The sequence below is a fragment of the Boleophthalmus pectinirostris genome, unplaced genomic scaffold, assembly GCF_026225935.1.
Source record: "Boleophthalmus pectinirostris isolate CB_2022bp ecotype Guang Dong unplaced genomic scaffold, ASM2622593v1 HiC_scaffold_12, whole genome shotgun sequence".
Taxonomy (NCBI): domain Eukaryota; kingdom Metazoa; phylum Chordata; class Actinopteri; order Gobiiformes; family Gobiidae; genus Boleophthalmus; species Boleophthalmus pectinirostris.
Genome location: NW_026571018.1, coordinates 3252215 through 3323940, shown reverse-complemented (window position 1 = coordinate 3323940; position 71726 = coordinate 3252215). Strand labels below are relative to the sequence as shown.

The window sequence follows — 71726 nt, the reverse complement described above, 5'->3', positions numbered from 1 at the left end:
CCATGACTTTTACGGCACCTACATGTGTAGAATTGATCAGAGTTTTAGGGCTAAATATGAAATGTGAACTCTATCCACTCACCTTATGGTTTGGTGTTATAGTTCTTAACATTCCAAATACTGTCAGTGCTTTTGTTGTCGTCTCTTTTAAACAACAGAAACAACGTTCAGAAATAATCATAATAGTTTAATGAAAACTTAACATAACACTGTAGTCGTGTGAATGAGTTACTAAAATTCCATGACTTTTCCAGGATTTCCATGACCGTGTGAACCCTGTATATTACTGTCTGTCTATATTTATTCAGACGTTTATTTTTATTAAGCTATATTCTGTTTTTTCTCAGAAAAGTGGCATTTTATAAAAGTGAGAATGTTATAATTATTACTTTTGGCCTGTATCACAAACCCTTAACCACAGAGCTCTGAATGAAATGTGAGTTCTAGTGAGTGGTCAGAGATGTTTTGGGAGCTTGAGTCAGCACACACAGAAAAAAAAAATCTCACGTAACGCTGTAGCCGCCGCGCGCCAAATAGGAAGTTCTCCAGGAGGCTCTTCCGGCTCCTTCTGACTCTGACTCCAATGAACTTACATTATGATCTTGTGGCTCCTCTCTCTGTAAGTGCTGCTGTGAGCCTCGCCATTTTGGTCTTAAAATGTTTGTACTAACCCACGACACATGATCCTGTATATATATATATATATATATATATATATATATATATGTGTGTATAAACAGCTACACCCAGCAGGAATAATGTACCGGCCAAAGGAGGAGATACAGACCACAGATGTTAAGACACAAAAGTCCCTGACCTGCATGAAGGGTTCATCCCAAATCCAGGACCCTGAGACTGTACACGCGCCAGAAGGAAGGAGGCCGAGGACTAGTGAGTGTGGGAACCACTGTCCAGGATGAAACATCCAACCTCCATGAGTACATCAAGGACAAGGCCCCGACAGATGAGGTGCTCAGAGAATGTCTCAGACAGTGGGGTCCAGAGGAAGAGGAGCTGGAGGGACCATCATGGCAGGACAAACCCCTACATGGGGTGTACCACCGGAACATAACTGAAGTGGCTGATATCAAGAAATCCTACCAGTGACTTGAAAGGGCTGGTCTGAAGGACACATAGAGGCACTGATCCTGGCTGCTCAGGAGCAGGACCTGGGCACTCAAGCAATAGAGGCCCAGATCTACCACACCAGACAAGACCCACGGTGTAGACTGTGCAAAGAGGCTCCTGAGACAGTCCAGCACAGAACTGCAGGTGTAAGATGTTGCAGGGAAACAAACATGGTGCGACAGAACCAAGTGGTGAGCAGAGTGTACAGAAACATCTGTGCAGAGTACGGGCTGGAGACTACAAGGTCAAGGTGGGAAACACCTCCAAAGGTTGTGGAGAACAACCGAGCCAAGATCCTGTGGGACTTCCAGATACAGACTGACAGGATGGAGATGGACCAACCAGACATAGTGGTGGTGGATAAACAACAGAGCANGTTTTTAAATACTTTTACCTTTATTTTAGAGCAGCTTTTTGTATCCAGTGCTTCTCTGTGGAGAAATAGTTTAGGAACACGTTAAGAAAGTGAGGCATAACTGGACCGCTGTGAACAGTTTCAGAGGAAATTCCAATTACATTTGCTCATCATACTTCAGTGCTGTTGTATTTGGAGCCTAAATATGAAACGTAAAAAAAGAAAGAAAAATAATAATAAATGCTAATGCAAAAATTGTGAGAAAATGACTTTAAACAGAGGAAACTCTCACCACAATGACAGATAATCGTGCCTGTTTTGTATTTAACCATCATGAGTTTTGCTTAAGACCAAATTGAAGTCTGGGATGTAAATAATTAAGCCTTTTCACAAGTATTATAAGAATGTATGTGTAATTCTTTATTTTAAGATAATTTAGCATGTGACACCACTGGACAGTCACTACAATTTTACCATGTTAAAAATATACAATAGATAATCCAATTATGTCTTTAATGCCAACTATTAAACAAGTGTACACAGGGTTCCCACTCTTTTTCACTGACAACATTTTTTTAATATTCCATGAATTTTTCATGACCTAAAGTGAATTTTCCATGACTTTACGGCACACCTACATGTGTAGAATTGATCAGAGTTTTAGGGCTAAATATGAAATGTGAACTCTATCCACTCACCTTATGGTTTGGTGTTATAGTTCTTAACATTCCAAATACTGTCAGTGCTTTTGTTGTCGTCTCTTTTAAACAACAGAAACAACGTTCAGAAATAATCATAATAGTTTAATGAGAACTTAACATAACACTGTAGTCGTGTGAATGAGTTACTAAAATTCCATGACTTTTCCAGGATTTCCATGACCGTGTGAACCCTGTATATTACTGTCTGTCTATATTTATTCAGACGTTTATTTTTATTAAGCTATATTCTGTTTTTCTCAGAAAAGTGGCATTTTATAAAAGTGAGAATGTTATAATTATTACTTTTGGCCTGTATCACAAACCCTTAACCACAGAGCTCTGAATGAAATGTGAGTTCTAGTGAGTGGTCAGAGATGTTTTGGGAGCTTGAGTCAGCACACACAGAAAAAAAAAAATCTCACGTAACGCTGTAGCCGCCGCGCGCCAAATAGGAAGTTCTCCAGGAGGCTCTTCCGGCTCCTTCTGACTCTGACTCCAATGAACTTACATTATGATCTTGTGGCTCCTCTCTCTGTAAGTGCTGCTGTGAGCCTCGCCATTTTGGTCTTAAAATGTTTGTACTAACCCACGACACATGATCCTGAATATATATATATATATATGTGTGTGTATAAACAGCTACACCCAGCAGGAATAATGTACCGGCCAAAGGAGGAGATACAGACCACAGATGTTAAGACACAAAAGTGCCTGACCTGCATGAAGGGTTCATCCCAAATCCAGGACCCTGAGACTGTACACGCGCCAGAAGGAAGGAGGCCGAGGACTAGTGAGTGTGGGAACCACTGTCCAGGATGAAACATCCAACCTCCATGAGTACATCAAGGACAAGGCCCCGACAGATGAGGTGCTCAGAGAATGTCTCAGACAGTGGGGTCCAGAGGAAGAGGAGCTGGAGGGACCATCATGGCAGGACAAACCCCTACATGGGGTGTACCACCGGAACATAACTGAAGTGGCTGATATCAAGAAATCCTACCAATGGCTTGAGAGGGCTGGTCTGAAGGACACACAGAGGCACTGATCCTGGCTGCTCAGGAGCAGGACCTGGGCACTCAAGCAATAGAGGCCCAGATCTACCACACCAGACAAGACCCACGGTGTAGACTGTGCAAAGAGGCTCCTGAGACAGTCCAGCACAGAACTGCAGGTGTAAGATGTTGCAGGGAAACAAACATGGTGCGACAGAACCAAGTGGTGAGCAGAGTGTACAGAAACATCTGTGCAGAGTACGGGCTGGAGACTACAAGGTCAAGGTGGGAAACACCTCCAAAGGTTGTGGAGAACGACCGAGCCAAGATCCTGTGGGACTTCCAGATACAGACTGACAGGATGGAGATGGACCAACCAGACATAGTGGTGGTGGATAAACAACAGAGCAGAGCTGTGGTGGTGGACATCACAATACCAAGAGATGGTAATATCATGAAAACGGAACACGAGAAACTAGAGAAATACCAGGGGCTCAAGGAGGAGCTGGAGAAGGTCTGGAAAGTGAAGGCATCAGTGGTGCCTGTGGTGATCGGAGCACTTGGGTCCGTAACCCCCAAACTGGAAGAGACTACAGCAGATAATGGAAAAAACAACAGAACATCTCAGTCCAGAAAAGTACAGTACTAGGAACAGCAAAGATACTGAAGAACTCTCAGGCTTTTTATGATATTTATGATATATATGATACATAATGATCTTGAAATTATTACTAGTGTATAGTTTTTTACTCACTGAATAAATCAAAAGTCTGAGGAGCCAAAGTGATATATGACACATACTATACAGTAATATTTGCCAGTTAGCTGTAGTCGTATATGTCTAAATATGTTCTTAAAATATATTACATATCTTCTGAGTTAAAATAAAGATAATACTTACTGTGCGTGTGTTAGATGCTCTATAAATGCTCTTAAGGGATCACACTTTTAAGGAATAGCAATTGGCTCAAAACGTCACTGTAAATAAAATCTTTGAACAGGAACTACTTTATGTGTGTATCACTCTCAGCACCCATTCTAGAAAGCCTGCAATGGGTGTCTTTGTAATCATTCACATACTAAATATTAAATGTTTTACTAAGTGGTATAAAAAAAAAAAAAATCTGTTTTTTTTTATTTTATTTATTTATTTTTTTTGAAGAAAAGCTGTGTGACGGAGCAGGCTCGTCCCTAAGAACGCCATCCCTGGGGAGAGCACGTGAAGACGCGCGCGCCCGTTTCCGTATTCTTTGCGCACCGCTCGCCGTACCATTTCATACCTAAATCACTGTTTTAAAAATAAAAATTTCCCAACACCTCCTGCGTGTCGTGCCGCGACTAAGGGTGCACACTTAGAAGCGCTTATTCAATTCATGTAAATCACGCTTAACCAGACATTTACTTCCCCTCGCGCCGCCGCCTTCGCCCTCCTACCGTGGGCTGTTCTGGCAAACCCGGACACATCCGCGCTGGCAGCTTAAATCCTGTCGTTGCGCGGGTTCAGGGGATCAGGTGAGCAACAATTAATTTGCATGGTCAATTAAAGGTATTGTCGGTCTCGCAGACCACATATACAAAACCCTTTCATTTTGGGCGCAAGCTATTACGTATATAGAACAATAAAGCGAAGGAACGTAGGCCGTTTAATTGTAGAAACGGCGTAATCACTATTATTGGGGGGGAATTATGTAATGTGGGAGGGGCAAACGGGAATATAAAGGTGCGCTCTCCAGCTCTGTCACCAGTCGCGACCAGGTTACGGTGGAGGTAACTTGTGTGGAGTGAACCAGAGCGAACGAGCGACCGAGAGCGTGAGTGAGAGAGCGAGCGAGAAAACGCTGAAGGACTTAAAGGGGAAGTCCACCAAAAACTTATTTTGTTTGTTTTGTTTTTTTTTTCACACCACCACTGTAAATATTTTTCCACTCACGTTTGGCACCTTTTGCACTGTTGGAGAGCACAATAAACCACCGAAAAGCATTTCCTGGCTAAGCCTGAGTCTTTTGGAAGAACCCCACCACAAGCTGGAGCATGAAATGTAAACTTTTTATTACAAACATTGCAAGAGAACAACCACACAGGGTTATTATTATCTACTCACATATTGAAGGATTATTATGGTAAAGTGTAACTAGCACCACTGGATTCCTTGACCTTTACAATGTGGGTTTAGCAGTAAAAATCTACATTTCAGTTTATTCAAAAGTCAAGATACTATAATTTTTACATTTACGGCAGCCATTTTTTAAACTTCAATATCGCCGCCATATAGACATCTGGGCAAATGCAAACATTGATTTTCTGACTCCATATACTATAACCTGACCAAAAATGTATAGTTAATCAAATTCCCAAAAAATTCCCACTAAGGTTAAAATTTGAATATAAGGAACTGGACTATACTGTTAAGTTATAAGTTAAATGTGATTTTAAGTTAATTTGGTTCAACTGATTTATAGCTACCCCTCCCTAAACCACCACCTTAATGTGGTTGAGGGGTTTGAGTGCCCGAATGATCCCAGGAGCTATGTTGTCGGGGGCTTCATGCCCCTGGTAGGGTCACCCAAGACAAACAGGTCCAGGGGGATGGGTCAGACGAAGAGTGGTCCAGAAGCCTTTATGACAAGAGGAAAAACTAGGCCACTTACGTCGCCTGAATTGGCGTCACCCGGGCCTGACTCTGGAACCAGGCCTGGGGTGGGTGCTCAACAGTAGCGTCTGGTCTGGCCCCGTGAGGAAAGGCCCGGCCAGGCTCAGCCCGAAACAGCGACGTGGGGCCGTCCTCCTGTGGACCCACCACTCGCAGGAGGATCCATAGGGGCATGGTGCAAGGAGATCTGGGCAGCAGTCGAAGGCAGGGGCCTCAGCAACTGGATTTCTGGATATAGAATGTCACCTTGCTGGGGGGAAAGGAACCTGAGCTTGTGCGGGAGGGTGAGAGTTACCGACTAGATATAGTTGGGCTCATCACTCGGACTCCATGTTTGAGTGGGCTTTGTTCTCTGCCTCTATTGTCGATGCGGCCGCTCATACCTGTGGGCGTAAGGTCTGTCGTGCTTGTCGTGGCAGCAATCCCCGAACCTGGTGGTGGCCACCAGAAGTAAGGCATGCCGTCAGGCTGAAGGAGTCCTATTGAGCCTTGTTGGCTCGTGAGTCTCCTGAGGCAGCTGATGAGTACCGACGGGTCAAGCTTCCTGCAGCCCGTGTGGTTGCAGAGGCAAATACGTGAAGCTGGGAGACGTTCTGAGAGGCCATGGAGGGGGACTGTTGGACGGCCTCAAAAAAATTCTATCAAACCATCCAGCACCTCCGTAGGTTGAAGCAGTGCTTCACCAACACTGTTTACAGTGCGGGGGGAGAGCTGTTGACCTGGACTGGGGATGTTGTTGGGCGGTGGAAGGAATACTTGGGGACTCGGAGGCGGACTCATCCATCAGCCTGGACTGTAGTTCATCTCATTTTATTTATTTATTTTTTATTAAAATGTGGAAAGCTTCTACAAGTTTAATTGTTCTGCCTTCTCTGTTTCAGCTGATTCCTGGGGTCTATGTGCAATGGAGTGGCTGAATTTCTTTCCGAACCTCACAGAGAAGCAGCTGACAACAACAATCAGTTTTAAATTATCTTTTGTCACAATGACCTGCTTGGCTTTTCTCATGTTCCTGGTCATAAACGGCATCATCATCCACACTCTGTGCAGCCGGCCTGTGTTCAGGGAGACATCGCGGTACATGCTCCTGCTGAACCTGGTGGTGGCAGACTCCATCGTGCTCTTCATGGGACAGTTGTTGTACATGCATGGTGCCTTTTTCATCTTCCTGTCTCTGTGTGGATTCTACGTCATGATCGGCTTCCTGTGCGACCAGATCGCTCCTCTCACTCTGATGTTCATGTCCATTGAGCGTTACATTGCTGTTTGTTTCCCATTTCATCACCCCACCATAGTCACCATGAGGAACACGGCGTTTGTCATTCTCTGTGTCTGGGGGCTGGGCTGTGTGGACATGTTTGTTCGGCTGATGCTCATTGTTGAATTCCCCTTCCACCTGCTCCCCAGCCTTCAGATGAACGTATACTGCAGCTCCACCGCCTTGCTGCGTGGACCACGATCCAAGCTCTATGAGACAGCGTCCACCATAGCGCTCTTCCTGCTTTCTGCATCGGTCAGTGCATTGTCCTTCATCTGTGTGATGGTGGTGGCAGTTTCTGCCTCCACAGATAAGGTCTCTGCAGAGAAGGCTCGGAACACGCTACTCCTGCACATGTTTCAGTTGAGCCTGAATCTCATTTCCACCGTGGGACAGCCCATCTCCAGGGCCCTGGCTGCTCTGGTGGAACCGCCTCTGTCTGGGCAGATTATTTTATTGGTTTACGTGTTTTTGGGATGATGCCACGATGTATGACGGCTCTAATCTACGGACTCAACGACTCAAACCTCAGGCCAGTCCTGGTGTCTTTCCTCTGCTGCCGCCTGTGGGCGTCTCCAAACGCTGTCACAGCTCAAACACATGATCTACAGAAAAAAATGAGGCCTCCTCAAGCCCCCAGGCACACAGCCTCCTTATCCATAAACATGACTAAAGAACAGATGACTCAGGACAACTCTGGAGTCCTACACTCCCCCCGTCTTGTCTAACTTTTGTACCTACCTCACACCTGCAATTTCTGTCAAAAGTTTTAGACCAATTTTATTGATCCACAAGGGAAATTTTTTGGACACCGTAGCTCTTACATCACAATAAATATAATAACAAAGAGCAAAAATATAAATGGTAATAATAAATTCTAAATGAGTAACAAAAACTATAGCAAGAGACAGGTGTCAAATAAAACATAATTATATAAATGTAAATGTACACAAAATAAAATGGAAACATAAAGTAATAAAATATAAAATCACAGCTTTATTCAAAAGGTCATAGGAAGACAGTGCAACAGTGATATGATGATTGACAGGACACAGGGTGATCTGTTACATAAGGGTGAGTTGTTGTACAGTTGTAGGGAGTATTATCTGATGACGTATGGTTCTCTGTCCCTCCATAGTCATAATCACAGCTTTATTCAAAAGGTCATAGGAAGACAGTGCAACAGTGATATGATGATTAAAGAGTCTAACTGGGTCTCTTCAGGAATTTCTCAGTATATCTTCAAGAGACAGTGTGTCCATGGAAGATGGTGACTGGTTCACATTTTGGGTGCAGTTTTTATCACTTGTTTTGTCGTCATCAGATTGGTTCTGGGAAAGATGCTCGCACTGCCTCCAGTCAACTTCTACCTGCAACAATAACTCAGTGAAAATCAGATTATATACTTTTATACATGAGGGAAATGACTTCATCATGAGGGAAATGACTTCATTTAATAAAGATAAAATTATTATGATAAAAAAATTTTTTTTTATATTTAATAATATACTTTAAATTTCCTGTAAAAATACTCTTCACACAAATACATTATTTACTACTAGACTATATTAAATAATATGAACGTTTTATGATCTCTGCTTGGATACAGAAAAGGAACAAAAAAAAGTACAACATTTACAGAAAGCTCATAACACAAAAAGCAGGGAATTCTATAGACTATTATCACGCTTCCGGGTTTTGTGGGCGGAGTTTATCTACTTTGTGCAATTCCACTTTAGGCGCAATAAGAACAATGGCTCAAACAACGGCTCGATGTCACTGCTTTTTTCAAATAATGAATTAATCAACACGATCAATACATATTCTTTGTAAATACTTTGTAATAGCTTTATAATTAGCAAAAGAAGTTACTGGGACCAGTTAAAGCCCACAGATAGACACAAAAAGGAGGAAAAAAGTCCACTTCAAACAGGTGTTCTCGCTGTCTTTTTTATTTTCTCATAGCATCGTGAAGTCCATTGAAGTCCCAAACGTCTCAAAGCACCGAAAGCCTGGTTAAAGCGGACTTTTTTCTCCTTTACGTGCTATCAAAAGAGACACTCGTATGCCGAGGTTAGCTGGCTGAAACTGAGAGCTTCCTCTCAGAATACAAATGACATGGGTGAATTTACTTAGCCTCATTTAAAAATAAATACTCTTGCTTTTGTTGGGTATGTTGGATAAACGCCTTATATCCATACACCAAACTGACGTTAGCATAAGCTAACCCTCCTGTTCTAAAGCATAGACAACCCCTGTCCTGACATACCGTCACTCCAACAGACCCGCACTCCAACATACCGTCATTTTGACAACCCGACACTTTTTGATGCCCCCATTCTGACACCAGTGAACCAGGACAAAACCAGGACTAATCTTGAACGAGAGAGAGAAAGAGAGAGAGAACCGCCAGCCCGTATTGGAGGGTATTTGGCATAAAGCTCTGTGCCATTACAGCGCGCAGAGCTTTACGCACGCTGCTCTGTTGGCACTAGAGGGGGCCACATACGCCTGACCTCCTGCAGGTGAGAGCGCGTGGAGGTGCCACGTTAACGAGTGCGTAAAAGTCTGCAACTTTAAGTGCGCGCACGAGGAGAATGAGTGCTGCAGCCGCCTCTTTATAAACTTTTATGAGTTTATAAGGGACAGACGCATTTCTGGGTCCCTGTGTTTGCCGCTCTGTCCTCTATGACCTGGTACTATTCTAATCTTTTAGCCCTTATTCATGAAAATATCCAGATTCCTAAATCATTGATCTTTTTAGTGCCTCTATCTGACTTTGAGCCCGGCACCGCTTCTCTCTCGCCACACACTGAGCTTCACAGTGTGTTCTCGTGCGCCCTAGTCTTTGCCAACAGGTAATGAATGTCTCCTGCTCCTGTCCATTCACAAAAATGTCCAAATTGCCACACAATTCATTTTTCGTAGTTTCTCTGCTTGGCCGTATCATTGCACCTTGAGCCAAATGCGCGTCACCGCGCGCCTCCATCTGCAGTGTCAGGTAACGCCCTGTAATCTCTTCATTCATAAAAGTTCCAAATTCTTACGCATCTGTCCCTTGTAGTCGTGCTGCTCAGCTGCATTCGCAGTACCAGGACCTTTACGCACAGTGGTGCCTTCAACAATAGGATACTGCCACTCCCACCAAAGGAAAAAGAAATGACGGAGTGCAGGGACGTTTGATAAAAAATGGAAATGCCGCTATTCTGACAATAACACATTATACAATATTGGAGTGATGGTATGTCGGAATAGCAATGTGTAATCATTCAAAAGTTATGTTAGCTAGTAGCCACTCACCTTCATAGTCGTAGGTGAAATTTCCAAAAATAAACTGTATCCGTTGTCCACTTTGGAGCGGGCTGTGATTGAATGTTGATCAATGAGACGATGTATGTCGGAAAAGAATATTTTCGGCAAATTTATGAGGGATGTAGTATATGTAAACAAGTGCGGTTCGTCCATCATGAGTTCAATCACCAGAGCGACAATTCACCAGAAGTAGGCGTGCACAAAGATCACTGAATGAGGAAGTACTACGTATCAGCGTGATAATAGTCTATTAGTTTTGTGTAGCGGCTCATTTATTAGGCTAACTGAAACACAAAGTGTTCAGTGGAATTTCTATTTGAGAATTCCCACGTACACTAGTATGTAGACTCTCTAATTCAACACACTGAAATCAAAGCACACACCAATGCATTTTCTGTCCCAGAGTCCCAGGTAAATCAAGTGCGACTCTATAATTCAGTTCAAGCTAACAGTGATAACAACAATGCTAGCAGCTAGTGCTAGCATTGTTATTAGCATTGTTAGCTTGAACTTAACTAGTTTGGAGCCACAAAGAGAAATGTACAGAGTGAGTGCAAGTGCATTCTTGAGGTGTTTCCAAATGATGTAGTTTGTCCATAGACACTAAATGAAATGAATACATCTGTATCTGAGCAAGTGCTAGCATGATTAGCTCACTAATTAAACAAGCATTATCATAAATGTGCATTAAAAATCGTTAAACCAAGTAAAGATAACTTACAGTTATTGTAGTTGAGGGCAGACCTGCTTTTTCCAGTAGAAGTAATGAAACGAGTCAACTGTTGATACTAGGAGACGTTTTGTTCAGTTCGTGACAGGCGTGTTCTTCAGCCGCTCTGAAAACAGAGCCAAGCTGTTCAGAGACACAACTCCAATAACAGCACAGACTGAATCTGACAATCAAGCACCAAACCCACATTGACCAAAGAGCTTCAAGTTTGTCCTAGTTCAAGTTGAGCAGCATAGCGCGACACGGAGCCTAGTCTGAGGTTAGTTTGAGCAGAAGAATAAACACAGTGAAAGTTTGAGATTTGGTTAAAGGGACAGTTTGGAATTTTGGACATAGGCCCCACTCCACAAAGCACCCGAGGCAAATCTGTTATTACACCAGACTGTCCATGTAAATGTCTGTGTATTATAATAATTTTAGAAGTAAAACCAACCTTGGATTTGAAGGATTTATATCTGAGCAGCAGCAGCAGCGAGCTGCACTTCCTGATAAAGACCTTGGCAGCGGCGAACTGATATTCTCCTCGTTCTGTGTCTGTGTGTCGCTCTAATGCACCTTTAACTCAGTGCATTTTGAGACAGGGACAGCGCACAATTTTCACATCAACCTCGACAGGAGAGATGCATTGTACATCAGGTTGTAGCACCAGTGCTAATTTCCACCTGTAGTCCCTGGGCAGGTATTTTTTTTAGTGATTGATTGTTTTTAACTGACCTTGACTATCAACTGTTCCAGCCTGTTCCAGATATGGCCACATTCGGAGGATCGGGCTACGACTGAGCTGAGCCCTGTGGCGCGGAGCTCTGTGGTCCTTTAGTCTCCCGATAGCCTACGCTGTACACCTCCGGCACGTCCAGACACTAAGTCCTGGTTCACTTCTGGTTTAGTCCTGGTTCAGTTCTGGAATAGTCCTGGTTTATTTGTTTAATGCTCAACTACAGCCAAATATAGACGTCATTGTCTAAATAGTGACATGGAGGAATAGCAGCATGTTGCAGGTACACGAACGTTTACAGTCTAGAAAATACTATATGAGTTTGAGTGCCTTCTCTTACAGCAATGACCTAAAGATAGAAGTTATCACAGCCAGGTAAATAAAGAGGGTAGCAATAGCTTTAGCTAACGTAAGCTAAAGTCATCATCACTCGACCAGTTTGCTATCATCAGAACAAGAGCAAGCTTGAGTACAAACCTGTTCTTCATCGGAGGCTGTTCGTGCACTTGGACAGACGGATGGCACAGCAATCGTTTTGAGAAAAAGCCTTGTTTTGGACTGAGTGTGAAGTCGTCTGAACTGAAATGATCACTACAGACCATGTGGTTGTGCAGAGTCTCCATCAGTGTGTTCTTGTCCAATCCAGCAGCTAGAAGCCATAGTTTCGTTTTTCTGGCGTCTCTTACTGGAAAGTGGTGGAAACTTTGTGGTGCCCATCTGCTGGATTTACTTTTGCAGTTGGTAATGCACACTGATTTACCATGTTGCCACGTTGTTGGTTTGTAATCCACTGATCGATCCAACTGCAGTAGAACTAGCTCCAACGGGTCTCTCACGACTCGATTTTGAAGTGAATTGATTACATCACAACTAACTAGAGCAGGGTAAAATTCTGCCGCTACTGAGAAAAGGTTAGTTTTACTTCTAAAATTACTCCGAATTTAATTAATTCCGAACTGTCCCTTTAAGGCCAAATAGAGATTTCTTTCATGTCTACAGAGGAGTGTAACCTGAGCAGTTCAGCGGCCTGTTTCTCTGGAGCAAAATATGAGAAGCTGGAGCAATAAACCATTTATTCACACTGGTCTTAACCCTCACGCTCTCTCTTGGGGCGGGTCAGTCAAACCCAAATATTTATTTTCAAATAAATTCTCACTAGGCAAGAAAATAAATTTTTGGTTCTGATTGACCTGCCCCAAGAGAGCGGGAAGGAAAAAAAAAAAAGTCTTCGGGTCGATGTGAGCCTGAGGAGAGCGTGAGGTTAAACAATGCTCAAAATGCTCTCGGAGAAAGACGGGATTTTTTTGAGGTCTTCCCTTTGGATTTTCTTTCCTCTGGGCAGATGAAGCAGAGACATTTTTTGTCTGACATAAATGGGCCAATAGCCCAATGTGAATTAATAACTTTTTGAGGTGCACTATTACTTAAGACAGTCTGTGTCTTAATGTGCAGCATTCATGATGTAGCAGAGCGGCGTATTTTCACGTGGACTTCAATGTAGCAAAATTACCAACAATGCCACCTGGTAAAACCAGGACAGTGTTATCCCCACCCACTATAGGCACACAGGTTTGCAAGGGGTTAATCACACACACATATCCTCGACCAATCCAGTACGTTCATTGTCCATTCGGTCCATGGCCTCGTTTGCTTGGGATTACCTTAGGGCCATTACCACAGTCAATATCGAGCCTCGCAGTAGTGCTTCCCACAAAAAGAAGATTTCAGAGCTCAAGTCCTTTCACCAAGGGCCATGACCAGAGAACAGACCGGGTACACAGAGAAAGAAACATACATACAATACACATTTGACAAAGGGGGACACAAAATAAACCATAGTGACATACCGTATAGTTTTCACTGCGACACACCACCCAAACACGCCGAGGACCCCCCAGTGCCGAGCCACAGACACTAAAAACTAGGGGTGTCAAATTATCGCGTTAATTGCGATTAATTAATTACAGTCATATTTAGCGCGTTATGTTTTTTAATCGCGTTAATCTCATTTTTAATCTCTAACTTTACTGTTTCTGTATGCGAGTTGCTTTATTATAAAGCCTGTTTTTAGTTGTTTTTTAGTGTTGGGACAACAACACACACACACAAAACACGCGCAATAAGAAAGATGTAAACGTCATGTTCACGTTGGCGGCGTCAGTCGCACAATGGACGAGGTGGAAGAGCCAGTAGAACAGAGTCAACAGTGCACAGGTAAAACACATTCGTGTCTTGGAAATTATTCTCCCGACGTGAAATATAAAAGAAAATAACAAATATAAAATCGCCTACAACTTAAATGTCACTGGTGAAAAGCTCATGATGTCTGCACTACTGTCCTATAGTGACCTGCCACATGAGGGGACACGCACACAAACACACACAAACACACACAAACACAAACATACACACACCTTCATTATCGTCATTAACCTGAGAACCCGCGGACCACGTTTCCTTCCGTAGTTACTGCGCGGACACCGACGTGCTGCCGTGAGCCTCTAAACCAGAACTAACACCAAGAGTAAAACCAGGACTAATCCAGTCCAGGACTAAACCAGGACTAAACCAGAACTAAAACCAGGTCTAAACCAGGTCTAAACCAGGACTAAACCAGGTCTAAACCAGGACTAAAACCAGAACTAAAACCTGGTCTAAACCAGGACTAAACCAGGACTAAACCAGAACTAAAACCAGAACTAACACCAGGACTAAAACCAGGATTAATTCATTCTGGGACTAAACTAGGACTAAAGTAGGACTAAAGCAGGTCTAAACCAGGACTAAAACAAGGACTAAAACCAGTGATCTCATATATAAAGCATTTCTCTATCAATAATATTTTTAATATGGTTAAGGAAAGACTGGACTTTTTATTGTCTTTAAGTCGACAAAAGTTATTATGTTCAGATTTCCTCGTCTTTGCTACTTTACAGCAAACAGTTTCTTATTCATGGAGATTTGGGCTCAACAGCCAATTTGGAGAGATTTGTTAAACAATAAATACTTTATAAAGTCACTTTTTTTAATCTATATCAGTCTTTTGATCTGCCACAATAATGTAATAATGAATTTAAATGAAAATACCTCAAATTGAAGGCTTTTCTCAGCAATTTTTAGGTGAGATTAAAATGAGATTAATTACATTAATTAATTACAGATCATAATTAATTAATCTCTCAATTTTTTTTATCGCATGACAGCACTACTAAAAACACAACCCATGTTAACCTCACGCACGGCGTTACTGAACCAACAAGACAATTTCCCCACTTACCCCCACGATGCAGCACACTCTCCGCAATTACTGAGCTGGACACCTCGCAACAGTAATCTTAGTGCACCTAAACGTGTCCACTCAGGGCCTCGCGTCTTGCGGCCATGACAGCTTGACTCTGCCAGCTTGCGGAGTTGATGAGGGAGGGGCCAGCGTAACGCATAGCACCTCTTTTATCGGCAGGTTTGTGACCAATAAACCCGATACTATTACAATGAGAACCATGTGCGGCTCAAACAGGCCAAATGTTCCACGGTCACTTGTTACTGATCGTTTCATGATATTAGCGCTCGCCTCGTGGCTGTGGTCAGCCAGCACCTCGTTCAGTCTCCTTTTTGTTTAGGTTTTTCGGTGCACTGAAATTAAAAAGTGGCACACTAGTGAAACCAAACTCAAAGGTTGGTCTGGAGGCCTGACAATATCTGATGCTTTTGGGTAATGTTAGACCTGGGTTGAGTAACTCTGCTCTGTTCAACTGGAGCTGGGGTCTTCAGTGAACCTGGATCTCAAAACTCAGACCAACAATGAAAGTCTGAACTCCCAAAGTCCAAGTGTTGTTCCAAAACAAAGGGGAAACTCTGAGGGCCGCAGGTCCCTGAAGGCATCCTTTAGGCTCATCTGATGTAAAATGGTGGCAAGCAGTGAGATCACTTGTGTTTTAAAGCGGCACATTGTGGGAGCTCAGACGGTCAAACACTGACTCCAGTCTGAGAGAGCTGCTGCAGGACTCAGGTACTATAACACTATATGTGCTTCTGTGCCAGAGTGAAAGGATGAGTGTGACTTTAGAGCTTTCACTACAAATATCATGTTTTGAAATACTTTCGCCATTGTTTCAGAGCAGCTTTCTGTTTCCAGTGCTTCTAGTTTCCAGTGCTTCTAGTTTAGTTCATCAGTACTTCAGTGCTGTTGTAGTTGGAGCCCAAATATGAAATATACAAAATGTAGAAATAAAAATAATTATGACTATTTGACTACTCCATGCAACTGTACGTACAGTTATTTATCTGGCCTACATGTTTTTAAGCATTGAGAAAATGACTTTAAACAGAGGAAACTCTCACCACAATGACAGATAATTGTGCCTGTTTTGTATTTAACCATCGTGAGTTTTGCTTAAGACCAAATTGAAGTCTGGGATGTAAATAATTAAGCCTTTTCACAAGTATTATAAGAATGTATGTGTAATTCTTTATTTTAAGATAATTTAGCATGTGACACCACTGGACAGTCACTACAATTTTACCATGTTAAAAATATACAATAGATAATCCAATTATGTCTTTAATGCCAACTATTAAACAAGTGTACACAGGGTTCCCACTCTTTTTCACTGACAACATTTTTGTAATATTCCATGAATTTTTCATGACCTAAAGTGAATTTTCCATGACTTTACGGCACCTACATGTGTAGAATTGATCAGAGTTTTAGGGCTAAATATGAAATGTGAACTCTATCCACTCACCTTATGGTTTGGTATTATAGTTTTTAACATTCCAAATACTGTCAATGCTTTTGTTGTCGTCTCTTTTAAACAACAGAAATAATATTTGCCAGTTAGTTGTAGTCGTATATGTCTAAATATGTTCAATAGCAATTGGCTCAACGTCACTGTAAATAAAATCTTTGAACAGGAACTACTTTATGTGTGTATCACTCTCAGCACCCATTCTAGAAAGCCTGCAATGGGTGTCTTTGTAATCATTCACATACTAAATATTAAATGTTTTACTAAGTGGTATTAAAAAAACTGTTTGTTTTTTTGTTGTTTTTTTTGAAGAAAAGCTGGAGCATGAAATGTAAACTTTTTATTACAAACATTGCAAGAGAACAACCACACAGGGTTATTATTATCTACTCACATATTGAAGGATTATTATGGTAAAGTGTAACTAGCACCACTGGATTCCTTGACCTTTACAATGTGGGTTTAGCAGTAAAAATCTACATTTCAGTTTATTCAAAAGTCAAGATACTATAATTTTTACATTTACGGCAGCCATTTTTTAAACTTCAATATCGCCGCCATATAGACATCTGGGCAAATGCAAACATTGATTTTCTGACTCCATATACTATAACCTGACCAAAAATGTATAGTTAATCAAATTCCCAAAAAATTCCCACTAAGGTTAAAATTTGAATATAAGGAACTGGACTATACTGTTAAATTATAAGTTAAATGTGATTTTAAGTTAATTTGGTTCAACTGATTTATAGCTACCCCTCCCTAAACCACCACCTTAATGTGGTTGAGGGGTTTGAGTGCCCGAATGATCCCAGGAGCTATGTTGTCGGGGGCTTCATGCCCCTGGTAGGGTCACCCAAGACAAACAGGTCCAGGGGGATGGGTCAGACGAAGAGTGGTCCAGAAGCCTTTATGCCAAGAGGAAAAACTAGGCCATTTACGTCGCCCGAATTGGTGTCACCAGGGCCTCACTCTGGAACCAGGCCTGGGGTGGGTGCTCGACGCGGCCGCTCATACCTGTGGGTGTAAGGTCTGTCGTGCTTGTCGTGGCAGCAATCCCTGAACTCAGTGATGGACACCAGAAGTAAGGCATGCCGTCAGGCTGAAGGAGTCCTATTGAGCCTTGTTGGCTCATGAGACTCCTGAGGCAGCTGACGAGTACCGACGGATCAAGCTTCCTGCAGCCCGTGTGGTTGCAGAGGCAAATACTTGAAGCTGGGAGACGTTCTGGGAGGTCATGGAGGAGGACTGTAGGATGGCCTCAAGAAAATTCTATCAAACTGTCAGGCGCCTCAATAGGGGGAAGCAGTGCTTCACCAACAATGTTTACAGTGCGGGGGAGAGCTGTTGACCTGGACTGGGGATGTTGTTGGGCGGTGGAAGGAATACTTGGGGACTCGGAGGCGGACTCATCCATCAGCCTGGACTGTAGTTCATCTCATTTTATTTATTTATTTTTTATTAAAATGTGGAAAGCTTCTACAAGTTTGATTGTTCTGCCTTCTCTGTTTCAGCTGATTCCTGGGGTCTATGTGCAATGGAGTGGCTGAATTTCTTTCCGAACCTCACGGAGAAGCAGCTGACAACAACAATCAGTTTTAAATTGTCTTTTGTCACAATGACCTGCTTGGCTAGTCTCATGTTCCTGGTCATAAACGGCATCATCATCCACACTCTGTGCAGCCGGCCTGTGTTCAGGGAGACATCGCGGTACATGCTCCTGCTGAACCTGGTGGTGGCAGACTCCATCGTGCTCTTCATGGGACAGTTGTTGTACATGCATGGTGCCTTTTTCATCTTCCTGTCCTACCCTCTGTGTGGATTCTACGTCATGATCGGCTTCCTGTGCACCCAGATCACTCCTCTCACTCTGATGGTCATGTCCATTGAGCGTTACATTGCTGTTTGTTTCCCATTTCATCACCCCACCATAGTCACCATGAGGAACACGACCTTTGCTGTCCTCTGTGTCTGGGGGCTGGGCTGTGTGGACATGTTTGTTCGGGTGATGCTCATTGTTGAATTCCCCTTCCACCTGCTCCCCAGCCTTCAGATGAACGTATACTGCAGCCATACCGCCTTGCTGCGTGGACCACGATCCAAGGTCTATGAGACAGCGTCCACCATAACGCTCTTCCTGCTTTCTGCATCGGTCAGTGCATTGTCCTTCATCTGTGTGATGGTGGTGGCAGTTTCTGCCTCCACAGATAAGGTCTCTGCAGAGAAGGCTCGGAACACGCTACTCCTGCACATGTTTCAGTTGAGCCTGAATCTCATTTCCACCGTGGGACAGCCCATCTCCAGGGCCCTGGCTGCTCTGGCGGAACCGCCTCTGTCTGGACAGCTTATTGTACTGGTTTACGTGTTTTTGGGGATGATGCCACGATGTATGACGGCTCTAATCTACGGACTCAACGACTCAAACCTCAGGCCAGTCCTGGTGTCTTTCCTCTGCTGCCGCCTGTGGGCGTCTCCAAACGCTGTCACAGCTCAAACACATGATCTGCAGAAAAAAATGAGGCCTCCTCAAGCCCCCAGGCACACAGCCTCCTTATCCATAAACATGGTGAAAGAACAGATGACTCAGGACAACTCTGGAGTCCTACACTCCTCGTGTTGAACTTTTGTACCTACCTCACACCTGCAATTTCTGTCCAAAGTTTTAGACCAATTTTATTGATCCACAAGGGAAATTTTTTGGACACCGTAGCTCTTACATCACAATAAATATAATAACAAAGAGCAAAAATATAAATGGTAATAATAAATTCTAAATGAGTAACAAAAACTATAGCAAGAGACAGGTGTCAAATAAAACATAATTATATAAATGTAAATGTACACAAAATAAAATGGAAACATAAAGTAATAAAATATAAAATCACAGCTTTATTCAAAAGGTCATAGGAAGACAGTGCAACAGTGATATGATGATTGACAGGACACAGGGTGATCTGTTACATAAGGGTGAGTTGTTGTACAGTTGTAGGGAGTATTATCTGATGACGTATGGTTCTCTGTCCCTCCATAGTCTGGTGCAGTGGGTGAGCAGTGTCCATGATGAAGAGCAGAACCCAAGAAGAACCCAGCAGAGCTTACGGCTGAAGCTCAATGAGTAATCTACAAAAATGCTTTATGTCGCAGAGCTGTGTATTTTCATGGATTAATGTGGTAAAATCCTCAGCAACACCACCTGGTGTTATGTTTAACTCTTTGTATCATATACATACACACATATAGCTTTGGCTAATAATCATAACTCCAACTTAAACCTTTCACATGTTCCAAATGCAGTCATTAATGAGTCTCAGTTTCACATATCGTTGTACATAGAATGTTCAAGTTGGGTTGGTGAGATAAAGACTCTACCTATGTTATAGAATCGCTGGTCGGACCCAAATATGCAGAAGGAAAAAAAAGTATTTTATTCACAATAATAGTCTTGGCGGGGGGATAGATTCCAGGGGAGGCAGGACTGGTCCGGGTTGGCTACAGAATGGAGGTCTGTGGAGATGGAGGCTTACAGAAACAGGTGTTAACGGGATGAGGCTCGCTCCAAATGAAGTGCTGGGGATAGGACAAAGAAATGGGTAAGTATCAAAAAGTCTCTGGAATTCTCAAAAATCACAAAAAGCCTGAGTAGTTCACCACTGGGACGACGGAACGATCTGCCACTGGAGAGCAGGTCAGCAGGTCTTTTATTGCAGGAGATGATTACTTGACGAGGATCAGGAGTGGAGCTCAGCAGGTGAGTAGGGTAAGGAGAGAAAGAGCAGGGAAGGGAGGGGTAGGAGGAGCAGGGAGAACCCTCACAACCTGGGTCTCTTCAGGAATTTCTCAGTATATCTTCAAGAGACAGCGTGTCCATGGAAGATGGTGACTGGTTCACATTTTGGGTGCAGTTCTTCGGGTGCAGCTTTTATCACTTGTTTTGTCGTCATCAGATTGGTTCAGGGAAAGATGCTCGCACTGCCTCCAATCGACTTCTACCTGCAACACATAATTAAATAACTCTGTGAAAATCAGAGGGGGAAAAAAAATTAAACTTATACACTTATATACATGAGGGAAATTACTTCATTTAAAGGTTGTATGGAGGATTTTTTTTGTTTCAAGTTGTCAATGATAGCATTATAGAGATGCAGTAGCCTTGTAATTATGATGACAAAAAAGAGAGAATAAAAATTTATCAACTCTGGACGTGGTGGGGCTAAACATTTGCCAATAGATAATGACACTGCCTCATTATCTGTTAGCTGACAGGCTGTCAATCAAACTCCCTACGTTTCTAGCGTAACTGACTTGCCTGTGCGCTGTGTCACGGGTTCGTCCGAAATAAATGTAAAAATGATGGCTCAGTCAAAAAACTTCACTTAAGTGGGTTTTTATTCGCACCACAGCTCCAAGTGCAGAGTGAAATATTTACAGTGAAAAAGAAAAAATGAGGTGGTAGACAGAAGTATTTACAAACATATGTACACTAATCACTTACAGTTGCAGCACCCACGTAGTCAGGCCGAATACCCACCCCAAATGACTGGAGCTCCCTCCTTTTATACCCCCTTATCCCCTCCCCCCTGGGCTAACCAATTAACGAAAATGGGGTTTTAAGGAATTAACATAAGCAAAATTGTATTGAGGAACACAAATCAACTTGGAAATAAACATAATAAAAATAACTTAAAGAACCCTCATAAGGTTAACATAAGTTTCATTAAACAACTTCAAAAACCCACAAATGACCCCAAATAGACACAATGGTCGAGTCCACGATCACATGTCCCCCTGGAGCGCGCCACTATGCGCTATTTAAAGCACAACCAGGAAGTGCCTCGGTTTGGCCCTAAACTCAAGAACGGCGCGGAGGCTGCTGCAGGTAGGAAAGCAGCGTCGGCGTCGAGTGTGCACCTCGAACGCACTAGCCGGGAAACGTTCAGATGTTGGGGAAAACAGGACCATGGCAGAGACACACGAGCGTCCTGCATAAACCAGTCTCCAGTCGATGAGATCTCTAGCTCCAGCAAAATCAGGGAGGGACCAGAAGGCGTCACAGTGCAGCGCGCTCTTTGGGCCAGACTGACTGCAGGACTGGACCAAAAACTGCTGGCAGTCGGGACTTCTCGGAACACAAGCAGTTCTTAAGGGTCTGGAAGGCTGTCTCGCAGGCCTCGGTCCAGGAGACAGGATTTCTCTGGTCCTTCGTCGTCAGCGCTGTCAGAGGGGCGGCGATGGTTGCGAACTGCGGGACGAATCTCCGGTACCAGCCGGCCAAGCCCAAGAAGGACCTCACCTTCTTCTTTGTGCGAGGGCGTGGGCAGCTGCGGATGGCCTCGACCTTGTCCACCTGAGGCCGGACCTCACCTCCTCCCAGACGATAGCCCAGGTAAGTCGCCTCCTGCTTGGCCCACTGACACTTGGCAGGGTTTAGTGTCAGACCTGCCTGTTGGATCTGGCCAAGGACTCGCTCCAGGTGATGCAGGTGCTGTTCCCAGGTGTCACTGTAGATGACCACATCGTCCAGGTAGGCAGCACTGNCAGCTGATTCCTGAGGTTTATGTGCAATGGAGCTGCAGAACATCTATCAGAACCTCACGGGACAGCAGTGGACAACGATGATCACCTTTAGGTTTGCCTTTGTCGTGCTGACTAACCTAGTCAGCCTCATGTTCCTGGTCATAAACGCCAGCATCATCATCCACACCCTGTGCAGTCGACCTGCGTTCAGGGAGTCACCGCGGTACATGCTCCTGCTGAACCTGGTGGTGGGGGACTCCATCGTGCTCTTCATGGGGCAGTTGTTGTACATACACGCTATTATTAACCTGAATCTGTCCTACCCTCTGTGTGGATTATTTGTCATGATCTCCTACCTGTGCTCCCAGATTGCTCCTCTCACTCTGACGGTCATGTCCACTGAGCGCTACATCGCTGTTTGTTTCCCGTTTCATCACCCCACCATAGTCACCACGAGGAACACGGCCTTTGCCGTCCTCTGTGTCTGGGTGCTGGGAGGTGTGGACATTTTCGTCCAGGTCCTGCTCCTTCTTGAATTCCCTTTTCACCTGCTCCCCAGCCTTCAGATGAACACCTACTGTATGTCTACGGCCTTGTTGCTTGGACCTCGATCTAACGTCTACAAGACGATATCCACTGTTGTGCTGTTTCTGTTCTCAGGTTTAGTAATCGCATCGTGCTTCATCGGTGTGATGGTGGTCGCAATCTCTGCCTCCACAGATAAGGTCTCTGCAGACAAAGCTCGGAACACTCTGCTCTTGCACACGTTTCAGTTAAGTCTAAACCTGTTGTCCACCATGGGTCAGCCCTTTTACACCAGTGTGGCTGCTCTGGGGGACCCAGTTTTGACCGGAAGGCTTATTGTGGTGGTTCATGTGTTTGTGGTGATGATGCCGCGCTGTCTGTCGGCTCTGACCTACGGACTCAAGGACCCGAGCCTCAGGCCGGTCCTGGTGTCTCGCCTCTGCTGCCACCTGCAGGCCTCAGAAACCTGTGTATAAACAAGGCAAAAGAAAAAGTGACTAAAGGCCAACGTACAAGTGTAGTATAAAAATATGGTAAATTCAGGTTTATGGTTCATTGGGGATAGTATAAGTCAGGCGTCTCCAACCTGTAACTCAGGCGCTACTGGTAGCTCTCCACCCCCTTCCTAGTAGCTCGCCAAAGGATTTCTGAATTACACGTATTGTACTGAATGAGTAAAACCTGATTAAATTTACCATTGTCCATATCATTGATGCCTAACTTTGTACACTAATACATGGATAAAGGTTTATGTTTTATAGGCATAACATAGGGTGACCAGATTTTCAAAATCATAAACTGGGACACCCCTGGTTTGAGGTGGTTTGTAATAATAAAATTGTAAAAGAAGTGCATAATTAATAAAAAACTTTTCTGTACTCTGCCTATTCATGACTAGTCACATTTTCTTCATGTTTAGGTCGTTTTAAGCAGCTTGTCTATATTTTACCAAAACAATTGACAGTTTATCCCTCTCCTTACTGTTGGCAGGGATCAAATTGGTCAAAAATAGGGACACCGGGGACATTTCTTGTATCAAACTGGAAAAAAATCACTGGTTTTGGTTTTTGTTTGGACACTGGACACAGGGCTCAAAACTGGGACTGTTCCGGGTAAACAGGGACATCTGGTCATCCTTATCTAACTGTACTTCATCTAAGGTTTGGTGTGGCTCTGTTATATTTACTACACATGGGAGGAGGCGCAGTCCACGCAGCGCATGCGAGAAGGAATGGTCTGTGCATCATATGGGAGGGGTGGTTTGCACTTTCGCAGCCCAGTACTGGTCCATGGCCCGGGGTTTGTGGACCCCTAGAACATTACAGAAACCGACTCACTGATTTTCAAAAACCCATCCTTTTACCAGTGTCTCCTACATCCATTGATATGGCCCATATTCTTATTCTTTATTTAGACTACATTTAGACATAGCTGGGTATTTTGAGAAACAAATATTTCCCTCCCTCTGTTTTCCAAAATAACATCATGCACACAGCATTGTTTTCAAAAAAGTTCTCATTTACATCATCCCGCATAAATCCTCCATCGAGCACCGTCATAACTACACCGAGCCTCTGGGTGGCACCTGGATTAAATTCAAACCTGTTGCATTTATGTCATTACAGTTGTAAGGATTACTCAAAAATACCTTGAAAAACATGCATTAGTGAGCGGGCTTGCGTCTCCACAAATATGTTAAAGAAGTGGTAAAATCACTGACCTCCGAGCCCTTGTTCATCTCTGGTCATGGATATGATCCATCAGGTGTGTGTCCAAATGCAAACATATGAAAAGTGTTTGCACCAGAACAAATAGATAAGCTGGAGTGGGGAGTGGTGTCCGGTGCCTCCACCTGAGAAGTGCTTTCCCCAGGAAAAAAAACAAAAACATGTGCACAGATGAACCGCTCAGAACAACATATAACGAACCAAACGGGATTCGCGCTTCTGTCCAGACCTTGGAACCAGCCGCGGTCGAACACGGAGAACTGGAGCAGACCTGTAGTCCACAGCTTGTTCTCGCTTTCCCCCGCACCCCTTGTATTTTGCACACTGTCATCATCATAGCAAAAGGTAAACACTGGTCGCACTTACGGCACGTCAGCTCCTAAAACTCCGTTTATCTCACTTTACACGCAAACGTGAAACTGGAGTTTTCCAGAATCTCCACTTTAGCCAGAGTTTTTGGAAAGATTTGTTTTCAGAGGCGAATTTGCCGTTTGCCTGTAAAAGATGGGTACAAACGAAGGGAAATGTCTCAGTTTTTAAAAATACCCGTGTACATGTAAACGAGGCCTTAGTTTCTTTAATTTGTTGAGAAGTGCAATAAAAATAATATGTTGTTGTTCCTTTTAGGAGCGACCTCACAGAGGCCTGATGTGTTCAGTGAACCTGGATCTAGAATTGTATACCAATAATAAAACTTAAAACACCAAAGTCCATGTGTTGCTCCAAAACAAAGTTGAAACTCTGAGGGCCACGGGTCCCTGAAGGCATCATTTAGACTCATGCTGTTGACATCAGACACAAAATGGCGGCGAGCAGTGAGGTCACTTGTGGTGAAGTGTTTTAAAATGGTGCAGGACTCATGGAACTTTAAAACTATATGTACTTTTGTGGCTTTAGAGCTTTCATTACAAATATCACTGTTTTTCAATGACTTTTGTCATCACTTCAGAGCAGCTTTGTGCATCCAGTGCTGCTCAGACGGTAGGTACGGTAGGTACGTATGCTGTATTTTGCTTGTGCAAGTTTGCAGTAGTTTGACCTGGTTTAGACTTTGCGTTTAGATGAGTGTTTTTGGGAGGAAATCTGCGTGCATTTGATGATGCAAAAGTGTGTGGAATTCGCATTTTTGGACGGAAGTTTTTACTCTACGCATTTTAATCAGCTACTCCTTCCACAAAGTTGTCCCTCGTCCCTTGTCGACTGCTTCGCCAGATCTCGTCCGTATCCATCTGTCTCGCCTGCGACGAACTGGTGCATCCAGAATTTGACAGAGGTGATTGCAGATCCTTCTCTGTGCACTAATAGTATCTCTGCAGATTCTGTACATTTGTCGGGAGCCTCCTTCTGTCCGACGCATGGAAATAATCTGACATGTTTGTATGTTTGTGACGTAAACGTGTACGTGACCTGAGCAGATCTGACCAGAGTTTTCGTCTACACTGCCCAAGACGCAAAACACTACGGCAGAGCGTATTCAACTTTTCCACCCTGGAGGGTGGTTTCAGATTTTTGCATTTTTAAGCCCCCAAAAACGCCATCACTGTTTAAATGAAAGCCACTTCCGAAAAAGGTTCTGTCATTTTTACCCGCAAGCGTTCTTGTGTAAACAGGCCCTAAGTCCTTGGAGTGAAATTAACCTTATTAGTTTACGGTCAGTCCTGCCTTTATTTTGTAATAATTATAATAATAAAAAGCACCAATAATAGCACATTTTATTCATGTGGCAGAGAGGGAATGTGCATAAAGCAACAAAACTTATCTTTTTATTTCAACATTCACATATTTACAAAGAGAAAAACTATTTAAATACACGTAACTTGCAGGTTATTCTTAGATAGTCCATTCATAAAATTAAAACTGTGCCCATTTGTAATCATCTTTCATGGCAAAGATATAATTTCAGTCAGTCCATGGAGCTGTGTGATGTTTAGTCCATGATAGTTAAATGAACAAATATTTAAATTCCTTATATATTTAAAATAAGACTAGTGCTGAACAAAGGCTTATGTTTGTTATGTTGCATTTGCAGCCGTTGGGACTCTTGGCCAAGATGAATTTTCCTCTTGTGATGTTATTGCGATCTTAGTCAAGTGTGATGGATGAATTTAATTATTGATGGAACACTATAGGGTGCACTCATAAGCCTCCAACCCCATCAAAAAATGACTGCGTGCCACAATCCAGAGCGCCCCATACACGAATCCACTCGGTCCCAGCACAACTTCAGTAAACTACAAAGCCATACCACCCACAGAACACGTAAACACACACGGAGCAGACAGCGACCGCACAGAGAAACACACCCACAGACACACTCATCACTCCACACCGAACGAGGAACGGAACAGAGGAATGAACCAAAACAGCGAGTGCAATGTGCCACTTCTAGACACAACTGAACAACTGAGTCACTGCGAACACACCGACAATCCGTTGGTCCCAGACAGCACCCTCCCTACACGCCACAACTGAACAAAGCCCAGAGTCACCGTGAACGCCACAAACAAACAAAACCACTCACCCATCACACTGTTGGGTTTCCTTTAAAGTCCCACGTGGTTTATTTGTGGAAAAAAGTTCGAAAATAGACCATTTAATGACCATTTTATAATCCAGAGAGCCTTATAGTACAGAAAATACAGTAATTTATCCTCCACGTACATCGCTCAGTTTAATATCGACTCACAGGTTAGGTGGTTTTATTATTATTATAATTATGCAGATTGGAGACACTGGTCCCACATTTCACATTCCATTTATCCATATTCTATACAATAAAGTATAAAAAAGAATAAAAACACAATTACAAAATAAAGTGTTACAGAGCTCCAATGCTGAATTATCCTGATTCATCAGCTGGTTTCACTTCTGAAAACCGTCTGACCTCGCAGCATTAGGATTTGTTCGCTTGACAGTAGACGGGTACTTTTTTATTCAACTAATCGCTGCTATTTGGTCGTGATGTGTGTAATGCGCCAAACCCCGTAGGAAGAAGGGCAATAACGTCTTTCCCCTTGATAAAATTCACCAAACATTCTCTTTGTTCCAGCTTTAAATCCTCGATCTCGGGAATCTCAGTCAACACAGAATGTCTGTCTTCATCTACATCCATCTAAAACCTTTGTTTACTGTTGTGCTGTCTTACAAAAGGGACCCAGACAGACGCGACGAGTTTGACATCATGACTTCACAGCTCTTCACTGATTGGCCGGTGCGCGGTCTACAACTTCTGAGGTTCTTGTCTATTGTACCGTATTTTCTGGGCTACTAAGCGCTCTGGATTATATGGTGCACTGTCATTGAATGGTCTATTTTCGAACTTTTTTCACAAATAAACCACAATGGACTTTAAATGAAACCCAACAGTGTGATGGGTGAGTGTTTTGTTTGTTTGTGGTGTTCACAGTGACTCTGGGCTTTGTTCAGTTGTGGCGTGTAGGGAGGGTGCTGTCTGGGACCAACGGATTGTCGGTGTGTTCACAGTGACTCAGTTGTTCAGTTGTGTCTAGAAGTGGCACATTGTACTCGATTTTTCGGTTCGTTCCTCTGTTCCGTTCCTTGTCGGTGTGGAGTGATGAGTGTGTCTGTGGGTGTGTTTCGCTGTGTGGTCGCTGTCTGCTCCGTGTGTGTTTACGTGTTCTGTGGGTGATGCGGCTTTGTAGTTTACTGAAGTCGTGCTGGGACACCCGAGTGGATTCGTGTATGGGGCGCTCTGGATTGTGGGGTGCGCAATCGTTTTTTGATGCAGTTAGAGGCTTAAGAGCACGTCTAATACCCCGGAAAATATGGTAACTTTCTCACAAAGACGGTGCTGAGGAAGCAAGAGGAGCCCACGGTGGTCGACGCTGTTCTGATGTTGTCTCTTTTTCAGTCCGACAGATGGAAGGCGGCTCAAACTCCTCTTCTCTCTTCTCGTCCAGTGAGTTGGCCACGCACTTCCTGCTGTCGATGGTGACCTCCGCGCCCTCCTGCATGTTCCTCGTCATCAACGGCACCATCCTCTTGGTCCTGCGCAGTAAACCCGCGTTCTCCCAGTGCCCGCGGTACGTCCTGCTCTTCAACCTGGTGCTCGCCGACACAGTGCTTATCGCTCAGGCCCAGACTCTATACCTCCTCGCCATATACAATATCTGGTTGTCCTACCCTCTGTGCGGTAGTCTTTCCATGATCTCCAACCTGGCCTACCAGATCTCTCCGTACACGTTATTATTCATGTCTTTAGAGCGCTTTGTCGACATGTGTTTGCCCTTTAAACACACCACTATTGTCACTCTGAAAAACACCTACTTTTCCATCCTTCTGATATGGTCTGTTTGCTGTTTAAGCACTTTGATCCAAGTCATGCTCATACTCGAGTTTCCGTTTCACGAGCTTCCGGACCTGCAGATGAGACAGTTCTGTATTTTAGAAGCCATATTACTTAGCTCTAGCTCTAGAGTCTATTACTCGATCTACTCGTGCTTCCTGTTCGCCCTGTCAGCACTGGTCATCGTGTCTTTGTTCGTGGCGGTGATGTTGGTGGCGTGTCTGGCGTCGGGGGGCAGGGCTAAGGCGCAGAGGACCCGGAACACCCTCCTCCTGCACCTGTTTCAGCTGGGTTTAAGCCTCCTGTCCGTCATGCACTTGTACGTGTCTATGGAAGTGGCCAGGTGCTGCGACATGAAGAACACATGGTGGTGTACATCTGCGTGGTCCTGATGCCGCGCTGCCTCAGTGCTCTGACGTACAGGCTTCGTGACCCCGCCCTCAGACCGGCGCTCTGGGCCCATCTGAGCTGCAGGCTGCGGAACACAGAGCACTAACTTACCCAAACACACGTAAAGCCGAGAAAGACGGTTTTACTTTTCGTTCCTTCCACATTATTTGATGGTAATACTGTACATTTATATCACCATAGCGGCACTGGTGCTCTGGCACAACAGCCTCTCCAACATCACTTATACATCTAGAATTAAGAGCTACGAGTCTAAAGTGGGTTTATCTTAAAAAACTGTACTGCCACAATTCAGTATTTTAATGCCATTTAAATGTGTAAAGAAAGACAAAGTTACAGTTTTATTTATATTTATGTAATTGGTTATTTTTAACCTAATTCCACTAAATATCTTTTGTAATAGTGGTAGATCTTGTCTTGGCTCTTGGTGAGGGTGGACGTGTTTTCTTTCCTTTCGGTCCCTGTCTTATCTTATCTTCTGATTTGCCTCTCTGTCTCGTTTACTCTAGTGTCTTATACTTTTGAGAGACTCTCTACGCTCTGCTCTCCGAACCTAAATTAACTATGGATTTGATAAGTTGGTCTCTAAACGCAACTGACACCATTTTCTGAACAAGAAGCTCAGGATCGGGTGAACCTGGGTGCCCACCCCCAGAACTTACGCGGCGAGCTACACAGTGGTCGGCTGGGAGAAGTGGTGCGTCCTTGTGTCTGGTGGCTCTTTCCTTGGCGGACATAGAAGATATTTACCTATTTGGAACCATGATAACAGGTATTTTGCTGATTGAATTAGGCAGGGCTCTGATTTTTCAAAAAGTTCAAATGACGGAGGCGGCTGTTCAAGGCCCCACTTGGCTGCCCGGACTGAATGAAATGGAAAGTAAAGCTATGAATTCTCAAACTGTGACTACGAACCATTTTATGAAAGGTTCGGTTGCCTCGCACCACATTTTGGAAAACATCACCGAAAGGCTAGCGGCCATCGACCGCAGATTGGATGGGACTTTGGCCTTGGAGCTCAATATTGAGAATATCTCAGAGACTGAAAGCTTTACAGAGGAGGGTGACCAGACCTTGAGACCAAGAGTCAGAGCTTTTGTGGAAATGGGCACAGCTGCTCGATCCAAACAACCCAATTCTTATTTGCTTGGCCTCCCCCAGACAGCACTGGTCTTGGCCAAGACCGGCTGGTATCAACTCGCCCGGGAGAGACTGGAGCAGGGAGGGGCTTTCCTCCTCCCCACACTTCCTTCACGCCTTTGCAGCTTCGCCCCCTCAGCATAACAGGTGGTTCTGTTGTATCCAGCACCACGAGGCTGCAGGATCCGGATGGCTGCTGCCTACGTTGGGTCAGCTCCACTCCCCTACTCTCCCCGGCTGCAAGTTTAGTCCTTATGTCTGTACTGTGTTTTGATTTTATTCTGATGTAACGGAGGTGTTTTTGTTTTTTTTTGTGGTTGTGCTTGTTCCATACTATGTCCCAGTTAAGGCACACAGTCTGGTGGCTGTTCTCTTTTTTTCTCCTCTCCCTATCTTCACGTTATGCTGCATTGTTTTCTTCACCTGCTCCCTGTCTCCCTTTCCGGTCCATGTCTAGTACTTCCATGTCATGTATTATATATTTGTAAATGTGCGGATGGAGTGACAGGTCCAATTTCAATTCCTTTGTCTGTCATGTATATGTGAAGACACAATGTGACAAATAAAGGCATTCATTCATTCATAAATGCAAGTACTGTAAACGTTTCCAGCTAACATTACAGCCCAATACTCACTATAATGTTGCAGGGACATGCACAAATTGAAAGAAAAAGAGCGGAAAGAAATGCTTTGGATACGCATGGACAGTGAAGAGGTTCTCATCATAAACAGTATAAAGAAGTGGACTAAGATCGTGATCCTGACGGTTACAGGGCCAAATCTGGAGGCAGGTTCTATATTATGAATAAGACTTTTTTAATGGACAAAAGAGCGAAATAAAAACACCAGGGTCATGTAGAGCGGGTTAATACGAACATTTTAAGACCAAAATGATGAGGCTCATAAGTGGATAAGTATAATAAGTATAATGTGTAAGTGGATAGTATAAAACTGCATAACACACCGGTTTCTCATTGTTGCGTAGAGTTTGCATGTTTTTTTACGTCCTGTTACATCATTCAAGTTTATTGTTTGAGAAAGTTTAAGTTTGTCTGATGTGTTTGTTCTTCAGTCTGTTCCCTAAAGACTTCTTGTTGTTATTACTTCATCTAAAATGCACAGAGTTTCACCTCATCAAATATTAAAGCTCCATAAACCCCAGACACAGACACAATCTCCAGGTACAAACCCTCCAGACGCAGCCCCAGAGCAGCGCCACCCTGAGCTCTGGGACAAACCAACTTCACTTTTCAAAAACTAAACTTTAAACTTTGAGCTCTGGGACAAACCAACTTCACTTTTCAAAAACTAAACTTTAAACTTTGAGCTCTGGGACAAACCAACTTCACTTTTCAAAAACTAAATGTGAAACTTTGAGCTCTGGGACAAACCGACTTTACTTTTCAAAAACTAAACTTTAAACTTTGAGCTCTGGGACAAACCGACTTCACTTTTCAAAAACTAAACTTTAAACTTTGAGCTCTGGGACAAACCGACTTCATATGGAGTAAGAAAGCTGTCAAAAATATTTGTGCGCGTCAAATAGAAATCCAAGCGTATTTGGGAAATCCGTGCATATTTGGCTGTAGTTGCGCATAAAATATATATAAAAATATTTGTAAACTCTTAAATGACTCCAGTCGTACATAAAATATATTGTGTGTATTTTATCCATCAGAATACGAATTGAAAAATTACGACGTCATGAATTACAATCACGAAATGAAAATTTACGATTACGCTTTCATCAGTACGAATACGAATTCACAGACGGGAACTTTACTGTCAAAAATACGTCATCACTTCACAGACATTATCCATCGAGCAGAAGAAACATCGATCAAGATCAAGACTGTGCAGCTCAAGTTTGTAGCAGAGTAAAAAACAGAGTAATAGCACAAGAAGCTACAACAGCGGCCAACAAGTGGGTTAATTAAAATCTATTGTAAAAATGTCTTGAATTCGGGAACCGAACGCTGCTGTATAATATTGTGTAGAAACACACCTCTCTTGAACGGGAAATTGCACCTATATGTTAGAAAACATAGTGGAGCCAGTTGGCAACATCCAGACGTAACGTTATCCCAGGGCTAATTAACAAATATCAGGTTCTCTGTATGTTTAGATTAAAACATTCACGACTACAGCCACAGCGAGCATCAGTCAGTCTGAACCTTCAGCTGCATTTCAGACAATGGGTTTTTTCATGAGTTATAATGGTTATACATGAGTTATAATGGGTTATACATGAGTTATAATGGGTTATAATGAGCAAATCCATCCACGTCACGGTGACGTTAAACTTACCGGTAAATACTGTAAACATACCAAGGTGTTGCCTGTAAACACGAACATTAATTGATGCTGGAAGCTGCATTAAACTGTAATGTGTAACATTTCATTAGCTGTGACGTCGTAACCAGGACAGTTTGGTGTTTGGTAAACTGGGACATTTCAGCGTCCCGAGGAACTTTTGGTGGCATTTCATGCGAAGAAATGCAGCTGAAGTGAAGACTGACTGATGCTCGCTGTGGCTGTAGTCGTGAATGTTTTAATCTAAACATACAGAGAACCTGATATTTGCTAATTAGCCCTGGGATAACGTTACGTCTGATGTTGCCAACTGGCTCCACTATGTTTTCTAACATATAGGTGCAATTTCCTGTTCAAAGGAGGTGTTTCTACACAATATTATACAGCAGCGTTCGGTTCCTGAATTCAAGACATTTTTACAATAGATTTTAATTAACCCACTTGTTGGTCGCTGTTGTAGCTTCTTGTGCTTTTACTCTGTTTTTACCCTCTGCTACAAACTTGAGCTGCACAGTCTTGATCTTGATCGATGTTTCTTCTGCTCGATGAATAATGTCTGTGAAGTGATGACGTATTTTTGACAGTAAAGTTCCGTCTGTGAATTCGTATTCGTACTGATGAAAGCGTAATCGTAAATTTTCATTTCGTGATTGTAATTCATGACGTCGTAATTTTTCAATTCGTATTCTGATGGATAAAATACACACAATATATTTTATGTACGACTGGAGTCATTTAAGAGTTTACAAATATTTATTTTATGCGGAACTACAGCCAAATATGCACGGATTTACCAAATACGCACGGATTTCTATTTTACACGCACAAATATTTTTGACAGCTTTCTTACTCCATAACTTCACTTTTCAAAAACTAAATGTGAAACTTTGAGCTCTGGGACAAACCAAATTCACTTTTCAAAAACTAAACTAAATTCTCTTTTCAAAAACAAAACTTTAAACTTTGGGTGCAACACTTGGTTATTTTCTGAGTCATTACAACAAACTAAACAAAGTCAAAGTTAAACGGGTAACTTTTATGGATACATTTAGAGCATTGCAGGTTTAAGATTAGGACTGATAACTGGTATGTTCCCCCGTTATTATAAATTATTCACATTTCATCGCTCACCTGCACAAGTCAGATCAACAAGTATTTTTCAGAGAGAGGTTCTCTCTGAAAGACTCTCAACAGCGCCGTGGGGTCAAGCTGATGATTTTATTTGTAACAGTTCCCCTAAACGTGGCCCATTTTTAACAATGTGAGGAAGTCCAATTGTTCCATAAACTGAGAGAGCCAAGTGTGGGCTTGTGAACTCCTCAAGTCCATTCTCTGAGTCTGCTCCCACAAGTCTGTACCCGGAAGTAGACTCGAGAAACGGCCCACGAGTCTGAGCAAAGACCAGGTGAGGGGAGGGGGGAGGGTCCTTACGAAGGGAGGGGGCAACATGTTTCACATCGATTGAGACGACTTAACGTACAAAATCACAACAGAACGTTACTGGAGCCCACCTGGAACTTGGACGGTTCTTTTGTCCAGACCAAAAGAACCATCACCCTGGCAGGAGTTCAGAACCTGAGTTTGCTTTAAGTACCAAATGACGTATGTGTGAAAGCCCCTTAAAAGTGGGCAACTAGACATGAAAATTACTTTAGTCAACTTTTAGAACATTTTAGCCTTGATTTTAGTATTGTGGGGTGGATTCTTAATTTTTTAACACAGAGAACACAAAGAGTAAGAGTGAATGGTGTCCTTTCTGACCAGATGGTGTCATCAACCGGATCACCGCAGGGATGTGTTCTCTCATCCCTGCTGTTCACACTGTACATCAATAAGTGTCAGAGCAGTTATGAGAATAGAACAATAATAAAATATGCGGATGATTCTGTCATTGTGAGCTTGCTTCACAAAAATGAAAACCAACATGGGCCAATTGTTGAGGACTTTGTAAAATGGTGTGAAGAGTCAAATCTGCACCTAAATGTGTCCAAAACGAAGGAGATGATTATAGATTTTCGAAAGCGAGCGCCTCAGTGTGACGTCACAGAGATAAAAGGTCAGTCAGTTGAGTGTGTGGATTCATATAAATATCTTGAAACACTCATTGATTCAAAATTGAGTTTTGATGATAATTGTTCTGGTGTGTGTAAAAGAGGCACCAGCGCCTTCACTGTCTGAGAAAGTTTTCCTTTTACCGTGTAGACAGAACCATGAGGACACTGTTTTAGAAAACATTTATGGAATCAGTTTTAATGTTTCCATTGGTCTCGTGGTTTGGGAGCATTTCTGCTAAAAACAAGAACTCCCTGAATCAGTCGGTTAAATGGGCGAGTAGGTGATTGTTCATCCTCAGAGCCGCTGGAGTCTCTGGACTCGAGACACTTACAGAAGACGTCCCAGAGTATTATAAAAGACGTGAAACATCCACTAAACTCAGAGTTTCAGCTGCTTCCCTCTGGTCAGAGTCTTTTAGTCCCAAGATCTAGAACGAATCGTTTTAGAAGGAGCTTCGTTCCGGCTGCTGTCGTACTTATGAATCAATTTTAATCTATTTATCTAAGATTGTGTGTTTTTAACATATTTAATATTTATTGTGATTTTAGCCAAGTGTGATGGATGAATGTAACTAATTGTTTAAGCAACAAACCATTCTGCACTGGAGCTCTGTAACACTTTATTTTGTAATTGTGTTTTTATATGGGTTTTGTGGATGAATAAAATGTGAAATGTGGAACCTGCCTCTCAAATCTGCAAAACAAATTTACCTACGGGTACGAATAAAACGACCGAACCTAACCTAACCTAACTAGAAATGTGCTATATTAAGAAATTGGAACAAATGATCTGTTCATCTAAAAACAATAATAAAATAAATATACCTTAACTAATAATACCTTAACTCTTAGGTCTCCAACAGGGGGGTCATGAAATCTTAGGTTGTTTAGACTTTTTTATATACTGTATTTTCCAGGCTATTAGTCACTCTGAATTATAAGGTGCACTGTCATTGAATGGTCTATTTTTGAACTTTTTTCACAAATAAACCGCAAAGGACTTTAAAGGAAACACAACGGTTGGATGGGTGAGTGGGACTTTGTTTGTTTGTCGCGTTCACGGTGACTCTGGACTTTGTTCAGTTAGTTCTGGAAAGTTTAATCTGGAGATGAAGCTCAAGATTTCAGGATAAGCCTGGACTTGTTCAGCAACTTCGATGAAACACCCGCCTAGTATTGAATGTACAATAACAGAGCAGCTGTTTATACACAACACAAGGCCCAGTTCAATATAAAAACGCCAATTGCAAGGCACATATACAGTAGGGCTCTCCATCAATTTGGGGTCTTTGGCCTGAAAAATGCTGAAAACCCCTGCCTTAAAGGGACAGTCTGGAATTTTGGACATAGGACCTCATTTCCTCGTGAGCCAGAGTGTTGGAGACGTGTGGAGACACTCTTTTAAATATTTCATCCAGTCCTTGTATTTGCAGAGGTCACTGGTGCTAGACTCCTGCCACTAAAAACAGTCAAACCCAACTCCACAAAACACCCGAAGCAAAACAATTATTACACCAGACTGTCGATGTTAATGTCTGTATTGACAGAATAATGTTTGAAATAAAACTAACCTTGCATCGCATGAATGGTCGCATGTTGAGGGACTATTTTCTCATATATCAGTCCACCACTGCCGAGCTTTCTGTCAGGAAGAACAACTCACTGCTGCTGCTCAGACAGAAATCCTTCAAATGCAAGGTTGCTTTTACTTCTAAAATGATTCTATCGACAGACATTTACATGGACAGTCTGGTGTAATAACAGATTTGCTTCGGGTGTTTTGTGGAGTTGGGTAAGACCTCTGCAAATACAAGGACTGGATGGAATATTTTTAAAAAGTGTCTCCACACGTCTCTAGGAAATGAGGCCCTATGTCCAAAATGCCCCTGTAACTTGTAAATAACTTTAGAAAAAAAACAAACATTGTATTATGTGACATCACTGCATTCACGTGACCAAACTCCTTTAAAAGCCTCTCCTCAGGCTCAGGTCGGGTACTTCGGGGCGGGTTCTTTAAGCGGAGGGCCCGAGGTCTCGCTTTGCTCAGGTTTGATTTTGAGCTCTGTCACGTTTTTGAATCTGTTGATTGCAGTGCAGACGACATTTTCACGTTGAATGTGTTAAAGTAGCAGCTCTTATTTTAGGATCTCCCTCATTTATTTATTTTTAAAGCCTAATGTGTTCAGTGTATTGATGATTATTAATTTAAGGACTAAAAAGACGGACACAATTAGCAAATGAGATGGGAATATCGTTTTAAAGATTTGATTATGAAAATGCAAACGAAAAACAATCAGGACTAAAATGGGACTAAACCAGGTATGAAAGAGTGTCCTAAAGCTTTGAACACTTAGATATGACGTACTTTGTTACACTTTGGCACAATTAATCTCTGCATTTTGGCGTGTTTATCCATGACATCGTTAAACTCGTCCGCTACAGTGCAGTACATGTCCGTGTTGGAACGCGCCCTCTCCGCTTCCGTGGTCTGCCTGCTCTGCCTCGTGTTCCTCTGGGTGAACCTGATGATGCTCTACACTCTCCGTTCCCGCGCCGTGTTCCGTGAGGCGTCCCGTCACGTGCTGCTGTTCCACCTGCTCTTCGCCGACACCCTGCAGATGGTCCTGACGCAGGTTCTGTTCGTCCTGGCCAACGTGCGGGTGCTCCTGTTCTTCCCCCTGTGCGCCCTGCTGGTGCTGATGACTCACGCCTCGCACGACTTCTCGCCGCTCATGCTGGTGCTGATGTCGCTGGAGCGTTTCGTGGCCGTGTGTCTGCCGCTGCGACACGCCGCCATAGCCACGCCCCGGAACAGCGTCGGTGCCTGTCTCGCCACCTGGGCCTTCACCTTCATCATGATCCTGGTGCGGCTGGGCTACATGCTGCCGCCGTCCGCCGTGTCTGCTCTGAACTCACAGGTGCGTGCTTCTTCAGGTGCGTTTCGTGTTTTCGTGTGGACGGACTGAAAACTAAATATTATCCAAGTCATTAAAATGAAATTTACCAAGCGAGCGCACCTCACCACATGTTGTGCTGCACTGTTCTAATGTTTTTATTTGATGTGAGGGACGAGGTACAATCCTTATTCCAACATACCTCCACTCTGACACTTTTTTATGTTGCCATTCTGACACCTACTCATAGTTTGGAGCATCACCTTTTTTGCCTTGTATACACCGCTAAACCAGGACTAAACCAGGACTAAATCAGGTCTAAAGTCAGGACTAAACCAGGTCTAAAGTCAGGACTAAACCAGGACTAAACCAGGTCTAAAATCAGGACTAAACCAGGACTAAAATCAGGACTAAACCAGGATTTAAATGGGACTACACAAGGACAAAAACCAGGACAAAACTAGGACGAAACCAGGACTAAAATCAGGACTTAACCAGGTCTAAACCGGGTCTAAACCAAGACTAAAACAATGTCTAAACCAGGACGAAACCAGGACTAAACCAGGTCTAAACCAGAACTAAACCAGGTCTAAACCAATGTCTAAACCAGGACAAAACCAGGACTAAACCAGGTCTAAACCAGAACTAAACCAGGTCTAAACCAATGTTTAAACCAGGACAAAACCAGGTCTAAACCAGAACTAAACCAGGTCTAAACCAGAACTAAACCAGGTCTAAACCAGGTCTAAACCAGGCCTAAACCAGGACTAAAACCAGGTCTAAACCAGGACTAAAACCAAGTCTAAACCAAGAGTAAACCAGGTCTAAACCAAGGACTAAAACCAGGACTAAAACCAGGTCTAAAACCAGGTCTAAACCAAACCTCAACGGGAACTAAACCAGAAACCATCACAAAAGTTTATTTTGGTCGAATACGTTTCTCGGTTCATCCAAGCTGCATCTTCAGTTCTGGTCAGACTCTGGTGGACACTGCCTTATATCTGCCTGCAGGGGGAGCTAACTACACTGAAACTACTCTGGAACTAACACATCTACTTGTTTAAAGGCAATTCCGCAACTGCAGCCTAGAAACCATCAAGTTAAGTTTTAAACTGTCAGCAAAATGTGTCACTTTTGGATAAATATCACCTGCATTGTGTTGATATTCTTATTTTTTAGAACTCAGTGCTACTTCCCGTAAAAAAAAACACAGCGGCAGTCAATCTCAAACTGCCACTGACTGATGTAAAACTGTGATGTACTGCCTCACCATTGCCCAGTCCTTGTGCGTCGGTGTCATGTGACCCTCTCTCGCCGCAGATGACGCGGACGTGTAGCAGTCTGGTTCTCTACCCAACCGCTCAGTCCAGACTGTTTGATGAGGCGCTGCTCTACTCCCTCTTCCTCGCGGCGTTCCTCTCCATCGCTGGGTCCTACGCCGCTGTGATAAGGGCGGCGTGCTCCCTCTCCACTGACCAGGTGACCATTTAAGTTCAGTTTTCAAACGTTCAGTTCTCAAAGAGGTCAATGACATAACCTGGCGGACAGCAGGGATGCACTTTATTTTTTTTCTTGTGCCAGCGGAGGTCGGCCTTAAATATCCTGCGTGGCAAAGGCTCAGTCAAATCTTCTCCTTTTTAATTATTTTAGCGTTTTCTTAAACTGTTTTGAATCGTTTTTTATTGTTCGTTAGAGCTAAAATTATACCGGAGGCAGACCTTTTCCCCCCGTGTATTGAAACTTAAGGTAGGAGAGGTAGTTTTTAATTCTAGTTTGTCCTTTCATTGTAGGATTTTGATCTCCTACTGTTTTGTTTCTGTCTTGATCCATTTACTGTTTTGTTTTGTTTGGTATTGTGTGTTAAACTTTGTATTTTAGCTCTACTGCAACTTTTTAGTAAAAGTGTGTTTTATCGTTGCCGTCCCTGGGCTTTTATTTTTTAGTTTGAGTTTGTTTAAGTTCCCGGGTCGTACTTGGAAGGGGTTTCGCCCGTACCTTTTTGTTTGCACTTTGGTTTTTAAGTTATTTAGTTGTGATTGCATGGTGGCGCTTTCTGTTTTTTTCTGGGTGGGGCTGCCCCCTCTCAAGTTGTCCTTGTTTGGTTAAGTTGTAACATTTATTTCTGTTTTTCAGATTTGGTTCTTCTACCCAGGGGCTGCAAGGTTTTATCCTTATTTTAGTACATTTTATGAATTTTGACCATTTTATCATTGTAACCCTCCGCCTGGCTCCTTTTATATGATAAATTATTTTACTTTTCTACTTGCATCCCTTTTAGTCTTTTAATACATTTTAATTACCGTATTTTCTGGGCTATTAGTCGCTCTGGATTATAAGGTGCATTGTCATTAAATGGTCTATTTTTGAACTTTTTCACAAATAAACCACACCGGACTTTAAATGAAACCCAGCAGTGTGATGGGTGAGTGGTTTTGTTTGTTTGTGGCGTTCACGGTGACTCTGGGCTTTGTTCAGTTGTGGCGTGTAGGGAGGGTGCTGTCTGGGACCAACGGATTGTCGGCGTGTTCACAGTGACTCAGTTGTTCAGTTGTGTCTAGAAGTGGCACATTGCACTCGCTTTTTCGGTTCGTTCCTCCGTTCCATTCCTCGTTGGCGTGGAGTGATGAGTGTGTCTGTGGGTGTGTTTCGCTGTGCGGTCGCTGTCTGCACTGTGTGTGTTTGTGTGTTCTGCGGGTGGTGCGGCTTTGTAGTTTACTGAAGTCGTTGATTCGTGTATGGGGCGCTCTGGATTGTGGCGCGCAGTCGGCATCTAATAGCCCGGAAAATACAGTATACATTTAAGTCACGTCTCTGCTCTTTCTATTTCACATACTAACCGTGGCCTTGGTCATTTTATTTATCTATTTATTGAAATAAAAAAAGGCCCCTAAGGTCACAATAAACAAAGATATTCTGAAGTTAAGACATACTTGCTCTGTTCGGTCTGGTTTCTTGCAGGCGTCTGCGCGCAAAGCTCGCACCACTCTCCTGCTGCACCTGTTCCAGCTCAGCCTGATGGTCGCGTCCACTTTCCACGACTCCCTGATGATGGCGCTGTACCGCACTCTGCCGTGGCTCGTCTTTGTAAACATGCAGACAGTGCTCTACATTTTTCTCATCATTCTGCCCAAGTGTCTGAGCGTCCTCGTGTACGGACTCAGAGACCCGGCGATCCGTGGCACGCTGATACTGCACCTCTGCTGCCACATAGGACTCAAATAACAATAAACACTACACAAATACTACAAATACTACAAATACTACCAGGGCACGAGACTAACCCGTCGTCCCAGGGATGGTAAAAATCGAGGGAGGGCAATCAGAGCTTTTCTCCAGGACGATCACTGGACAGACGCAGCCCCTCGTCATTATTTACAGAGCGTTAAGAGTCCCACAGTGCAAATATTACTATAACTTTAAGATGTGTTAATGAAAATCGCCCACTTTTGCCTGGACGCAGGCTGCTGTTGTGTGCCGTGCCCGTTCTTTGGTCTACGGTGCTCTACATCAGTGACCCAAGAGAACCCGATCTGAGGCTTGATTACATGTTTGAGTTTTCAGCAAAAGGAGCTTATGAGGTGTTTCTCTGCAAACTTCTTCTTCAGCTTTTAGTGAATTTCCAAATATGGAACTCAGCAAGACCCAATTATAGTTCTGCGCTGACTCAACGCACACTGCCGCCATCGCCTTGTCACCATCATTTTTGATTTAGGGATCTGCGTCGAGGTCTGTGCATCGTGAAGTAATTCACCGCCACAAAGCTGAAAGGTTAGAATTTAAAGACAAATCTTCAAACCAACCTTCAGACACATTAACAGAGCAGAGTCACCCTGAGGGACGAATCAACTTCACCCTCCACTTTTTTATGGACAGAGCCTTGTTATAGAGTTCTGGTAATGGTAAGCGTCTTTTTTTTATAAGGTTATGGGTAAAGTTTAGTAGCTAAGCTGGCACCACCTAGTGCCTCCGCTCAATTTCATTTCTCTCCAGCGACTAGGTCAGGAATCGGAATACACTAGACGGTTTGCAAGAACCCCAGAAGTGTGAGTTTGGGCAACAGCCAATCAGCGAAGAGCCATACATTCTGTGTTGTCAACGATTCCCGATATCGAGGATTTAGAGCCAGAATAAAGAGAATGTTTGGTTTGTTATTGTCCTTCTTCCTACGGGATTTGGGAAAAGCTTAATATACCAGTTTGCTCCGTTAGCAGCGCATTACATATGTCATGACCAAATAGCAGTGATTGGTTAAATAAAAAAAGTACCTGCCTATCGTCAAGTGAACGAATCGTAATGCTGCGAGGTCAGACGGTTTCTACAAAGAGAAAACGACTAATGAATCAGGCTAGAAGTTTAGAGCATTGCAGGTTTAAGACTCTGACCAAAAAGTGGACACTTCCCCGTCGTGGCCAGACCGGCTCATCAAAGCCTGATCCCGTCAGATCTCAGAAGCTCAGCAGGACCGGACCTGGTCAGGACTTGGATGGAGACACTGGGAAAATCAGGAGCCACAGCGGGGGGCCAGTCACAAAAACTGTCATTGTGTCCTTAGGCAAGACACTTCACCCACATTGCCTAGTATGAAAGTGGTGTGTGCATCAGTGATGTTGGTGGTGGTCGGAGGGGCCGATGGCGCAGATTGGCAGCTGCGCTTCCATCAGTCTGCCCCAGGGCAACTGTGGCTACTATAATAGTTTACAATCACTGGGTCTGGAGTGAATGAATAATGCTCTGTAAAGTGTCTTTGTGACATATGTCTGTGAATAAACATTATATAAATAAAAACGTACTCAACTGTACTCACATTTCATCTCTCATAATTGCTGTGTCCAAAGTTTTTCTTTTCCTCACATATAAAAACATGTTAGAAGCTGAAGACCACAAACCATTGTGTCCTCAGTGGACCAGTGGATCATTCAGGTGGGTACTTTTAGCAGAGCTTTGACACAACCATCACATCTGATGTTATTAAGATTATGATGGTAAAATTACTTAAATCTGTATAAATGTGCTGTAAAAATGTTCACTTGTGATCATCTGGATCAATACGGCAGGTGGTTTGGACCCTGGGCCATAGATTGTCAAAATGTTAAAGCGGTGGTGTCCAATCAACAATATGCAGATGGTCCACTGGAGTTGTGCTATATTCATATTCATATTCATTCAAAAAAGAAAAAAAAGAAAAAAAAAACACAAAAAGCTGATAATAACATTACAATTTTCACAAGTAAAAGCTACGTATAAAACCGTAACTGGTAAATAACTTCAGTGTTGTAGTGACTTCACCGTTGTATTCAGATCACATGATCACATGAGCGTTCACATGACCGGACTCGTTTAAAGGTGTCTCCTTGGGCTTAGGTCGGGTACTCCGGGGTGGGTTCTCTTAGCTGAGGGCTCAGGGTCTCGTTTATCTGTTGTTGAATCTGTTCATTGTTTCGATGATGTCTTGATTTTGTATAGAGCCTTTCTTTTCAATCTGACTTTACGCTTGGGCAGAATCCAAAATAAGTGCAATATTGTCGTTTTTTAAAATATATTTTGTAATCAATGTATTTTTTGAATCAGTTTAAATAAGACTCGTGGTTTTGGTCCCAGACTAACTTTGGTCTTTCCTAGTTTAAAAAAAAAGTTTGTTACGTTTGTGAGAAAACTACAGAGAGTTAAATAAGACTTAACAAGGACTTTGCGAGAAATATTAATAAGGAGTATATCAGGACTGAACCAGAATTTGATCAGGACTAAATGGAGATAACAGATTATTATTGAGACTGTATGAAAGGTTCCCGCTCTTTTTTACTGACATTTCAAAACTTTTCCATGACTTTTTCATTACCTAAAGTGAATTTTCCATCACCTACATGTGTAGAATTCTCTTTCCACTCACCTTATGGTTTGGGATTATAATTTTTTTACATTCTAAATCCTGTCAGTGCATTTATTGTTGTCTCTTTTAAACAAAAACTAATGAGAACCTGACAGAATGCTGTAGTTGTGTGAAAGAGATACTAAAACTCAATGACTTTTCCAAAATTTTCATTGAATTTACAAAGTTTCTTGACTTTTCCAGAATTTCCATGATTATAGAAAACCATATTTAAAGATTTGAATAGGAAAATGTAAGAGTATAAAGCGGGTTTTTGTAAAGTTCTTTCACATTTGTCCGATACTTAAACCTCTACTAAAGTCACGTTTCTGTTGGGATCATTTTGATTAGCAATAAAGTTGAGAAAATAATGTTACTTGCACTTGGATTTAAAATGTTGCAATGCTTTCTTTTTTTTTTTCTTCCCCAAATAATACAAGGACTAAAATGGGACTAAACCAGGACTTAACTGAATCTGAACCGAGTCTAAACTAGTGCTGTCACAAAACAAACATTTCAAACTAAATTTTTAAAAACATGCCTTTACAGACAATTTAAGGAAACTGTAAACATTAAATACTAGTTTGTTTGATTTTACCCATTGGTTTTCTTAAAGTTCTGATATAGATTACGACAATAGTACTTAAAATTATTCGGAAAAGGTCTGTGTGACTTTTCTCAGTCTTGTATCTTGTTGTATCTTGTGACAGTTCTTGTCTAAACCAGGGCAAGGTCGCACTGAAATTAATGTAAAATCTGAATATTTGGAATTTGGGGTTTAGTAATTGCAGTAAGGGCTTTGAGACTTTCTACACAACTGTTAAAACATTAAATATGTGATGTTAATGCTGCGATAAAACTGTGCTCGACGTTGTTGCTTCACAAATTAATCCATATTTGGGAAGCGAGAGGTTCTTGGTTAAGGAAAAAAGAAGGAATTGAACGCCAAACCTTGAGGTACCCTTTCTTCTCTCTGTCCAGTTAAGTTACGTTACTGTATATTTGAGGTGTAAACTTAAAAACAATCAAGTTAGTTGAATGTGCAGAGAGGTTCTTGCTCATGGACAGGAGCGCGATGTAAAGAGTTAAGTGGGAAGAAGAAGAAGAACTGGACCTTCGTTTGTGATGATGCAGAACGCTTCTTCTTCGGCACAGTCCAGGTCGGTGTTGGAACGCGCCCTCGCCGGTTTCGTGGTCTGCCTGCTCTGCCTCGTGTTCCTCTGGGTGAACCTGATGATGCTCTACACTCTCCGTTCCCGCGCCGTGTTCCGTGAGGCGTCCCGTCACGTGCTGCTGTTCCACCTGCTCTTCGCCGACACCCTGCAGATGATCCTGATGCAGGTTCTGTTCGTCCTGGCCTACGTGCAGCTGCTCCTGTCCCTCCCCCTGTGCGCCCTGCTGGTGCTGATGACTCACGCCTCGCATGACTTCTCGCCGCTCATGCTGGTGCTGATGTCGCTGGAGCGTTTCGTGGCCGTGTGTCTGCCGCTGCGACACGCCGCCATAGCCACGCCCCGGAACAGCGTCGGTGCCTGTCTCGCCGCCTGGGCCTTCACCTTCATCATGATCCTGGTGCGGCTGGGCTACATGCTGCCGCCGTCCGTCCTGTCCGCCCTAAGACCACAGGTGCGTGCTTTTTGTTTCATGTGGATAAGCCTAATGATTACCGTATTTTTCGAACTATAAGTCGCTCCGGAGTATAAGTTGCACCAGCCAAAAAATGCGTAATGAAGAAGAAAAAAACATATATAAGTCGCACTTTTTGGGGGAAATTTATTTTATAAAATTAGAGAGCAGGAGCAGACATTTCCTGCTGAAAGTCAAGTTGTAGTAAAAACAATAGAAGAGAGAACAACAGACTGTTAATGTCACATATGAACAGTTTGCAGATAAACTGTAACATAAACAACAGAACAAGTTTTACAAACTCTCCATCTCCCTCCAAATCACTAAATCCATTCAATTCTTCATCCTTGGTGTCACTTCTGAGCAACTTTGCGACCTCAGCAGGTAAATTATAGATCCATGAGGTAAACAGAGCACCGCTTCCTCTTCTGTGTCGCTGTCGTCAGACTCAGCATCAGTTCCAGTTAGAATTATTCAGGTCTTTCTGAATCCCGACAGGATGGTTTCTATGTCACTGAAGTCCAGACTTTGTCCATCCAGTGACTTCAGGAAAGTTTCATGGTGCATCCTCCCAGTGTCACAAGTTTCTCTCTCACTCCAAACTTTCTTTCTGCTGCTCGATTATCGTTTTCGGCTGCAGATTTCATGACTTGCAGCAGGACAGAGGCTCTTTCTGCAGGAGACATGTGCAGTAGAGTGAAGTGACAGTGGTACAGGAGGAACAGGAGCAGCAGATACTCACACACAAGACTAGAGCCTCTCACCGCTTCATTGTGAAAATTTTAGTATATAAGTCGCAGGACCATCCAAACCATGAAAAAAGTGTGACTTCTAGTCCAAAAAATACGGTAATGCGGATTTGATAGTGAAATGGTCTTTCATAGAACTCATCTGACATGTTGAACTACAGAACAGATCAGAGTTCTGCATCAGGTACCTGACGGGTATGGATAAATAGCTGCTGAAACAGGTGGGTTTTAAAGTTCTGAAATTTTATGAGTGGGTAGTAATTACACACGGGCAGGTCAGGACTAAACCAGGACTACACCAGGTCTAAACCAGGTCTAAACCAGGACTGATCTTCCCGAGGAGCAGGGTGTCTGCAAAGCGCAATCGGGCGACAGCTGCGTTTACCTCCATGGGGCGCGGACCTCTGCGGGCCGCTCCTTTTGCCCGTGGTCACCCGACAGTCTACACAGACGCACCTCCAGGCCCGTCCCAACAGTGAGTCCTGGTTCAGTTCTGGTCTAGTCCTGGTTTGGTCTTGTTTTAGTTCTAATTCAGTCCTGGTTTAGTGCTGATGATGTATTTTTGACAGTCGAGTCGTGTCTGTGTATGCGTATTAATACTGAAGAAAGAGTAACCATTTTATTTCATTTTGTGATTGTAATCCTTGAAGCCCTAACTTTTCAATTCGTATTCTGGATGCTTCATTTAGAATGTTTTTAATTTGTACGTGGTTTATCAGGTAACGGGTGGAATTTCAACGAGTCCGGGCGGGTGCAGGTTTAACTTTAATATAATCACAGGTTAACGGGCGGGTGCAGGTCTCCAAAAATAGACCCATGCAGGACTCTGAGACAGTTTAGGATCTTGTGACGTCTCGTGAGCCTTGTGCGTCAGTGTCATGTGACCCTCTCTCGCCGCAGATGTTGCAGACATGTAGCAGTCTGGTGCTCTACCCGACCGCTCAGTCCAGACTCTTTGACGAGGCGCTGCTCTACTCCCTCTTCCTCGCGGCGTTCCTCTCCATCGCTGGATCCTACGGTGCTGTGATGAGGGCGGCGCGCTCCCTCTCCACTGACCAGGTGACCAACCTCAAACCCCTATGTGTCAGATGCCCTCCCATCAACCTATTTGTTTCAAGGTATTTAATAATAACGATATATTTTATAGTGTTGTAGTACTCGAGACATCTCAGGACAGGCCTCGAGACCGATTTTTTGCCGTCTTGACCTTGGATCTCGTCTCAGACTCAACTGCATATGGACTCAGTCCTGTTTCAATCTTGAAGGTACCTGGACTCGGTCTTGTCTCAATCTTGAGGGTGCTTAGACTCGGTCTCCTCTCGGTCTTGAAGGCGATTGGACTCGATCTTGTCTTTGTCTTTAAGGTGCTTGGACTCGGTCTTGTCTCAGCCTTGAAGGCGACTGGATTCAGTCTCGTCTCGGTCTTGAAAGTGCTTGGACTCCGTCTTGTCTCGGTCTTGAAGGCGATTGGACTCGGTCTCGTCTTTGTCTTGAAGGCAACTGGACTCAGTCTCATCTCAATCTTGAAGGTGCTTAGCCTTGGTCTTGTCTCAATCTTGAAGGTGCTTGGAACTCAGTCTCATCTCAATCTTGAAGGTGCTTAGCCTTGGTCTTGTCTCAATCTTGAAGGTGCTTGGACTCAGTCTTGTCTCGGTCTTGAAGGCATTTGAACTCAGTCTCGTCTCGGTCTTGAAGGCCTTTGGAATCTGACTTATCTTTGTCTTGAAGGTGCCTGGACTCAGTCTCGTCTCGGTCTTGAAAGTGCTTGGACTCGGTCTTGTCTCGGTCTTGAAGGTGATTGGACTCAGTCTCGTCTCAATCCTGAAGGTGCTTGGACTCGGTCTCATCTCGGTCTTGAAGGCGCTTGGACTCGGTCTTGTCTCGGTCTTGAAGGTGATTGGATTCAGTCTCATTTTTGTCTTGAAGGCACTTGGATTCTGTCTCGTCTCGGTCTTGAAAGCACTTGGACTCAGTCTTGTCTCAATCTTGAACCTCAGAGATCTTGGTCTTGTCTCTGGACCCTGTGGTCTCGGACAGGTCTTGGTCTCGATTAATGCGGTCTTGACTTCAACACTAATATTTTATTTGAGTCACCTTTGAAGACAGTCAGTTTAAGATTTTTTTCTTAAGGCCAGATAATCCCTGCTCAAAGAGGAATGTCCATTGTTAAGTAAGTAATAATTCATTTCTCTTTTATTAAAAACACTAATAAAAAGTGTGTGGTCTGGTTTCTTGCAGGCGTCTGCGCGCAAAGCTCGCACCACTCTCCTGCTGCACCTGTTCCAGCTCAGCCTGATGGTCGCGTCCACAGTCCACGACTCCCTGATGATGGCGCTGTACCGCACTCTGCCGCGCCTCGTGTTCGCGCGGATTCAGTCTGTGCTCTACATTTTTCTCATCATTCTGCCCAAGTGTCTGAGCGTCCTCGTGTACGGACTCAGAGACCAGGCGATCCGTGGCACGCTGATACTGCACCTCTGCTGCCACATAGGACTCAAATAACAATAAACACTACACAAATACTACAAATACTACTACTACTGCAACAAAACACAGATAACACTCTAGAAGTGGATTGAGTAGCCTGATCTATACTGTTTAGTTATATCCACATCAAAAACATAAAGAACCAAGAAATACGGCTGGGGCTCATTAAGAAGTTGCCGATACTATACAAACCTCGATCCAGTGCACGTTTGATTCTACACAACTCAAATCGATTTGATACGGTTCAGTAAAGAAAAAAAAGCCGGGCCCCTTGCTGATCAAACTCATTTTCAAAAAAAAAAAAACATTACTGGTGCATTTATCTTCCATTTATTGAAAAATAATGACCAATAAAGTGCATTTTGTTTAGTGCGTGTTATTAACTAGAAGTCATCAACCAGTTGCATCGGTCATTGCATATTTATCTGTAAAACAAGCTCAACATGCAAACTTTGTATGAACATCCATCCATTTTCTTCTGCTTATCTGGGGCCGGGTTGTAGGGGGAGCGGCCTAAGCAGGGACTCCCAGACTCCCTAACCCCAGACACTTCCTCCAGCTCCTCCAGGGGGACCCCAAGGTGTTCCCAGGCCAGCCCAGAGACATAGTCCCTCCAGCGTGTCCTGGGTCTGATCTGGGGCCTCCTTTCAGTGGGACATGCCCAGAACAATCCTGCCTCCACCAGTAGGAAGACAGCGCCCAAAACCTGTATAAATCAGCCGGCCAGACACGTCACAGCAACATCACGTGACTCTGAGGAAGAGCGCAGGGAGCAGTCGAAACTGTCAGGTATGAAAACAAACTCTTGGTCTGAAAAAAGAATCCAACATATGCCCAGAGCACCTACTGAGGAAGGCGTCCAGGAGGCATCCAGAACAGATGCCCGAGCCTCAGCTGCTCCTCTCGACGTGGAGGAGCAGCGGCTCTACTCCGAGCTCCTCACTCTATCTCTAAGGGAGCGCCCAGCCACCCTGCGGAAGAAACTCATTTTGGCCGCTTGTATTTACGATCTCGTCCTTTTGGTCACTACCCAGAGCTCATGACCAGAGGTGAGGGGAGGAATGAAGACTGACTGTAAACCGACAGCTTTTCTTTTCGGCTCAGCTCCTTCTTCACCACAACGATCCGATACAGCGACGGCATGAGGAAGACCAGGAGGTTAATATGAACACACCTATTTTAATCATCAAAACAGTGAATATATCAAATGTAAATGGAAGTTTCCTTCCTCTAAAGAAGCAAGAAAATTGCAGCACAGAATAATTTGGTAAAATATACACAAAAAATACTCGATATACAGAAGCCCATGAGACCGATATTATAAATTAAACAATACAATATGTGCATATTTAGAGCGTTATTAAGCACTTTTAAATTTAAATTCTTTTGATTATGACCAAACAAAACACTTGTCAAGGCATATTTACGATTTTGTTAACGTCCACAAAATAGTGCAATAAACATCGTACCGTGAGATGGATATTGTGGAAATATTGTACAGAGAGACTGGACATCATTACGAGCTCATGTTTAGGTAAATAAAGGGGTGTCGTCCTTTTATGGTGAAATAGATCAGCTCTGTGTAAAATGGTTGGCTACATATTAATGATTTCATGTGTTGATTAAAAAAAAAAATTAAAATCTCTAATAACTTTGTCTAATTTAAACCAAAACCAAACTTACCCTTCGCCGTTTGAAGCGCATGCCTGAGAGGAAGTGAAGCTTTCCAAAATAACACCCCCGGGAACATGTGTAAAGAGCAGGTGTTCTGTCCTTTTATGGTGAAAAAGGACTGTAAAAGGAGGGGGGGTCTACATGGTTTGCAGCTTTAATACCATTAAAATATTTGAAACAACAGCATTGCATTTGAATTTGGGATCAATGGTAAATACAGGGGTCTCACTCCTTTTCACTGACAAAATTTCAAAAATTTCCAACACTTTTTCATGACCTAGATGTGTAGAATTGATCATATTTTTAGGTCTAAATATGAAATGTTAACTCTTTCCACTCACTTTATGGTTTGGGATTATAGTTTTTTAACATTCAAAATCCTGTCAGAGCATTTACTGTCATCTCTTTTAAACAAAATGGCAGACATTCAGAAATAATCAGAATAGTCCAATGAGAAATCTGGAGTTGCGTGAACCATCAACAAAGACTTTTCCATTTCATGACCGTTAAAAAAGATTTTTCTGTAAAATATTTGATTTGTTAATTTTCGTTTCTCTGCATTTGACCTTAGTGTTATTTTTGGGGTTTATATGCAGTGAGTTTTCTGATCTGGGCCCTTTGGGATCAAAGTCGGCTGGATACGACCCCCGGACCAAACTGAGTCTGACACCCCTGATGTAAATGATCACATTTTTATACAGCATTTTTCCACCTTCAAGCCTCAAAGCACTTTAAAACAACAAACCTCTCACTCATTCACACACACATTTATAGGCGAGTTTCATTGTTGACAAAAGCGCGCGTTGCATGCTGGGAATTATTTTGGTCGGCGGCAGTAAACATTAATTCAACATGACGGACGGAGCGAGAAAGCACGTAAAGGGTATTGATCCTGGTTATTTATCCACTCTAACAGCAGAGGACCCAAGACCATTTGACCAGAAATTGGTCATAAGCATCGACGGAGCCAAATCACCCTTTTCAACCCCGACAGAGCCTGGACCAAACCAAATTTCTGGTCAGAATCACCAACTACCTGGACAAATATTCACTTGGGCGACATCCACAATGACTTGGTGGAAACTCCTGGGCCATTCACAGCAGAAAAGATGAAAACCTCCAAGAGTCTTGATGTGTTGTTGAACTTGTTGGAGTCCACGGTTTGTTAGGATCTTCTACGTTTGCTCTGCAGATGTTTGAAAGTCGTTTAATTCACCGTTAGCAGTTCTTTTCACTCAGAATACGAAAAAGACATTTTCCTTCTTCCGTGCTTCTATTTGTGCATCTGAAAATGCAGCAGGAATTGACCATTATCAGGGATAAATACACGAGGTTACGCACTGTGTTTGACCACTATCCTGTTTCTTGGCTCCGACCAAAATATTTCCCAGCATGCAACGCGGGCTTTTAATAACAATGACGTCAGCTGAAACTCGCCTATACACCAGTGCACACAGACACTGAGGGAGAGGTGGGTTAAGTGTCTTGCCCAAGGACACAACGGCAGCATTCATCTGTGGGAGCCACCAACATTCAACCAGTGATGTTTATGTCGAGAGCGGGATTCGAACCACAAACCTTCGGATCAGTGGACAAACTCTCCAACTGAGCTGCTGCTGCTGCGTGGGTAAAAAATAAAAACTTACAAAACAAATATCAAACAAAAAACGTTTTTATTTACAAAGTGGAGATGCAAATTCATGTTTTCTGATTCTCGTCACAAAAGTTCGTTTCAGCCTAAACCAGGATCAGTCCAGAGTTTTTCCCAAACAGAGAGCGGATTGGTCCACAGTGTCTTCAGGGGTGAGCGCTCCACCAATCAGAAACCAGAACTCAAGCCTTGTCCACCAATCAGAAAGCAGGATGATTTAAGGAGCTTTTGTTAAACACATTTGGGTATAATCAGTGAAGGACCTTCCAAATTTCATAGATTGTCACGCAAAAGTGTAAAGCAGAGCCCACGATTGCTAAATGCGGTTTGAAATTAACACATTTTGAGGGTGGCGAGTCAAAACGGCATCAGTAACTTCTCGTACGTTTTCCTCGAAGCTGGATTTTGGCATCAGTTTTTACAAGAATTATTAAAAGCTCAGTTTTACACACATTGCTTCAAATATATGGAATGAAGTATGACTCAAAATAAAAATGTAGTTACTTCATAAATGCAACTGTCACTGGGTTTAAACTCCTTTCCACAATGTTGAATCGACATTTCTCTTCACTGTCCAACCTGGCGTCCACAGCCAAACCCTGTTCTTGTCGCGCTAAATTGATGTTTCGGATACTGTGACCACATTGTCTCAGACCCGTTTCTAAAATCTGAATTACTGTATTTTTCGGACTATAAGTTGCACTTTTTTCATGGTTTGGGTGTTTCCAGTCAGACTTATATATTAAAATGTTCTCAGTGAAGTGTCGAGAGGTTCTAGTCTTGTGTGTCAGTATCTGCTGCTCCAGTTCCTCCTGTACCACTGTCACTTGGCTCTACTGTGGAAAGAGCCTCTGTCCTGCTGCAAGTCGTGAAATCTGCAGCCGAAAACAGTAATCGAGCAGCAGAAAGAAAGTTTGAAGTGAGTGAGAAACTTGTGAAAGACTGGAGGAAAGCGGGGATGGAGAACACAGCTTCACGGCAACTGGGAGGATGCATCATGAAACTTTTCTGAAGTCACTGGATGGATGGACAAAGTCTGGACTTCAGTGACACAGAAACCATCCTGTCGGGATTCAGAAAGGCCCCAATAATTCTACCTGGAACTGATGCCGAGTCTGACGACAGCGACACAGAAGAGGAAGCGACGCTCTGTTTACCTCCAGAGGTCGAGGAGTTGTTCAGAAGTGACACAGAGGATGAAGAATTGAATGGATTTTGTGATTTGGAGTGAGATGGAGAGTTTGTTAAACTTGTTCTGTTGTTTATGTTATAGTTTATCTGAAGAACTGTTCATATGTGACGTTAACAGTCTGTTGTTCTCTCTTCTATTGTTTTTACTACAACTTGACTTTACACAGGAAATGTCAGTTTCTGGTCTCTGATTTTATACAACAAATTTCACCCAAAAAGTACAACTTATATATGTTTTTTTCTTCTCCATTCCACATTTTTTGGCTGGTGCGACTTATAGTCCAAAAAATACGGTAAGTGCGGGTCCCTGGGCTCTAGTGCTGAACATTTCTTTAAGTTCACCAGCCCATTCATGTGTGCTAAAATCAGAATGTCATCCGATGTGGCACCTGCAACATGGCACCTGCAACAGCGGCTCTTCTATGGAATGTCTGTTCATTTATTTTAGGTCAGCTTTTAATTTTCTGGTCCAATTCACTAGAAGGTCTGACTTTGGACATCTCTGCTTTAAGGCCGCCACACACTACAGGATTTTTCAGTCTTGAATGACTCTTAAACATGTGACAAAAAGCGCACGCCACAGACACAAGGAGAATTTTATGAGTTTGACAGAATTTCAAAACTTTTCATGACCTAAAGTGAATTTTCCATGATTTTACGGCACTTACGTGTGTAGAATTGAGCAACTTTTAAGGCTAAATATGAAATGTTAACTCTTTCCTCTCACCTCAAGGTTTGGGATTATAGTTTTTTAACATTTAAAATCCTGTCAGTGCATTTATTGTCGTCTCTTTTAAACAAAAGGCACAGATGTTTGAAAATAATAATAATAGTCCAATGAGAACTTAACAGAACACTGGAGCTGCGTGAAAAAGATACTGAAATTCCACGACTTTTCCAGGATTTTGAAATCTCTGAACGCAAAGACTGCAGCGAGATATATCTGAGAACCACAAGGTATAAAGTTAAGAGCGCAATTTCATCTGTTGTTTCCTATCTACAATAAAACCACTCACTTTGAGACGCTTACGTGTTCAAAAGATCAGAGCTCTGCACTATTAGTTTAGACACGAGTCAAAACTGTGTTATTATTTGTGAAATGTGGTGTAAAACTTCATGTACATGATTTTTAAAGCATAAAAGAGGCGATAAGGTTCACAGGAAGTTGAGTTAGTATCGTTAATCTGCAGCTTCACCTCGATCCGTGTGCTGTGTGGATGTAAACAAACACGTGAGGAACTACTCCCACCTTTTTACTTTTAAAGAACTCCTCAAACTGGATTCACAGTGCAGTTTTGTCGACTGGGGTCATTATTCGCACAGGACAAATTCTATGGATAATGTGGATGAGATGCTTTAGAGATGTTAGAGATGTTTTAATTTACAACTTTACGAGATTATTATCTTGCGTTTCTGTGTCCGTCACTCCTCCGCCCCTGACGCTCTGTTTTATTGGCTGTTACCGAAGCGTCGCTGATGTTTGGTGGTTGCTGCAAAATCACATACAGACACAAAGTCAGGTTACGCCTCCCTGAACTCAGGAAGAAGCAAATCGCAGTCAAAATCCGGAAAATTCTCTTGTAGTGTGTGGTGGCCTTTCAAGTACTTTTTGGTGATCTCTTTTGCTGATTTTGGGGGAACTCTCTTTCTGATTTCGGGGGAACTCTCTGCCTAGTTTTCGGGGGAACTCTCTGCCTGGTTTTCGGGGGAACTCTCTGCCTGGTTTTCGGGGGAACTCTCTGCCTGGTTTTCGGGGGAACTCTCTGCCTGGTTTTCGGGGGAACTCTCTGCCTAGTTTTCGGGGGAACTCTCTGCCTGGTTTTCGGGGGAACCCTCTGCCTGGTTTTCGGGTCAGTTGTCCGACTCGTCTGTGGAGTCGCGGCTGATCTCGATCTGGAGCGACGGTAGGTTGTCCAGGCGACTCTTTTTGACGTTTTTGTGACTGGATTGTTTCTTTTTGATCATGGCGCCCCAAACACGCTGCAGCTGTGAGTCCTCTTCCTGCTCCTCCTCTTCGTCCTCCTCCTCTGTGTCCCGTCTGTGCGCTCGCGGTTTGTGCCTCTCTGTCGCCGCCCTGGTGGATGTGGAGAAGGCGGCACGACGGACCGGGGCAGAATCGTCATCCGATGAACCCAAACGGCTCCACAAACCTCCTGAAATGAGGAAAGACTTGCACGTTTATCAATGAACACATGTGGTTTGTTTTTACAGTGATTTAAAGTTTTAGCTTTTCAAATCCAGATTTCGTTGACACAATTTAAACCCACTCACGAGCATTCACATAAAAAAGACTAAAATCTGTACTTTAAACTAATCAAAGAATCCTGTGAAACAAGATATATAGCGGTCAAATCAAAAAATCACATTCTGAAGGTTTGCAATTTGCAATGAACGCAATTATATAAGTTATTAAAATAAAAAATGTTACCAACCCTGTAGCATTCTAACATTTGGATTACAGAAAAATGCTTAACTAGGGCCAGACCGATATATCGGGTGGATGATATTATTGGCCGATATGGGCACTTGTTATACCTATATGAAGCTTAGACTCCATTTTATATCCATTTATTCCAATTTACAGACAGATAAATGTCCTAATATGTGACGTCGCATCACTATTTATCTCCAGAGTAATTTGTCTGTGTGCGACGCTGTACTGCCCCTGAAGGCACCCCCAGAGTCACGTCACTCTCATGCTCTTGTTTACACCCGCAGCTGCTGTCAACATGCTGGATTATATTATTTTTACTGACCACCGTTTTGAGTCGGCCCTAACCCTATTGAAAGGACACTCATTTGTGCAGACTTGTGATCTGAGAGGAGCCTGTGTGAGCGCTGAGTGTTGCAAATGTGTCGGTTTTGGAGCTACTTTTCATTTTATCTCATTGTCTCACACATAAACAACCAGTTTTCTTACATTGGCCGACTGTAAAGTGACTATAGTGGCTTGATATATAAATGAGCTGTGAACAGAGGTTTGAATGATCAGGGTATCCCCAGGTTTGACTACCCCAAATTTAAGACTTTTTAAAGACCTTTTAAAGACCACTTAAATGAAAATTAAGATCAACATTGGATCTGGTGTCTTTGCGAGTGAAAAATACCAGATCCAATTCTAATGATGACCATTACTCATTGCTTTAGATAACAAAAAATACTTTTAGTTAGACGTTCATTCACGTTACATGATTTCACGTTTTATTAAATTTTTTCCTCAGTTTAACATTGCATTGCATCACGATTGAGTTTACAAAAAATAGGCAAATGAAATTTAAGACCTTTGTGAAAAACATAAGACTTGGACAAGAAAATTTAAGACTTCTTAAGGCCTTAATTTAAGACCATGAACTTTAAGACCTTTTTAAGACTTTTAAGACCCCGCGGCTACTCTGATGATCCTCATTTACACATATAATTAATGACTGCGGTCCATTTACTGCTAAAGGCTGACAGTGGTAGTTTATTTACTTTCTTTACTGGCTAGAATGTCATGCAAAAATGCCATTAGGCCGACCTACTGTCTTAAAATATGACGTAAAGAGGCAGAACAACAATAAATGTCGTGTAAACAAACCCAATCTAAAACCCAGTGGAGCCAGACCTCAGTTTTATAATCAATTGAAGATTTGCAGTGAATTTTTAAATCACGTCACAAAAAAGTCCGTATCGGTCAGGCCCTAATGCTAAACCCTGTAGTTTAGACGTCTACAAATGTGTTCTCTCTCAGGGGCATTTCACGAGATGTTTTTACACAGAATAAGACCCCATGGAAACACAGGGACGTTTAGTTCTCTATGATCTTATCTGGGATCTCGCTCTCCCAGTCGTTGTCTATGCATGAGATAGAGAGAAACATAATCTCGATTTCTTTGTATGTCTAGTAAATGTGAAGAAATTGACAATAAATCTGAGTTTGGAATCGCCGTTTCTGTTCCCAGGGCTGCATGTTAATATCAGTCTTAAATAAAAATGAATAAAACAGTATAGTCGTGTGGCTGTACCTGTCTTCCTGTCCTTGGCCACGCCCAGTCTGCGATGCACATCTCTGATTGGCTCTCGCTCAGGGGGAGGGTCCCGTGGGGGCGACGGCGAGCGGGGGGAGGGGGAGCGCTGTCGTTTCCCCAAACGGTGGCGAACATCTGACACAAACAAAACGCTTTAGTCACTCTTTAGACTCTCTTGTAACGTAGGTCACATGACACAGACCATGTCTCTCTAGACCAGTCCTTCGGAAATAATGAAGCGGTGCGATGCCAGGGGGCGTGTCTGACCTCAGGGAGCATGCTTTTTTGCCATAGACTAAAGTGTAATTGTGCGTCATCTACAGTAGTTGGCAGTATAGTGTTGGGGTTTTTTGTATCAAGCGTACGCACACACAGCACAGAGCAGGAGCACAAACCCTCAAGAAACACCACGGAAAAATATTTAACAGGGATGAAAAGAAAACCGAAGAGGGAAGGAGATAATGAAACAAATGACTCCCAAAAGATGAGGAAAAGACGGTGAGAAAGACCAATGTGTTTACTGTGTCTAAAAATGTTTGCTGCAAACAGCACAAAGCCAAATAAATGAAAGCATCACTTAAAGACATTACACAAAATACTGATACTTTACAGCTGATGTCATTGTAAAGTATCAGCACAGTGTGTTTAGAATAACGTGGTGTGTGGCTGCACCTGTCTTCCCCGTGGACGCCTGTGGGGGGCGCTCTCTCCGCTGCCCCTGCCTCTTCTCCTCCAGCAGCTGTCGCACATCGGTGACTTTGGGTGGAGGCGAGGGCTTCCTCTGAGGAGCTCCTCCACCCAGACGGTTCCTGAACACACCACAGCAAAAACAACACAAGAGTCACGACACAAATGAACAACGACAAATTACACAGTCAAAAGTTTGAACGCACCATCTTATTCAAATGTTTTTCTTCTTAATTTTTACTGTTTATATACAGAAGACAATTATGAAGCAAAGAAAAAAAAATACCCCTCTTAACCTGTTATTAACAGTAAGTTTTAGTTCTGGTTTTGATGCTTTGAGACCCCCGTGTCCTGCTCTGTGTGCTCCCCCTTCAGAGCACATTCACATCACAGCACATTCAGAGTAAATCCCGCTAATCAAACTACTGCACATCACGTCAGGATTGTGATGTTATATATTTATACAGATTTGTTATGTAACTGTAAGGAGTGTTTGAAAAAGGCCCAGGAGAGATCATTAAATCACTGAAGCACACATGGATGACGTCTAAAAACTCTTCAGGCATGTTTCTGATAAGGGAATGATGAAGTAGAAAGCTAAAAAAAAATCTGTTTCCATCGATCCATAGAGTTAAAGTTTGTGGATACAATCACAAGCATATGATACAATTAAACTTTATCTTACAGTTTTAAATCCATGCCAGTGTTGGGTGTAACAGTAAAGTAACTACTTTAAAAAAGTAAAAATAGTGTAACGCGCTACTACTGAAAATTTGGTGACAAAGCGTCGTTTCTTTCTCAATTCAACGCAATGTTACTTTTATGAGTACGCAGGCCAGTTGACAGTCAACAGTCGCGCTGGGAGAAGGGGCCCCATCCTCGAGAGGGCACAGCGGGCACTGATCCCACGGCGGAGGAGCTCTAAAACACAGTCAGGGTGTCGTGCCACCTTCACCTCGAGCCTTTCCAGGTTGACCCAGAGGCGCACCAACGCAGACACAGTGCGCTCAGCAGGGGCCAGGGATCCTCCCAAACAGAGTGCCCGTCCCTTGCCCGCTGAGTTGAATACCCCGGGCATTCTGCGCGAACCCTAAGCATTTACGTCTTAACGCTTTCACATTCTCTTGAACTCTCTCTTCAAAGTTCTTTCCAACTTTCCCTTACGGTTCTTGTCGACTCTCAGTCTGGTGCTGTATTTAGTCTTAGAAGGAAGTTACTACCAAAAAATTACCAGAGTAACATAAAAAGTTACTTTCCATAGAGGGTAACCGAGTAAGGGAATATTTTTTTGAAGAAGTGCACTAGTTTTTTAAAGTAACCTCCCTAACACTGGACCATGCTTCAGTCAATCACATCTTTAAGGTTGATTAATGGCCCCACTTTCTAAATCTATTGTGAAAAAATAACTTCACTTTTGTTTATTTAAACTGACAGAGACGTTGTTTTTGTTTTATGTGGACAAACCCAGCACCTACAGAGACAGTAACCATAAACCAGGTAAACAGTCAGGTTCCCGGTTATGTTTGTTAGTTCCTCACCGGATGCTCTTGAGGCGGTTGTCCAGCTCGTCCGCGTACATGGTCATCTTCTTGCTCTTCTTGGGAGATGGAGTGGAGATCATCTTCAGCTCCAGGTCGTAGTCCATGTCGTCAGAGTCGGAGGTGGAGCGAGAGGAGGGGCTTCGGCTGTGCGCTGTGGCCCTCCCGCCCCTCTCTCTCTCCCCCTTCTCCCCCTTCTCCTCCCTCTCCCCCCTCTCCCTGTACTCCACCACGCGGTCGTCAGAGTCCATGTCTTCATCCTCGTCCTCCTCCTCCTCCTTTATGGGCTCCTCTGGGAGGTTCACCAGCTCAGCTACGAAAGAACCAAAACAAAATGATGAGGTGAAAAAGTCCAATGGAAAAATGTCCCAGTCACAAAAAAAACAAAAACAAAACAGCTTTTGAACAAGTCGTACTTTTCAAACTTTTCTAGATCAAAGTGGGGGATCAAAAGTTTTAAAAACCTTTAGCAAAATCTTAACAGTGCTCTGCAGTTTTCCTCTCAAAAAAGATGGAATACTGGTATGGAATATCAAACATGATGTTTTTATTTTATGATTAAGATGAACTAAATGTTAGTCATGTAGAAGGCAAAACTAAGTGAATCTTAACTTAAATATAGACACAACCAAAAGAAAACTGCTGGTTATTAAACAATGCTGACACAGTTCAGAGACAAAACCAGTGTCCTGTCGATTTGAGCTACTGTGCATGTGCCCCCAACAACCCCCTAGGCTGTTCCAGTTTAAATGCCGTCGATTTGAGCTCCTGAGGCAGGAGTGGAATAACAAGTAACATTTTAAAAGTGTATTGATTTTATTGTCTGTTTGGACCAGTTAATCATGTAAACATCGACATGTGCGTGTTAGATTTATGGCAGAACACTACGTCAGATGATTGAATAGTTTGGATTTAATATTTGATTTTATCATTACCATTTTCATTAAATCGTATTTCATTTTGTTTCCATGTGTTTAGAAAGGAGCTGTATTATTGATTCATTAATCACTGCATTTAAATGGCACCTTCAAGATACCCAAAGCACTTTACAGTTCATTATCCTTTCACTCCACACTCAGTGGTGGTAAACTACAACTGGGGAAGACTGACTGAAGCGAGGCTGCCAATCTGCGCCATCGGTCCCTCCGACCACCACCACCACTCACACACACACCACTTTCATACTAGGCAATGTGGGTGAAGTGTCGTGCCGAAGGACACAACCACAGTTTTTGCCACTGGCGCCCCCCGTGGCACGTGGAATTACCACTGGTCTCCAATCCAAGTCCTGACTTTACAAGCCGGTGTGGCCATGTATAAATAAAATATCACTATATTATAATAGAAAATTCACACTGTAGCCTGTGATATTAATGTTAAATATTATATTTTTAAAACTATTTAATATAAATACATCAGTGTTTCATTTCATGTCATTTCTTTCTCTTCTATAGTGGGAGTCTTATTTGACAGAAGATATCGGCCTGTGGAAATGAGCTCCTATGCCCAAATTCATATACAAGAGTAAATAATGGTGATTCTATAGTGGGAGCTTTATTGGATGATTAAATTGTCCTGTGGATACGTGCGACCTTTAGTTGGAGACCTGTTTGAGCAGAACATGACTGTCCAAACGAACATATTCATATGAATGAGTTGAAATTGTGATCACCGTGGGCAAACAACATCAAAACCGCGTCTCTAATCCAAACAAATATGTTGTAAAACTGGGGTTAGACTTTATTGGATCTATACAACTGTAAATGGAAAAGCATAAGGTCGCTTACTTTGACAGGGCAGCCCATTCCAACAGAACACACTATGGTGGAAAAGGGGAGTGTGGGACTGACACGAGTGCTGTGTGAGTGTCGTGCCCTCTGAGTCTGTGCTTACCCGAGTGCCTGTGGGGGTACGGGGGCGTGTGGCCCAGACTGTCCCCGATCAAAGGCTTCTTACTCTTCAACACGTCCCTCTGGATCCGACGGTTATGATATCTGCGCTTCCTGTGACCACAAAGAACAAACAGGACTGAACGAGAGCAAAAGTGGGACTAAAGCAGGACTAGAGCAGGACTAGAGCAGGACTAGAGCAGGACTAGAGCAGGACTAGAGCAGGACTAGAGCAGGACTAGAGCAGGACTAGAGCAGAGGTACCATGAGTTGCTGAGGATGCCCTTCATGCCTCCATAGTTGGGGTTTCCGTATTTCATGTAGTATCTGCTGCGTCGTGCTGCTCCAGGCTCCTTCTTATCGTCTGAAAACAAAACAAAAACACATGAAGTTCTTCTTTCGATCGATACTGGTGTCACGATTGGATACACTTGTTCGTTCAATACATGTGTCGATACACACATAACCCTCCATGTCTCTGTGTCATTTCCTGTTGTCTGAAAGGGAAACAGTTACTGTGGCATCCTCCTCAGATGCAGCAGAAAACAGCTCTATAGAGACTTACAGCTGAAATATTCTAACAGAGGAGGATTTTATCTTTCAGTCACTTTTTATTTTATGTCGATAGACCCAGAAATGACAAAGATATTCACTTTTAAATACTTTAGAATCTCTTTGGCTTCATATTCACACCCATGACACAACTTGGATATACGTGATCTCTTTCTCAGACTCTTTCTCATAAGTTTTTGTCAGAAAATGGTCTGTTGAGACATTTCTATGTAATATAATATATTTTGAGTGTCCACAAAGAGGATGGTAGAGCTCAGTGTGTCACAGACTGTAGGGGGCAGAGTGGGAGGCGCAACGTACTGTCTCTACTGGAGCCTGAGAAATTCTGTTCTTATTTTCACTGTATAAAAATTCTGAGCTGTGAATCACTGAACCAAATGAACTGAAACACTTCGCAAATTTCTGTACTATATTGTGTGTATTGTTTCATTAACATAATAGTGTTATTATACTATACTCACCAATAGAAAAAATGACATGAGATTTTTTCTTTGGGCATCTTAAAACATATCGAAATCAAATCGATATCGTGACTGGTGTATCGAGATTTGTATCGAATCGTGGGAAAACCATATCGCTGCATCCTTAAATATGGCACAGATTAGAAAAAAGACTAATCTGGGTCTGTAGACTGAGCACGTCACATGACTCACCGTGTGTGGCGAATCGCAGCAGGAGTTTGTTTCCTTTAAACGGTTTGAGGGCAGGTCGAAGGTCATTCCTCATCAGAGACTCCATCTCGGCTCCAGACAAATCCTGCAACTGGAAGAGAGAAAAAAATACTGCTCTTGTTATTCCAGATCATAACTACAGACCATCTCAAGTATTTACCTAAAATTTGCAGTTTAAATCAATTTTTTTTTTTTTTTGAGTTTTCAGACAATCTTAAATCATTCTTGGCAGTTGTTGCTAATGTACGCATTGTGTCACCACGGCAACAGCTGAACATTCCTCCACAGACATACACACAAACCCCCCCAGAGTGATGTGACTGCAAAAGTATCAGCAAATCCAAATCAACGTAACATTTAAATGCAGCTAAAGCCGTGTCCCTGTGCGGAGTGAGCGCTGCCCCCTGGTGTTCACAAGAGTCCACCTCTCACCTGTCCCTCCGGCGCCGTCTCTGTCGCCTCCTTCTTCACCTCCACCTCCCCCTCTTCATCCTCCTCCTCATCGTCATCCGACCTTTGACCTCTGCGTCCTGACACAAGCATGAGCATCATTAGCTTTGTAATGAAACGCCCTCTTGGTTAGAAAAGATCTTATTTGTTTCTAAACATATAAAGTCATTTTAGTAGACAGTAGGGACCGATGTATTGTGATATCGTATCGTCAAAGTTCTCACAATCATATCATGGAGGGAACTACATAGACCAGGGGTCGGCAACCCGCGGCTCTTTAGCACTCCCCTAGTGGCTCCCTGGAGCTTTTTCAAAAAGGAGTGAAAATGGAAAAGGATTGATTTTTTTGGTTGTTGTTTTAATATGGTTTCTTTAAGGTATTTCCCTCCCTCTGTTTTCCAAAATAACATCATGCACACAGCATCGTTTTCAAAAAAGTTCTCATTTACATCATCCCGCATAAAACCTCCATCGAGCACCGTCATAACTACACCAAGCCTCTGGGTGGCACCTGGATTAAATTCAAACCTGTAGCATTTATTTCATTACAGTTGTAAGGATTACTCAAAAATACCTTGAAAAACATGCATTAGTGAGCGGGATTGCATCTCCACAAATACGTTAAATGGTCACATTTTTCTATAGCGCTTTTCCACCTTCAAGGCACTCAAAGCACTTTACAACAAGGAACCACTCACCCATTCACACACACATTCACACACCAGTGTACGCAGACACTAGGAGCAAGGCAGGTTAAGTGTCTTGCCCAAGGACACAACGACAGCATTCATCTGTGGGAGCTGGAATCACACCTGCCAATCTGTGGGTTAGTGGATCTGACCGCTCAACCTGTGACATTTATGTAACCTTCAGATCAGTGGGCGAAAGCTCTACCAACTGAACTACTGCCGCCACTTAAAGAAGTGGTAAAATCACTGACCTCCGAGCCCTTGTTCATCTCTGGTCATGGATATGATCCATCAGCTGTGTGTGCAAATGCAAACACATGACATGAAAAGAGTTTCAGCAGAATAAATAGATGAGCTGAAGCGGGGGGTGGTGTCCGGTGCCTCCACTTGAGAAGCACTTTCCCCAAAAAAAGAAAAAAAAACACATGCGCGGACGGACCGCTTAGAACAGGGGTGTCAAACTCATTTTGGTTCGGGGGCCGTATCCAACCTACTTTGATCCCAGAGGGGCCGAATCAGAAAACTCATGTCATATAAACCCCAAAAATAACAATAAGTTCAAATATTGGTGCAGAGAAACACAAATCTATCACAGAAATCTTTCTAAATTTATTAACTCTTTCTTTTACAAAATATTATAATATTATGAACAACCTGAAACTTTAAGAAAAATACAATTTCAACACAATATTTTAACATGGACTTGTTTGCAAATAAGTCCATTTTTGTTGTAAAATCCTGCACTCGGCTCCACTTTTCTCATGTTGGACATTTTTCTGATGAGGGTGTCACGGTCAACAGTCAAAACGATCGTCCTTTAAGAGCGTTTGGAAAGAGACAAGTCTTCATTTGTGCTGCTCTGGTGGGAGGGGCCACGTACAGAGACGCTGGAGACGCTTCTGTGATAAACACCACAGAAAATTACCAATATTTTAATAGAAAATATAATAAAAATATTTTAGTAGAAAATCAGTCGAGGGCCAGATTAAAGGTCTTGGAGGGCCGGATCTGGTCCCCGGGCCATATGTTTGACACCTGCGGCTTAGAACAACATAAAACAAACCAAACGGGATTCACGCTTCTGTCCGGATGCTGCACCATCTCGGAACCAGCCACGGTCGACCGTGGAGGACCAGAGTAGTCCGCCCAGACCTGTGGTCCACAGCGCATTCTCACTTTCCCCACACGGAACCAGCGCACAGATGACTGCACTGAAGCACTCGGACCCAGTCCTTTGCGCTGGTCTTGCTCTCCCCTGTCTGAAACCAGGACATGGAAGATGAAGCCTCCAGACAATCTGACCAACACTGGACCCCGAGCCCCGTCTTGAGGGGCTGCGCGCTGCTGCCCGAGCTGATGTGCGGTGAGTTGCGTACAAAGTTCTACATGCTGTTTTCTGAGTGCTTCTATGCACGATCAGAAGAAATGCGACTGCTGCTCTTAATACTTCCATCATCGTCGTCAAAGCAACAGGTAAACGTCGGTCACACTTTCAGCGCGTCAGCTCCTAAAACTTCGTTTATCTCAGTTTACATGCAAACGTGAAACTGGAGTTTTCCAAAATCTCCACTCTAGCCGGAGTTTTTAGAAAGATTACTTTTCAGAGGCGAATTCGCCGTTTGCATGTAAACGATGTGAACAAACGAAGGGAAATGTCTAAAAGTACCCGTGTACATGTAAACGAGCACCGAGTATGAGAGGGTCGCAAAAGGGGTTTGTGTAATCATGAAAGCTTATTTTGTATTTGTAGCCTACTTAGTCATTTTAATAGTCGGTTTATACAGCTAATATACTGACAGCCTATGTTGCCTTCATATTATTATATAAGGCTTTTCATTTTTTGCGGCTCCAGGTAGGTATAGTTTTTGTTTTTTGGGCCAATATGGCTCTTTGAACATTTTGGGTTGCCGACCCCTGACATAGACCATGATCCTTTGCTCCATTTCAGTGCAGACGACAAGAAGAAATAACAGTTCTAAACAATTTTAAGTCTTAGTTCTTTGGCTTAAGTCTTGTCAAGGCTGAAATGTGTATCGTGAAAATATCGTACCGAGAGATTTGGATATTGTTCAATCTCTAATCGTGAGCTTTCCCTTGATATCACAATAAATATCGTACCATGAGGTTCAAACCATGACAATATCGTATCGTGAGACTTGGATATCGTTACAGCCCTAGTAGACAGACATTTTTATAATTAGATAAGAGTCTAAGAGCTCTTCAGTTAACTGCACCATGCCGTGAGATGTATAAAGTTTTATAGGAGCGGGACATTAAAGCGTTAATTATGATTAACTAATTACTTACAAAGAAAATAGTGCATAAAAAATATTAACACATTTTACTATCACATCCGCGTTTAGATGAAGAAAAAAACAACACAGAACAACTGCGGTCCGAGCAAAACGAGTATCTGCTGCTCTCCGGTGAGAAGGGGGGACACATTGAACGATCATAATTGGTTGCTCTGATACTCGCGGTCGGTCTATGGGTCTACAGCGAGTCCTGTACCTTTGCTGCTCTCTGATTGGCTGTCCTCTGCGCCCGTCTGGTCCGTGGGTTCGGGGACGGTGTCGGAGGGACGGGGCATGCGGCTGGTGTTGACAAGCGCTCGGATGCACGTGTCTTCATCCAACCAAACCACGTTACCTGCAGAGACGGAGACAGAGACAGAGACAGGAGGCTAAGCACAATATCCCCGACTGTCCTCAACTGGGTTTGACTCTCCAGTGTCTCTTGCTCTTTTTCGCTACTTATTTAGAATTTATTATCACCATTTATATTTTGTTCTCTTATACTGTGATGTGTGAGCTTCTGTGTCCAAATTATTTCCCTTGTGGATCAGCAACGTTTGTCTAAGTCTCTGAGGAAAATGTTTTAACCTCTTGTTTCCATGGATGAAAACACATTAACAGGACAAAATTTGCCTTTTCATGAACAGATTTACAATGGTCTTCATTTTTATCAGAACTAATATAAGACCAAATGACAATATTAAAGACATATCTACTATTTAGTGTTGAAAAGTTCATTCTGCTCAAAAATTTTTATTGTTTTTATCATTGTTGTGGTATTTTGCAGTGACGTCACGCTGCAGGTGCTCTACCTGTGTGTCTATTAGGGTGGTCCATCAAAGCACAGTAAAAATAAAGTTTCAGATCACCTTGATTAGAATCCTGCATTGTTTTAGCTCCAACAGATGATTTAGGAATAAATTTGGAAGATAAAAAAGAGATGTTTTAGAGATTGCTCAAGCTGTATTAAATTTCCTGGAAATGTTGTGTTTTTGGTATTTTTTGGTATTTGGTTTTCCTTCAGAAGCTGTCACAGTGTGAAAATTCAGTTAGGTTCATGTTTGGTACTTGAGTGAAGAAATGTTTGTCCTGATATTCTTCGACTCCAGTGTGACAGAAGAACAGAAGAAGCTGATGATTCACGATATGATGGAAAAGGAAGGTTCAGAGGTTCCACCAAAGTGACGTGACAAAGCCCTTAATCCAGCAGATTATGAAGAGAACAGATCAGGGATTTTGTCTCCACCAGAATCATACTTTTTCTCAAAACTCTTGATCTGCCAAAAACATTTTCAACAGGTCCTCAGCAGCAGACTGAAGATGCAGACTTTGAGAAGCTGATAAAACTGAGTTCCAGGAAAGTTTCACTGATGTTGCTGAAAGGAGGTGAATCTTATTCAAGATTTTAACTGTAACAAAGAATGAAGATCAGAAACAGGATCAATTATGACGCCAACAAAGACACAGAGGAGCTGGACTTTCTAGGAAACTTTTATACAATTTTCAGTTTGTGTTTGCAGAAGAAAAAGACAAATTATTGGAATAGGCCTTATTTATTTGGTTCTCTGTTATAGTTTAGGCTACAGGACCATTTTCACGTGTCTTGATCTCCTCTAAATATGAATCAATTTACATAAAATTTTGACCCAAATATTTTGTCCAGATATGGAACCAAATGCAAAATTCTAATCTAGAGAATCTAAAAAAAATATATATATTTTTAGACCACACACATTTTCTGCAGCTTGTGATCAATACGAGCGTCCATGTTCTCATTTAGGTGATTTTTAACAAAAAAGTGAGTGTGACTGAAGAGCTGCTACTTTGTGATTAATTTTATTTTGAAGGGATTGGTTTAGATAAATACTTTATTGATCCTGAAGGAAATTCAAACCAGCACAAATCAGCTCGACTGTTGTATTTTCAGCTAAAATCTTTATGGTCAGATAGTGTTAAAACAAACAAAACTCAGATTAAAGTCTCACTTGGGTAAAGATCTCCAGACAGAGTTGTGCCTCCTGTTAGAGAGAATATTAATGATCATTTATCCTGTTCAGTCTTTCCCTGAGAGTCAGAGTCATGTTTGAAAATGACTTTTGCTAAATATAATAATGTTTATTTATGTTTATTTCCATCAGACACCGTGATACAAACTAGAGTCACATCTGTTTTACATCTATTAAAAAAACATTTAAATAATAAAACGAGGTCAAAAACATTTAAATAATAAAACGAGGTCACGTACAGGAGGTGTCGTCGATCCACTCGATGTGGGCGGGCGGGTACTCTCTGAAATACCCGAACACGTCCTGGGTACTCATGTCATCCACCCCACACATGTGCACCGCCTCCAGACGCACCTGAGGGATCGCTGCAAAACAAGACCAGAACTGAACCAGGGACTGGACCGGGACTGGACCAAGGACCCGAACCAGGGACCGGAAACAAAGACTGGAACCAGGGATTTGAACAGGGACTGAAACAGGAACTGAACTAGAGACTAACCCAGGGACCGAACAGGGACCAAACCAGGGATTTGAACAGGGACCGGAACCAAAGACCAGAACCAGGGACTGAACCAGGGACTGAACCAGGGGCCAAAACCAGGGGCCGAAAACCAGGGGCCGAAACCAGGGGCCGAAACCAAGGACTGAGCAAAGAACTGGAACCGGGACTGAACTGGGACTGAACCAGGGATTTCAACAGGGACCGGAACCAAAGACTAGAACCAAGGAATGAACCAGGGACTGTAACCGGGCCTGATACCAGAGATTTGAACAGGGCCGAACCAGGGACTGGAACTAGGACCTAACCAGGGGCTGAACCAGGAACCGAAGCAGGGACCAGAACCAGGAATTTCAAAAGGGACCAGGACCGGGACTGGCACCAAGGTCGGAAACCACAGACTTGAACCAGGGACTAGCCCAGTCTCCTTCGTACCTTTCTTGATGCTGTCCTTGTCGAGGCAGACGTTCCTCTGGGGGCGCTCTCCTCGGCCTGGAAATGAAAACGCTGCGCTCTCTTCTCCTTCTTCTCGATTGCCTCCTGAAACCACAAAACCCGGAGTTTAAACCGAACCAGGACACAGATCAGGATTAAACGAGGCCCCTGAACTGAGACTAGACTTGTCAAAGCAAAAGCATCGACACTAGTCACTAATTTGAGGTCGGAATCAAAATAAAGTTTGAAATCTTTGCACCTTTGAGTTGACATCGATCCCAGTGATGAAAGCTCCGGCCTTGTTTTCGTATCTCCGACTCGTGTCCTGAACAAAAACAAAAACAAAACAAACAAACGGTGATTCAAAATGTGAATATTTGAATAATTTTGCAGCTGAACGTGCAGGCACATTTATGCTCAAACCGGTTCTGGAAAAGGAGAAGGGGAGGGCCTCAGATTAAAATGACAGTAGTAACTTTTCTGGTGTTTGTCAAAAGTTGGAAATGTTGGAAATGTTATTGCTTTGGTTTGTTTGTTTCACAGAATAAGCAAGGAAAGTTTATTCGTACTCAGAGTAATTCAAAGTGCTTTACAGAATAAGAAACACATTAAAATCACAATAAAAACAAATCCGAAAAACATAAATAATCATCATAAAATTAAAAACAGAGAGATGTTAAATTAGAGAGAAGAGCGCGGAGTGAAAAATAAAAACCTTTCAGTCAGACGCAGTCAGTCCTGGTTTAGTCCTGGTTTAGTCCTGGTTTAGTCCTGGTTTAGACCAGGTTTTAGTTCTAGTTTAGCCCTGGTTTAGTCCTGGTTTAGGTGCATTTTCTATCTAGAACAAGGTCTTAACCAGGGACTGAACCAGGGACCAGAACAGAGACCGGAACAGAGACAGGAACAGGGACCAGAATAGGGACTGAACCAGGGACTGAGACCAGGGACTGAGACCAGGGACTGAGACCAGGGACTGAACAGGGAACGAAACCAGGGAACGAAACCAGGGAACGAAACCAGGGACTGAGACCAGGGACAGGAACCACGGACAGAATAGAGACCAGAAGAGGGACCGGAACAGGGCCCAGAACAGGGACAAAACCAGGGACTGGAACCATGGATTTGAACAGGGACTGAACCAGGGACCAAAACCAGGTCTGGAACCAGGCACTTTAACAGGGACCAGAACAGGGACTGAACCAGAGACCAGAACAGGGACAAAACCAGGGACTGGATCCATGGATTTGAACAGGGACTGAACCAGGGACCAAAACCAGGTCTGGAACCAGGCACTTTAACAGGGACCAGAACAGGGACTGAACCAGAGACCAGAACAGGGACCAGAACAGAGACCAGAACAGAGACCAGAACAGAGACCAGAACAGAGACCAGAACAGAGACCAGAACAGGGACCAGAACAGAGACCAGAACAGAGACCAGAACAGGACCAGAACAGAACAGAGACCAGAACAGAGACCAGAACAGAGACCAGAACAGAGACCAGAACAGGAACAGGACCAGAACAGAGACCAGAACAGAGACCAGAACAGAGACCAGAACAGGGAACAGAACAGAACAGGGACCAGAACAGGGACCAGAACAGGGACTGAACCAGAGACCAGAACAAGGACCGAAACCAGGGACTGAACCAGGGACTGGAATAGGGACCAAACCAGGGACTGGAACCAGGCATTTTAACAGGGACCAGAACAGGGACTGGAACAGGTACTGAACCAAGGACTAAACCAGGGACTGAACCACAGTAGCACAGCTTACTGTGTGTTTCATATGAACTTTGCATCCGGGAGGAGGCCCCAGGGAAGACCCAGGACACGCTGGAGGGACTATGTCTCTGGGCTGGCCTGGGAAAGGGAGGACACGTCTGGGGTGAGGGAAGTCTGGGAGTCCCTGCTTAGACCGCTGCCCCCGTGACCCGGCCCCGGATAAGAGGAAGAAAATGGGTGGATGAACTTTGCACAAGAAGTGGTTTAACAAAGACTTTTAGTATCATGATTTAAGGTTTATTTTTTATAGAACTATATTGAATCGATTTGAAATTTATCGTATCGAATCGTAAGCTCATCGTATCGAGGTATGTATCGTGGCCTATGTATCGCTTCTGCAACTTCTAAATGATACCAGCCCTACTCATGTTAGTCCTGAATGGTCTGCAGAATAATTTTCCTTAGTTAGGCACTCGTTTCAGTTTTATTAATATAAACCACCAAAAAAAAAAAAAAACAGAATGTCCCAATTTTTTATATTGATATTCTGTTCATTCTACTCTTAAGTTCTCCATAGTCTTGCACTTATGAACTAAACCTGAGCATGTATTTAATGAAATGAAGTTAAAGGCGTGAAAACAGAGGCGGGTTTGGGGGGAAACTGCGGCGGCTCAACAAGTCCCGAGCCCGGGCCGCGGTGAGAGCCCTGCCCGCCGCCCGGAGCTCACTCTGACACAACACTGGCGGACACAACATTTCACATAGCCGGGACGGGAAAACAAACACACTACGAGCTCCGGGATCACAACGGGACGCGGGTCATCCTGGCGCCGGGGCAGAGCGCGTCCTCCCCGGGCCGCTGCTCACGCGAGTCCCCGGTCTGCGCGGCCTACTCACCGGCAGCAGCTCCTTCAGAGACCGCTTCACCGACACGTCCTCCGGCCCCGGCCCCGACTCCGGCTCCAGCTCGCCCTCCTCCACCTCCATGGGCTCCGCTTCGCGCGGGTCCCGGTCCGACTCCGAGTCCGAGTCCGAGCGGTCGGAGCCGCTGCCGGACGGGAGGGACACTCGCAGGCTCCTGACCGCCGCCATGCTGCTCTCCGGGTTGCCAGGTTCTGTCAGAAACCAGCGAAGGAGCCTCTGAAAATTCATACTTTGCAGTGACATCACGCTCGGGGTGTTCTGGATGGATGTGTATGGTAGGGCTGGGTATCATTAAGAAGTTGCCAATACGATACATACCTCGATACACAGGCCACGATACGATACATATCTCGATACAGTGCACTTTCGATTCGATTTGATATATTCAAATCTATTTGATATGGTTCAATAAAAAATTAAGGCTAAATCATGTCTGTGATACTAAAAGTCTTTGTTAAACCACTTCTTGTGTAAAGTTCATATGAAACACAAACATTTTAATCATCAAAACAGTGAAAATGTCAAATGTGTTGTATAAATGAGTGTCCTTTCAAAACTATAGCTCTGTAACAAAATAATTTAGTAAAACACACGAAAAAAATACTCTTGGTGATATATCGATACAG

At 43.2% G+C, this 71726-nt stretch overlaps 6 protein-coding genes across 6 annotated transcripts; 5 read left to right on the top strand and 1 right to left on the bottom strand.

Annotated features, from left to right (window-relative positions):
* The first annotated feature begins 6832 nt into the window (after positions 1-6832).
* On the top strand, positions 6833-7564 carry LOC129407477 (odorant receptor 131-2-like). Its single transcript, XM_055148680.1, has one exon. The coding sequence runs from the start codon at positions 6833-6835 to the stop codon at positions 7562-7564; it is 732 nt and encodes a 243-aa protein (XP_055004655.1).
* Positions 7565-18207: 10643 nt separating this feature from the next.
* On the top strand, positions 18208-19209 carry LOC129407476 (odorant receptor 131-2-like). Its single transcript, XM_055148678.1, has one exon. It carries the CDS (start codon positions 18208-18210, stop codon positions 19207-19209), a length of 1002 nt encoding a protein of 333 aa, XP_055004653.1.
* Positions 19210-22201: 2992 nt separating this feature from the next.
* On the top strand, positions 22202-23104 carry LOC110175005 (odorant receptor 131-2-like). The gene has a single exon (XM_055148677.1). The coding sequence runs from the start codon at positions 22202-22204 to the stop codon at positions 23102-23104; it is 903 nt and encodes a 300-aa protein (XP_055004652.1).
* A 5130-nt stretch (positions 23105-28234) lies between these two features.
* Positions 28235-29053, top strand: LOC110175004 (odorant receptor 131-2-like). The gene has a single exon (XM_020941116.2). The coding sequence runs from the start codon at positions 28235-28237 to the stop codon at positions 29051-29053; it is 819 nt and encodes a 272-aa protein (XP_020796775.2).
* Positions 29054-36990: 7937 nt separating this feature from the next.
* Positions 36991-48213, top strand: LOC110175002 (uncharacterized). Its single transcript, XM_020941114.2, has 7 exons — positions 36991-37494; positions 38791-38949; positions 40429-40648; positions 42371-42390; positions 44492-44962; positions 46612-46770; positions 47950-48213. Exons 1-7 carry the CDS (start codon positions 36991-36993, stop codon positions 48211-48213), a joined length of 1797 nt encoding a protein of 598 aa, XP_020796773.2.
* A 3313-nt stretch (positions 48214-51526) lies between these two features.
* Positions 51527-71301, bottom strand: ncbp3 (nuclear cap binding subunit 3). The gene is given in 14 exon segments (XM_020941093.2): positions 51527-54867; positions 56719-56856; positions 57394-57530; positions 58947-59259; positions 60840-60949; positions 61100-61199; positions 62062-62170; positions 62512-62609; positions 65730-65867; positions 67758-67883; positions 68453-68494; positions 68497-68557; positions 68712-68777; positions 71074-71301. Coding segments are annotated over 14 exon segments (1935 nt in total). The 5' UTR covers positions 71269-71301; the 3' UTR covers positions 51527-54565.
* Between the last annotated feature and the right edge of the window lie 425 nt (positions 71302-71726).

Bases quoted from the DNA above. Each gene is read 5' to 3' on its own strand.
- LOC129407477 (XM_055148680.1), top strand. From the start codon at position 6,833: ATGTTCCTGGTCATAAACGGCATCATCATCCACACTCTGTGCAGCCGG.
- LOC129407476 (XM_055148678.1), top strand. From the start codon at position 18,208: ATGACCTGCTTGGCTAGTCTCATGTTCCTGGTCATAAACGGCATCATC.
- LOC110175005 (XM_055148677.1), top strand. From the start codon at position 22,202: ATGATCACCTTTAGGTTTGCCTTTGTCGTGCTGACTAACCTAGTCAGC.
- LOC110175004 (XM_020941116.2), top strand. From the start codon at position 28,235: ATGGAAGGCGGCTCAAACTCCTCTTCTCTCTTCTCGTCCAGTGAGTTG.
- LOC110175002 (XM_020941114.2), top strand. From the start codon at position 36,991: ATGACATCGTTAAACTCGTCCGCTACAGTGCAGTACATGTCCGTGTTG. The intron at 40,649-42,370 runs GCACGCTGATAC...TTGTGTCCTCAG, and splicing joins CAGAGACCCGGCGATCCGTG to TGGACCAGTGGATCATTCAG. The intron at 42,391-44,491 runs GTGGGTACTTTT...TCTTCGGCACAG, and splicing joins TGGACCAGTGGATCATTCAG to TCCAGGTCGGTGTTGGAACG.